This window comes from Falco cherrug, chromosome 1 (genome assembly GCF_023634085.1).
Source record: "Falco cherrug isolate bFalChe1 chromosome 1, bFalChe1.pri, whole genome shotgun sequence".
In the NCBI taxonomy this organism is placed as follows: domain Eukaryota; kingdom Metazoa; phylum Chordata; class Aves; order Falconiformes; family Falconidae; genus Falco; species Falco cherrug.
Window position 1 is genome coordinate 29,686,414 of NC_073697.1, and position 72,089 is coordinate 29,758,502.

The 72,089-nt window shown below is 35.5% G+C and overlaps 2 long non-coding RNA genes across 3 annotated transcripts; both read left to right on the forward strand.

Moving 5' to 3' along the window:
- The first annotated feature begins 3,344 nt into the window (after positions 1-3,344).
- On the forward strand, positions 3,345-6,742 carry LOC129734697 (uncharacterized). The gene is made up of 4 exons (XR_008730192.1): positions 3,345-3,731; positions 3,916-4,027; positions 4,626-4,689; positions 5,252-6,742. It is a non-coding gene; the product is annotated as an uncharacterized LOC129734697 (long non-coding RNA).
- An 8,918-nt stretch (positions 6,743-15,660) lies between these two features.
- On the forward strand, positions 15,661-30,347 carry LOC114014801 (uncharacterized). 2 transcript variants are annotated; one of them, XR_003558433.2, is made up of 4 exons: positions 15,661-15,736; positions 25,713-25,758; positions 26,943-27,096; positions 27,769-30,347. It is a non-coding gene; the product is annotated as an uncharacterized LOC114014801 (long non-coding RNA). The 2 variants fall into 2 exon arrangements; XR_003558432.2 differs by having other exon boundaries at positions 26,943-26,996.
- Positions 30,348-72,089: the final 41,742 nt, after the last annotated feature.

Consider the following 72,089-nt stretch of genomic DNA (forward strand, 5'->3'; position numbering starts at 1 on the left):
GGTATCAGATACAGGAACAAATCAAATACAGCAGAACAGATCGGATGATGAAGAATGCTGGTTACAAAAATTGCAAGCATTGTAAAGGCAAGGAGGTAGTCAAGAACAGTTAACATGGATGAGCAAAAAGCCCATCATATTTGACTGTCTTAAGGCATTCTGTGATAATGTTGGTGATGTAGTCAGCATTCCTTGTGTTTTTTCAAGATTTGGCTAGTTAAAGCCATGGCTTAACTAATTAAGTTTTAGTCACAGCTTTAAACAGACAGTTGGTCTAGTTGAATGGAAAGGATCTTTGGAGGTCTTAATGTCTATGATTCTGTGCCTATTAATATTGATTTATTTTGATGGCTAAAATTGATACTTCTCATATAATTGATAATATATTATTTTTAGGAAGATAAGTTCTACAAATTGTTCAGGTACTACTGTTACACAGGTACTGAACTGGTTTATTATTATTTTATTCTTATCTTCTATACCTTAATATTTTCTGCAAGCAAATTAAAGTCTGAATTCAGCTGCAATGATTCAGTTTCTTATTCATCTTAGATTAATTTCAGTCAATTCCACAGGAAAAAAAAAAAGTTCTTTTCATCCACAAAATAATTCTAACTTCTTTTTTAAAAAAAATAAAAATCTGTTGGAGTGTATGAATTCCAAGTGTTCTTAAATGTTGTAAATTCTACTCCATAACTGATAGCATTGTCTCTTTTAGGTATTAATTTGGTATGTGGGACTATCACATCATGATTCTTCACTGGTATTCTATCTATCAGAGTGAACTTGTGCTGCTCATAGTTGTTGGTATTATAACCTGCTTGGCCTCTTGAGAGAGTCATTGATTCATTTTCTTTTCCCAGCCTGTTTTCAGATTGTCAGTATTGTTTCTTAATCTAGTTCATATGGACAGTGAAAGTCTCTGTGGTTTAGCTTACTCGCACAAAGATATGTGCAGCCAGCCACGTAGGAATCCAAGGAGAATTATCTGCTCAGAGCTATAAATCCTCAAATGTAACCTGGTATAATGGAGACACTGAAACAACCTTTATCTACCTTATTACTTTATAGCTATTGACACTGGAGTTCCTTTTGTCTTTCCATATCTAAAACAGTGCCCCCATATCTAAGAAAGAAAATTTAAAAATGCTTTTTCACCACAAACCAGTAATTCAAATCACCCATGGTATTTGATGAGAAAAATTAAAACTGTCTGCAATATAAGTAACAGAAACTGTTGACAAGGGAATTCATAGGACCCTGGTTACCCCTGGTAATATTCAACTATTGATTTACTTCAGCTATCTCATTATGTACCTATAGGCAATCAATTAAAGGACAAGGAAAAGACAAGACTTAAATATCAAGTCTTGATTCAGAAATATGATTGATATTCTAATGCAATAAATAATATAGTTGCATGCTGACAGGACTAAAATAACTAATTTGTCTGATAAGCAAATTAGAAAGAATAGAATCTCATAACCAAACATCACATTACAATGCGTATACAGAGTTAACCTTAGCAGTATATTTCCTTACTCTTTGGCCTGGAAATTTTAACATTTCCTTTATACTGGGACTCAATAGGAATACAAGGCATGGGTTTCTTTTCTTTTTTGATTTAATAGTTATTTAGGGGACAGCTATTTTGTTGTTAACTCTTCCACGCACTACCTGACATCATTCTTGTGCAAACTGATGATTAAGTGCTATAAAAGCTATCCCTCTAAAAAAAAATTAAAAAATAAAAAAAGTAATTTGTACATCAGCTGCACTAAATGTCTGATTATTGAGAATGATACTCTTTGTGGAAGATCATTGCTGTTAACAGCAGGGACACCGAGAGATAATTCAAAGATATTAAGCCTATACTGAGTCCATCAGTGTCCCTGAAATTTAATAAACTCCCATATCCAAAGAAATCCTGTAATAGTTGCTGTAACTATTGTTTAACATTGTGGATATATAATACATAGTTCTTTACTTACGAAACTAACAATAGGAGGTAATGCAGTTTATCAGATTTTGTAGATTTCTGTTCTCAAATGTTAAAAAAAAAACAAACAACAAAGCATCTCTCAATCAGGTCAATATTTGATAACACTAGCAATTATCCTACTTTATTCTCTAGAAGCAGGCCAGCTAAAACCCATCTGTCCATCTTTGGATTGACATTGTGCTCATCCGGTATAATTATAATTGTAACTTAAGAACAGATTACTCAAATCACTAGCCACATGTTGAAGTAGAGGTACTCACCTTTTGCATTGCGTGCTGTAAGCTCTGGGTCTTTCTCCCCTTTAGCTAGCTGGGAAAACGCAATATGTATAATTGCCAAAACTGAAAGAAAATAAGCTTTTGTGATGCTATTATCAGCTTTTCTCACAGCACTGCAGGATCACATATGCCATTGGGTTTTGTACAATATGTTATGCTATAAAGTTATATCCTATCATGCAATAATATAATTCTGTAAAAGTAAAGTCATTAATCTCACTGTGAAAGTTGAGAAATCAGTAGTTCATGTTAGAAATTGTCAGCATAAAATTAAAAGCTTACTGTGTGTATTTTTCTCCATATTTATTTCTTACATTATACATTAGTTCTACCACAAAATAACACAAAATAACTTATCTGATCCTACAGGAACTATATTCTTCTGTATTTAATTTTAAGTTTTTACTTGATTTTCAGGTGGATTTAGAAAACACTTCTGAAGAACAACTGCTTATCTGTATAAAATGTTTCACAATGATTTCATCAGATTCCAGGGCAGTGCAAATACACCTGTCCCTCAAATTCAGGGGCTCATTTGTGCTATCATGAAAATGAATTTCGAGCTGATGGTGAATCTGTAGTACGTGCTTTGTCCCAAATACAGGATCTTTTTTATTCAAACATTGCTAAATATACATCAGATAAGGAAGGTTGAGCCTTGCCTGATTGGAAAGCTAAATGTTCAAGTGGGAATACACTTTGAATTTTTGCTTGTCTAGTTATCCTCTTTTATTTGCTTAATAACCTATTTAATAATGAACCTTGGCTGTCTAAAACTGATGAGTTCACTTTCTTTTGCTTTTGAAAGGACAGCAGTGTCAGCATAATTTCCTGGACAGGAATGAAAGTGTTCAAATTTCAGGAAAAAGGATCAGATCTTGTTGGAATGCGCATTGTTTGATATGTTGAACTGCACTGTGTGAAGGTGGTGAGGTGCTGGCAGAGGGGCTGCAGGGGCAGCCTCTGTGAGGAGAGGCTGGGTGCTGGCTCTGGCTGGTTCCAGCCAGCTCCATTGGACCTGCCACAGGGCACAGCTAAGCCCCTTAGCCAAGCTGGTGGCACCTCTGGGAAAACATGTATAAAACACCAGAGAACAGTGAGGAGTGAGGAAAGTCAGCACGTGAAACAGCCCTGTGAACAAAAAAGTCAGAAAGTAAAGAAAGGGAGGAGGTGCTCCCAGTACTGGAGCAGATATTCCCCTGAAGCCTATGGAAAGAACTACGCTGGAGCAAGATATCCACACTGCAGACCATGGAGAATTCCATGCTATATCAGCTGACTATTTCCTGAAGGGACTGCAGTTGGGTGGAGACCCTGCACTGGAGCAGCAGACAGGCACTGTTATGGACAGAGCATGAATCCCATTCCCCTTCCCCCTTTGTGCCAGTTGGAGTGGTGAGGAAGAAGTTGGGAATGAAGGAGTGAAGCTGAGCCTGGGAAGAAGGGGTGTGGTGAGGGAAAGTTATTGTTTTAATTTTGTCTTTGTTTCCCGCTATCCTACTTTATGTTCTTTGGGAATAAATTAAAATAATTTTCCCCAAGCCAAGACTGTTTTACTTGTGACATTAACTGGTAAGTGACCTCCGTGTCTTTGTCTTGACCCACCAGATTTTTCATTTTATTTTCTCCCCCCAGCCTATTGACAAGGGGTATTGAGAGAGCAGCTGGATGGGCATTTAGCAGCCTGCCAAGATCAGCCCACCACAGGAACTATGATTCAAGTTGGACTAAAAAAAGACAAAATATTGTGAGTTTGGTTTTTTGTTTAAGATACTGAACACTAATGTAAGCCTATTTTAAAGTGAAATCCCTAAAAGACTGGCTGCAAGAGTTCCAGAACATTTTCTTACCTATTAAAGATCAGTACACCTTTATTATTTTCACACTATAAGCAAAGAATTAAATGAATATGTAATTTAATTCCCTGTTTTCTAATTTTTATTTTACTTTAGTAGTACCACGTTAGTAATAGTGTATACTTAGTGAAGGTACTGTCTTTTTTATGTAGAACTAGCTGATAGATATTTTCCATGTTCTTTGCTTTTTACCCTCATGCTCAGACTAAAAGTAACTATTCACAAAAGAGGTTTGTGTTATACCCTGTAAACTTCAACTGAAATACAAATATTTTAGCTTGACCTATTTCTATGTGAATCTCAACTTTAACCAGTATCAATTATATTGCTTATTTCATTGTAGAAACAAAGGAAATAATGAAGAGGAGAAAAAATACCCCCTTAAAAAAAAAATTAAGTCTGTAGTCATTAGAGTAAAAAGAGATTAATAGTAATTGTACAGGTAATTAAAATCCTATTTGTTTTTTTGGGGGGTTTCCCATACACTAGGCAAACTTGTTCTTCTATGAGGTTGAGAAGACCAGTATGTCAGGAGTTCCATTATTATCTTCAGGTATGATAATGTTCTAATTGGTTTATAAAGATTTATGACAGTTGAGTGTTATATCAAAGAGTTTCCTATGCCATCAGAAATACATCTAATATGCATATTTAAAAGAAGTTAGAAATAGAGGTATTTAGATTTTGTTTTGAGGTTCACCATTTCTAAGCATTAATTGACATTTACTAAGCACAGTTTGATGAGTACTGCTTTTACAACAAAAATTCATGACTGCTCACACTAGGGCTTTGATTCTGAAGAATACCTCCATCTGCAGATGTACTTGTGTGATTTTCTCTTGCCCCACACCACTCCAGCTTTACGCTTTGGAGTGTAACTCTGATCCTATTGCTGATGTAATGACATCCCAAGATCTTATTTTTCATCTAAGAGTAACAACTGTAATGCTTTTAATTTGACTGAACAAAGTACAAATTATTTACATGCAATTGGATCACAATGACTTTATAATTGATTTACATAAGCCATAGATATAGCTGTACCAGAGATATACTAACTATATGAAATTTCATTGTGAGAACCCTATATTTCTCTTACCTGCTTTTTTTTTTAGGATTTAGGCTGGCTGCAGGAGAATTAATCTGCAAAGAATGGAGCAGGAAGAAGTAGTCTCACAAGCCCAGTGTAGATGTGTTTGTCTCACTCTTCCGCCATTAGCCAGAAGACTGCTTCTTTTGCAAACTGGAGGCTTCCCCTTTCAGAAGACACAAATCTTTTTTTTATGTACTTTCTCACTATGCTATAAGGATTATGAAAATCTTTGAGGCATGGAAAAAGACCCTCTTTTAACAAAAACCTCTGAATCTTGAATTTAAGCTATAACCTTAAAATATAAAAAAACATGGCGAAAAAGCTTACTGTTGGGGCTTACGCATGCTGTTTTTAGCAAAACAGCTGAGAACTAGGTTAGTAGGCTAGTCTAGGCTTTAAATCTATGGGCAGAAGGTAGCACTAGCTTGAATGCAGTGTTGAGTTATTTGGGAAAGAGTGTAATTGCTCATGAAAAATCTGATAGGACAGATATGCTATAAATTTGAAGGCAAAGTGCTATTATGACATTTTTCTTGAGAATGGAAAAAAGATAATTTGGAAGGAAGAAGCAGAAACCTGGAAAGAAGACTGAGGAAAGACAAGAACTGAAGATTATAAGAGCTTTTTTGGGAAAAGTTATAAGGAAGATAGTTTAATAAAAGCCATGGGGAAGATAGGAGCATTAAAGGAATAGGAACAAACAAGAAAATGGGACATATTTGTGAAAGTATTACTTTTGTAAGCATAATACTATGGTCTCGGAAGAGTGTTATTTACAGGTGACAAATTAGAAAGAAGAAATAGGTACACAAGTTAATTCAGGTTAGGCATTCTGTAACTGAGAGAATCTGAGCTTTCAGTGAATATTTGAAGTCCAAACTCTGTCATTTACCAAATGCCTAATCCATATAACATTACTGATGTCAAATCTGATTTATCAAAAGTGAGAATTTGACCCAAGATAGTTCTTAAACATATTGTATATAAAAAAAAAGTGTGTGGGTAAAACAGTGTATAAAGCCAAATGCTTAGTTGACATTAAATCATGATAACTTTTTTCCTCAACACTATTTTAGGTCTGTGGGACCTTTTTTCTATTCATTGATCAAAATGATGGCACATTAAAAAAGAAAATTTAACTGGATTATTCTAATACAATCCATAAATATGAACTTTCTCTTAATATAGCCAGGACATCTCAGTACTCCTTTACTGTACTTTTTGTTTTGGTTTTGTTTTCTGTATTTTCACCTTCACAACTTTATTTTACAGACATTATACACTGTACAATTTTGTCCAGGTCTTAGACGTTGCTTCACACCCTCTAGGACTAAGTTTTCTGGTTAAAAGAAATAGGAAGGAGAAGAAAATATTTTTTTTCAGATTGTGAAGATGATGTAGATATTGTTGGTTTAGAAACATAGAAGTAAATCTTTTAGAAACACACAATCCCTGTAAAAATTCTCTCTCTTGCATTGTGAGAAACTGAGAACATGTGATTACTTGTTCTACATTAAAGAAATGTCATAAAAATTTATTATTGTACAAATTTTATTGTATGAGATTGATGTGTATTAATTTTATACAGTTTTAATAGTTAATTTGGATCTTTTAATTTCATTAATATATTTATTTAAAATTATATTAAAATAATGAAATTAACATTATAGTCCATCAGGTTTCTTAACTAAAATTTTATCAGAACTTAAAATTTGGGATGTAGAATGAAATTAGGAGTGATGGGAAGCAGTGGTCATGCAATTCAGGATATTCTTTTGTGTTTACACTGTGGTCTTTATGCGTTCCTCTGGGTCTTTTCTCTAAGTGTGTACATAGCTTCATTTCCTTCAGCTAGGACATCTAGACATACACTATAGCAAATACTTTGGAAAAGATCTTGGCTGCAAGACAAAAGGAATCTATAGTGGGTTCTGAGAGCTCTGTGGTCTGAATGACAAACTCCACAGAGTACAGAGAATCATCTCTGAAACACAGTTCTTGTCTTTTTATTTGCTCCTTGAAAGGAATCACTATGTTATCTGTCCTGAACAATCAGAATGTTTTTATCTGTCTTCTAAAGCTCTGTCCACTTCTCCTGTACCATTTTTACTTTATCTAACTCTACATATACCTTCTGCTTCCTGCATAAGGATTCTTTGGCTACCATGGCTGAATGTGTTATGCTCTTTGATGAGTTGCATTTTTAACAGAAGTATGTACCCTGAAGCAAGCAATGTCTCTTTGTCCTTACTCTATCTCTCTGATTAAAACGAAGGTAAAGAATTGCCTCTGCATTTAGTAAAGGAGGCATGAATACACATCCTCTCATTGCTGGTATCTTTAACCAGTATGACTGAAGGAAAATCATGAAGGAAAAGAAAACTTAAGTAAAGCAGAAATCTTACTGAAGAGTTACACAGTGTGTGCTTTTTGCAGAGACAGTTTACTGATAACCCTGTGATATGAGATAAAATAAAAATGAAACATGCTACAAAACTGCATCAGAGTAGACTGATAATCAATAACAATATAAATTAAAATGTAACAGGCCTGTGATAGAGTTTACCATGTTGTTGATCTTACATTTTTATAGTCTAGATACAGATCTACTTATATGTTGGACACATTACAGATGGAAGCTTTTAGAAATCAACAAATACTGAACAAGGACAAACTGGCTAGACATCACTGAGTTAATTTTCCTCCATTTTTAGGCAATCAGGCAGTAGTTTGTTATTTCAGAATGGTTTAGAGATGAATGCTTTCTCTTTCACCACACACTATTGCGTATTTCTCAATACCGCTATGGAAAACATAAGACCCATAGAAAAAGAAATCTTGAAGTCACACCTATAATGTGATCCATGAGGAGAGCAGAAAAGATAAGGTCATTATCAAAATCTCAGTTCACCTGTATAAAATCCTCAGAACCACATACTTTGAGGACCTGACCCTGAAGTCTAATTCTATCTTGTGTCTAATATTTATTTTTTAACTGTTCCTCATTTTTTGTGAAACAGCCAAGGGTTTGGAACACTACACTTGCGTGAGTTCAGTGTCCAGTCATTTCCAACTTCAGATTGTTTTGACCCATTACATAAAATTAGGTCTGTAAAAGGTTTGCTTGGGTCTTCACTGCATTCAGATGTTCTCCTGCATCACTTTTACACAGTCTTAAAAGCTTCCTAAGTATTGCTAGCCGTTGAAATACACTATCATGGTTCTTACAATATTAATTTTCAAACCTGCCCACGCAAATTCTGTGGACACTGTTGCTGTTACTTTGGTAAATTCCAGATATGTTGAACAGTAAAGAAATGGATAAGTTATATAGTAAGTTTTGTTACGGACTTCATCAAAGCTGTACTGGGCTTGCAGAAAAGAGCAACAAACTTCATTATTCATCCCCTGATGTCCTAACATACAAACTCTAGCCATAGCTCTTATCAGAGCCCAGCCTACATGTGACTCTCTGGCCACAGCTTTAATTCCAATAAATCCACATGATTTAAAAAAAAATAAATAAATGTAAATAGATTTCTCCAAACCTCATTGTTATTTTTTTACATAAATAGAGACATTTGTTAAAAAACAACTAAATCTTAAATCATCACTACCTTCTGGTACCAGTCTTAATTGTAGCTCTTTTCAGGCCTTGGTAAACCTAAAGAAAGGTTAAACTGAAGCCTAGTTTAACCATTCTCACAAGTCCAAAAATCCTGAACCTTTTTCACCCTCTTTGTATTTTAGGTATGCAATGCTATCATAACACAGGATTCATACTAACTTCTTAGCCTTATGTATTCATAAATTGTAAAACAATTGATATTTAATTTTTCTTCTCCCTGCATCTGAAGCTAGGCATAATGCTAGAGACTATAAGTGGTATGTTTAAACCAGAGATCCTCAAACTTTTTAAACAGGGGGCCGGCGTGCAGATGAAGTGGCAGGCAGTCATCTGCGGCTGCTTGATTTCCCCCCCCAGCCCCCGGCAGGGGGGTTCTGTAAATACCGGGGGCTGGATTGAGGACCCTGGGGGGCCGTATCCAGCCCACGGGCCGTAGTTTGAGGACCCCTGGTTTAAACTGAACATTCTTCTCTGTCTTCTTCTTCAGTGCCATACATGCTATTTACTGGACTTCCTTCTGCATTTTTTACCAACGTTATTTACCTACTGCATCCAAGCAAGAGTGTATTGTAAACCTCTGCAGCCTTATTTCTACTGAATAACTAAGAAGGAGAATCCTGATCTCTGGATGAGAAAAAGAAAAGTAGTCTTCATTGCTGCACACTGCTTGGTGTCTGTTTTATCTGAGACACACCCTCCACATCTCCAACTTCTTCCTACTTTTTCCTGCTTCCTAAGAAGAACCCCACACTTAGGTTTGCCTTTTCTGTCTCTTAATGAACCTCCACATCATGTTTCTTGCCTCCTCTTATTCCTATGCTTTAATTTGGTCCAATTCCATACCTACAACCTGAAACACAGTTGCTAGATAACCAAGTTGGTTTTGTGAGGACTAAGTGCTAAGAACAAGGAGCTTCTGCCATCAAATTACTGAATGATGCTAACTGTCCACATATAACTTTCTAGATTATTAGTTTGTATAATTTTATGAAAAAGCTTATTTATGTGTTTGTCCTGGTTTCAGCTGGAATGGAGTAGTAGCTTCATCTTAGTAGCTGGTGCAGTGCTGGTTTTTGGCTCTGATGTGAGAACAATGTTGATAACACACTGATGGTTTTAGTTGTTGCTGGGTGATGTTTACACTAAATCAAGGAATTTTGGTTTCTCGGGTCCTGCCAGTGAGGGGGTGGAGGGGCATGGGAAACTGGGAGGGGACACAGACAGGACAGCTGACCTGAGCTAGCCAAAGGGATATTCCATACCATGGGACATCATACTTGGTATATAAACTTGAGGCGGGTTAGCTGGGGTCTGAGGATTGTTGCTTGGGGATTGGCTGGACATCAGTCAGTGGGTCGTAAGCAGTTGTACTGTGCACTTATTTTCCTTTCTCCTTTCCCTTTGAATTTCATCCTTTCCCCCATTTTTCCATTATAATTTTGTTGTTATTATTATTATTATTTCATTTTTATTTTGTTTAAATTATTAAATTGTACTTATCTCAACCCTCAAGTTTTACATTCCTTTCAGATTCTCCTCCCCAGCCCCCTGGGTGAGGGGGAGTAAGCAAGCAGCTGTGTGGTGCTTGGCTGCTGACTGGGGTTAAACCACGACAGTGATGCACAATATCTTACATTTGTGGAAGGCATCTTCTTCCATTTAGTCATCCTGGGTCTATTATTCTCTAAAATCAGTTTTCCACTGTCCTCAAAAGCACTACCAGGATCCATGCAAATTCAAAGAAATTTCTGCAATATTTATCTAAGTTTAATTTAATGCAACTTTAATAGTCTTAAGTTTAGATATGCTGCCTAGACTTGTCATGTTGTATCCACCCTGGCACAACAGAAGAAGACACTCCAACTATCTGACATCCTTAGTTTAGGATGCGATTAAGATGTTTCCGCTAATACAAGTATTCTAAACCATCACAGTTCAGGAAATGTTTCCACATTCTGTTTTGCTGCCTGAGATTCCAAGGAAAGTAATCTTTAGTTATCAATTGTAACAGCAGGTTGCATCTTCAAACTTTCCCATTAGGAAAAAGATACCTCTCTCTCTACTGAAAAGCAAATCTCTTCTCCAGGTCACAAATATAAAGAAGGAATACTTTTCAGGTATGTGGTCTAGTTCAGGATGAAGGATCTATGAACCATTTTCAACATGTGAATGATTGTACTTCAGAGAGATGTTAGAAGCCCCAGACCTGCAAACTGACTGACAATGAAAGTCAAAGGAAGCAGACCTTAGAATTCAGCATAAACACAACCTAAACCAAAGGTCTTTGTCACTAAGACTCTAGGTAAGAACTGCTCTGTTCATTAGAAAGGATACACTTGCAATTCATATAGGCTTTATTTTCCAATCTACCTTAAATACTTTCTGGTTTTACTACACTGATGTTGACAGATTTGGGGCTGTTTAGTTTGGAAGCACTGTACAAAACTGCTGTGGAATACTTTTTTAGAGTTTCCAAGAAAGTTTTCTCTCTCATTGACTTTCCAAAGCTTTTGAGGGTCACTTGAAAGAACAACAAATAAAAGTAGAGGTAGTGAATACTGACAGCCATGTCATGGGTTGAACCCTACTTAAAAGCACTATTCAGATAAGTGAGACCTTGCCTACATCTGCACAGCTCTAACTCATAAGAGTTAGATTACCAGTTACGTTCTGGTATGCACTGGGAAAACAAAAAAAGCACAGAAAATTGTTATGAAGATGTCTTACGCCAAAGCTCTGGACTATATCTGCTCTGTTCTAATGGTTTAGGATTGACGGGAAACAAAGTTCAGACGAATGGTTAACTTTGATTTAATTCTTGTAGCACATTTGAGGTGGAGAGCAGAAAGTGTTAATTACCCAGGCAGCAGCCACTAATTGGTTACAACTATGGAGAAATCAAAGAAATTGGCCTGGGGAAACCTGAGAAACAAGGCCATTGGTGGCTTATCCCAACCATCTAAGTTAGAAAGCAATAAACAGTGAAAAAGTAGCTCCTTGTGCAGTGCATCTTATGCATGGATTTCTGACACAATATAGAAGTGGAATTGTGTGTAGAGACTGGGCCACCAGCCAAGATCCAGACATGTCAAGTGGTCCATCTAAACTGGACCAGTGGCATGGGGGTAGGAATCTATGGTGTGGATATGAAGTGTGTGAGTGTTGTTGAATAGAAATTGCAGAGTATAAGCATATTTAGCATAAAAACCTTAGAATAAAAATTACTATCCATCTGCTTTTCACATCCTATCTAATAAGTAAATTTTATGCCTCACTATACCTGTTACACTTCGTAATGGAATTTTGTGTCAGTCAGTAGTGTGAGCAATGAGCAACACCTTTAAATTCCCCCATGACACCCTCATGACCAGAAACCAATATTCTTCATAAAAAGCAGAAATTTGAGCCCTAACACTGAATAAATAACCTTCAAAGTCACGAGTCAAAGCATACCACTGGACCTGTAACAATGTATTAACAAATGAAGTATGCAGTATAGATCTTAAAATTTCTGTTCACTGAAGATTATACTGTACTTCTGCTTAAGCTATTTCTGGATCTTTGCTGAAATTAGAAAAAAAAATAAAAGAATATTTATGTTCCAACATAGGGGAACATTGGTAGGTAACACCTAAACATAATAGAACTTGAAGCAAATTGTTCAAATATTCAGCTAAACAGAGACAGAAAAAATAAGGTAAAGAAGAGGTAACATGAGAAAATATATTTCCAGTGTAATAAACAGAATAAATTCAGTGAGTTTCACAACTGATCTTCTCAAAGAGAACAACAGGTATGTTTAACATACTGGCAAAAAAATTCCGACCTCCTTACCCTGGCATTCTTCACACTTAAAAATAAAGAAGCTTTGACAAGCCTTCCTTGTCCTACATTTGCATGGCATTTTACTTATAGAAATTAAATTACACACTAGCTTGAAGCAAATTCATGCAGTTAATACATTTATCTTTAAAGGACCAGATGGCCAATTTAGTACTTAAAGTACAGTTTTAAAATTTAAATCTTAAATTAATTTCAGTCACAACTATTTGTGGCTTTATGCCTTATAAATATTATTTTAGATTTAAAATAAATGATATTTAAGTTCACTGTATATATTTGAAAACATATATTTGTTTTCAATTGTATTCTCCCCAAAATTGTATATTGTATTCGATCTTTCATGTTTCTTTCTTCTCTCCCTCTTGTAAATTTTTAGAGCATTTAAACACTATGCCCTGCAATCAATTTTTAGCAGCAGTTTTATTGCATTCAGATTGCATCATTATTTATTTGCTACAAGACAGTATGTCAGTCTTCCACCTTTCCATTTTCTTGATATTTTTTTCTTTTTTAGAAGAAGGAACAATGGAGAAGTGTTTTTCTCTCAGTATCATTATGTTTTTACCTTCTTTCTTATTAACCTGGTTGAAATTTGTTTACCCCAAGAATGTTTCCGAAAAAAAAGTATATATTTTATAAGCAGTTTTCAGTACATACAAGCAGACAAGCTTAACCATAATAACGGGTGTTATGTGAGAACTGGGTAAGTAATTTGACAGGAATAAGAGCTTATTTAAGCATTATGATTTTAAGGGAACACTGAACTTCACAGAATAAAAGCTCTTTAAAGTATACTATTAAGATCACAATCTTACTACGTAATTTTGCTTATTTTGTTTAATTACCTTCCAAGTTTTGACCTTGATTGTTTTCTTTGGGCTGCATTCCAGGAGACTCTGACTGAATCGAGTTTTCCTTGTTCTGGCAGCCAAATGAATGGACATGGAGAGGGAAGAGAATTCTGTTCCAAATGGATGTGCTTTTTCTCTAAGAGAAAAATGAGGAGCTCAAAAGCATCCGAAACGCAGAACACAAAGCTATTTTTTTTTTTGTTCTTTGCAAAGAAAAGGAAATAAATTAGAAATGCATTTTAAATAAATGTGTCTGCTTCTGTCTCTGCCTTAGTCCTTCAAAATACCCTGCTGCAGAGATCATACATGTCCTTTTTGAATCTCTAAGCAACTTCTTTTCCCTGAACTTTTAGTCAGTTTATCACAACCGCAGACCCTCAGGACAAGCAAGGGAACATGAAGTTCCTTCTGGATCTCATGGGTGCATCTGAGAGACCCCATTATTATCCAGAAGGACCTGCCCCTTAGCGTGACTGCTTGGCACTGCTTCTGCAGTATTCCTACTGTAGACATTTTTAGCAAAAGTCTCCAGAAGTGTGAAGAATTCAGGAAGTCTGTCTTTTAAAAAAACCTCCCCTATATAAAAGAAGACATACCAATTACTAAACAACAGGACATTAAATGTTTATAGATTGTAAACTGTGTAAAGGAAGCTAAATGGTACAAATGTGTGACCTCTTGCTAGCCTCCCAAGGGAAGACTACTAAAGGGATTATATTAGAGATCACACTAAAACAAGCTTGAAGAAATAAAATAGAAAACAGAAAACTTTTATTAAACTAATGTAATAAAACAAGTGCTTTGAAAGAATATATACATAAATTATTTCTTTGTAAGGCAAACAAAATGCAACACAGTCGTCCGAAATATCATTGATCCTGGATTCACTCTGTTGTTTTAGAGCAATTATATTTTCAGGGAAAAGACATTATTTATCCTTCTTTTTTGTGCAATATGTTTTCCTTATTCTGGCTATTAAAATGCTAATTGGTTTTGTTTGTTATTTTTGTAGTAAGGATTTTTGGTCTACTGAAGCAACATTTTATACCTGACATTCAGTCCTTGCTCCCTGAATTTCTCTCTGCATCAGATTCCAAATTAAGTTTCTTCCTAGAAACACTCCATGTTTTTATGAATGTCAAATATAGCTGCAACAACAGGGTTCCAATTTTAGAAAGTCACCATAAAATTCAGCTTTCTCATTTGTTCTCTTATGTTCCTAAATACATGCTATTAAAAATTTGGGTGTTCAGGTCTCCATATATTCTTATGAAATCAAATAACTGGGTACACAGTTCAATATAGTAGGAAGGGTAATACGTTAGTAAATGTCAGTACTTGGTAAGATTCATTGCGTTATACTGTTCACCATTTGCTCAGTAGCAATGTTTTCTTCTGTATTTGTTATGTGTGCAGACAGTGTAGGCAGAGTAAATGATCTGCAAAATATAGATTTTCTTTTGTCTTGATTGGTTGCAAGACTGGAAGATTCCTTAAAAAGAAACTTCCACTACTGTACTTGTCAAAGGTGTGTAAAAAATAAGAAAAAGTGGAGAGAAAAATAAAACCCTGAGGGACAAAGTGAAACTGAAAACAGATGTATGAGAAAATAAAATTATACTTTAAAGCATTACACATTAGATGAAAATAGAAAAAGAAAACACACAAGGACTGAAAGCTAGAAAATTGAGTGAAAGGCAAAAAAGTATTCTTTTTATTCAGACAGAAACATAAGGTGATGTATGGATCTATGTAAGGTTTATAGATGTAAAATCAGGCTTGAAGCTGAATCACTGCAGCCATTTCTCTGAACATGTACGCAACTGTGAAGTTTGGTGTGATTCTGGGCAGGTCTAAAGGCAGAAAAGTGCATTTGCCTGAAGAACTAGTGAACGCAAGTCCAGTAGTCCAACTAAAATAAAAGGTTTTAAATGTGCAGGTTTTCTGCCCAAAAATAAAATTGCAGTCTTTCTGTCTGCAAATTCTCTTGGAATGTTCTGAAAAGATTCAGCTGGAGAAATACATGAGTAGCTTATAAACAAAAAGCCAACAGAAGGTCTGTTAGAGATTACAGATTCTTATCTAATAGCTAAGAGGCTCCTATTATATCTGAGATATTCTCTACAGCCCTTGTGAACCTGGAAATCCCACTTTGCACTTCCAAGGAGATCAATACTCATCATCAGTAAGTACCATAATATAGAAAATTAAATTGTGGAAACTTCTATTTCTTGAATTAATGTTAGTTTAGGATTACTGTCATTATAAACTGAACATACACATCCTAGCTACTAAACAGAAAGATTTTACAATCTGCATTAACAATTATTTTTATATTCTAGATGTAGATGTGATTTCTGTCTACATGTATTTTGGCTGTGAATAATAGATGAGGGTCATGCACATAACCCCTTTTTTCAACTTTCAACATTATCACAATGATACTCTTTAAGGAGAGAAATAACTGCTTTCAGAATGAGTACAGGAATCCAGTTTGAATTACTGCTGGATACAGAATAAAACACAGATTATTATCTCTTCCTATCATCTCTGTGGAGGAGTTCAGCTTAGGAAACATTTATTCTTCTAGAAAAGACAGCTGACCAGAGTGGTATTTCATTTCTCTCCTGTGTGAGAGATCCTGACACCCATCTCAAGCTGGATTACAGATTCAGCAGAAACAGGGAATATTTGCCCTTGCTGCAGTGAGATCTTTTGTTTTAATTCTGAACTCAACAAGGTTTTGAAGCTGTTGCTTTTCACAGGGCAGAATTTCACCTGATTATGTGTCCCTTGCCTTCTTTCATTCTGAATTTGGTAGGAGCCAGAAGACACTGCCTTAAAGGAAGGTAAAAGTCTAGTTTGTATCTGGTGGATGAGCCTCCTCATGTGGAAACCAAACCATGAAGGCAGGATGCCACTAGACATTAAATGCTAAGTGATCTTGCCTCTGTATAAAATACAGAACTATAAATATAAGTAGCATATCTGTGTTTCAAGCACAAGCTGTAGCTCTGTAGCTAGGATATTATTCTAAGAGATATGGACTGACACTTCTTTAAACAAACAAATTTCACCTAGATTTCTTGCATTCTCCTTGACTGTTATAACCATTGTACAATAGATGTAAGCAAACACCAGCATTTTTTTAAATACAATTCAGCTACTGACATAGTTTTGTAAGTATTATTTTTATATCTTTATTTGTTTGGTTTTTTTCCTTTGCATTTCCTACTAGCCCTAGGAAATTAAATATGTAATTTAGGTCAGGTCAGTTCTATAAGAAACGGTCTTCTCTATTAAAAACAAAACCAAAAACCCCCCAAAAAAACCAAGTAAAAAACCACATTGGGTAAGGAAGGAAAAAATACGAATCTTTAATAAGTATTTTACCTTGTGTCTGGCATTTGGAACAAAGCATAAGTCTTTATCAAAGGTCCAAAAAAAAATATTTGGACTAGGCACTGTAGGAAGAAATATTGTCATACATTATCAAGTAGAAAAACACAAAGAAAAATCAACCAAAGACAGGCATTCAAGGTGGAAAATAAGAGTACAATAAATTAAAGTTGGTGACAATAAGCAGGTTCTTATAATAGTAACGCCATATCAATCTACATATAAAATTTTTTTCAAGGACTGCCACAAAATTAGAATTTCAGTTCCAGGATGAAAACAAAGTGTACACTCATTTTCATTCTCAAAAATAACAAAAAATGAATCCTTATTAACTCCTTTGGTGGGGAAAGAAGAAAGAAAGAAGTATGGACACACTGTTTCTCCATAGGAGGTATAGCTTCATTGTCAGGGATGATACCTTAATATTTGAACCAAAACTCAGTTCTCTGCTTGATACTGTTGTGGTTTAACCCTAGTAGTCAGCTAAGCACCACACAGCTGCTCGGTCACTCTGCCAAAATGAGATATGGGAAAGAATCAGAAGGGTGAAAGTGTTATCTCAACTCACAGGTTGAGATAAAGACAATTTAATCTGTAAAGCACTAGCTCTATGCACAATCAAGCAAAAGAAGGGATTAATTCACTGTGTCCCATCAGCGGGCAGATATGTAGCCAGGAAAGCAGGGCTTCATCACGCATAACAGTTACTTGGGAAGACAGACACCATGACACCAACATATCCTGCCCCCTTCATCCTTCTTTCCCCAGCTTTTATTGCGGAGCATGTCAAATGGTATGGAATGTCCCTTTGGTCAGTTTGGGTCAGATATCCCAGCTGTGTCCTCTCCCAGCTTCTTGGCCCACCAGTTCTCTTACTGGTGGGCCAGTGTGAGAAGTAGGAAAGGCCTTGACCCTGTGCAAACACCCTTCAGCAATACCTGAAACATTTGTGTGCTATCAATACTGTTTCCATCGCAAATCCAAAACATAGTACCACACAAGCTACTTTGAAGAGAAGTAAGTCTGTCCCAGCCAAAACCAATAAAGATATAAGATCAGGCTTGTTACACATTTACTGGGTTTATTGTTTTCAGGAAGATCCTCTCTCTAATATAAATCAGAACTTTCATTTTGGGCCTGAGAAAATGTTAATTAGACTGATAAATATCTATTGAACAATTTTGGAGTTCAGAATCAGTGTTTCTTGAAAAGAGGATGTAAGGAAGAAGAAAAACCATGGCAACCGAGGAAAGATGTTCTGTCTACAATGTGATGTCCATATTGGTGTTTTTTACTGTGTATTTTTATCAGGGTTTTGAATAAATATATTTCTTGGTTTTAAAATATGACTCTAAAGAAAGTTGAAAAACAGCTGAGAGCACTTTAGAACTTCATTCCTGACTGCTTATTTTTCATTCATGTCAGATATTTGTACAGTTCAAAATCAGTTATAGAAACAAGGTTGGTTGGAATACCCCAGAACTATCAACAGCTTTTGACAACCTGTTTAAGGGCTGTGACTTTGTAGCAGGAGAATAAATTAATTTATAAAATAAAAGTATATCCTTATGTATAGATTTAGTAGTATATGAAGCATTATTCTGATTTCTTTAATTTTCAGCTCCAAGATTCATCCTTTAAAGTCAATATAATATCAGCATAATTGAGAGAAATGTAGACGAACTGGTCAATAATAATTTTGCAGTTTGAGATTGAAAGAAACCTAATTCAACATAGAAAAAATATACAGAAATCTGTTCTGAGCCAAAACATTCCTTTGCTGAGTTTCATTTGCATATAGACTACATAAAACATAAACTGCTACTGCAAAAAGAACAACATATAAATGAAGACACAGTCAAAAGTTTGCAAACAGTGAATAGGATAAAATATGGTAATATAAAATGTGTGCAAACAACTTCAAATTATATAAAAATTCTTATAAATTATAATTTGTTTGTGGTTATTTTATGAAGAAAGAAAGGGTTATGTTACCGATTAATCACAACCTTTGTAATTTGTCTCTACATTTTAATGAGAGTTTTAATGCTTTTCCATTCAAAGTAAAAGAAAAATGCTGTAGGCATCAATAGGAGTAAGAATAGGCTTTTAGTCAGCTGCGTTGCAAAGAGTATCTGCAAACCTAGAAGGTAGAATCTTTATTTAATAATAAGTAACCATTGTCCAAAACTTGTGAAGATTTGCTGGTAAGGCAGAACTCACAAACATGTAATGAATTGTCTCCCCCACCCCACACATGAACTCAAGTTTCCACATACAGGAGCTACAGAATCACTTGAGAGACTAACAATGTGCAACCCCTGTCCCCACTGTAATTTCTGCTTCACAAGGTACTTGGTCTTCTTCAGGAGTCCTTACTTTGGTATATTTCTTTTCAGCTGACCTTGGACCACTCTTGAGGTTTAGTAATGTGTTAAATAATTATGCCCAAGAAAGAACAGGCACAGTCAAAGGGAAACATTTAATTTCCTCTTCCTACTTTTCAGAAACAAATCAATGAGCATGCATAAAGAAAGTCCAAGGAAAAAACATGAAACTCAAAACTCAGTCAAATTTTAAAAAGTGAAGGATAGTACCTCATTTTCCTTAACACTACTGGATTCCTTTAGTGATGACAAAATCCATGCTCTGAGATAAAAAGCACATCTATCTTCTTTTGGTTTAATGGAATCCGAAAGTGGAAAGTGTTCTCAGCAATGGGAAGGAAAATATCAGAAACAAACAAACAAAAAAAAACTGAGAAAGAATAAGTGGAGAACATATTTAAAATCACAATAACAACCTAACACAGGTTACAAGATGTCATTCATTTATACCACATCTCAGGCTCATAAATGTGAATATAATGACACCAATCATTTGTTAATGCTAACAGTAACCCTTTTAAAAGTTTATACCTAAATTCAGCTGCTGCATATCTAAAAGGAAAAGTTGGCTTCCACTTAGAAAACGTAGAATAGATTTCAGATTTGACTGTATATAAATTATTTAAAAATTTTATTTCTGTGTATAAGTATTCACAGGAGAATCCCATAATTGCTGCCAGGCTTTTCCAAACCCAAGGAAGAGCAGATCTGGCTCAGCATAGCCTGAAGGCTGGAAACCACTGCTCTAGGCAAAAGACATGATGGATGCTCATCTATTAGTTTAGCCTGTGTGCATGCATTCAGCAGGCTATGCCATTTTTAGCTGGCAGAAAAATAAAACATAAAAATTCCACAGACTTTATTTTTAGTCTAATACTTGAGGGTTGGTTTCTAGGTTTAAAATTATTCAAAATAGTTCTTGTTTGTCAAAGAGGAAAAAATTGGGCTAGATATGTATAAATTTACCTCATCTGAATTCCAGTTAGCAGCAGATATAGATTTATTAACATAAAGAAATAAACTATTCTAAAAACTTCATAGTAAAATTACTAATACCTTTCTAGTCACCCGAATTTGACTTTGTAAATTAGTTTGCCATTAGTTTTATAATTATAAAACTAAGTTATACAGAAATTTTGGAGTTAATTCCTTGGGTGAAAGCTCAGTGAAAGCTACTATTTAAAGACAATAAGTCAAAGCACTCAGGGAGAAGATGAAGTAAAAATCTATCCATTTAATTTTTGTATGGACATAGGTGTCCTTGCTGCAAATGCTTAGGAAAGCTTTCAGTAAAATCTGTGAATTTGTGTTAACATTCACAAGTCAGTAAGGCAGCTCATGCACCTAGCTATGTTTTCAAATTTACGTGCAAACATAAGTGTGTGGAGGAAGGTGGAATGACATTGGAAGAGAAATGGAATTTGTATGACTGAGACCATTTTCCTTGGACAAAAAGCTAGGAGTTAAGGAAAACTGCAGAAGAAAGTTGTTTATTGGGGGTTTTTTTGTTTGTTTTGGGTTGTGGGTTTGGGGTTTTTTTCTCACTCTGGTTTTGATTTGTTTTGTGAGGTTTTTTTCTCTCTCTCTCTTTCCCCCACACCCCGCCCCCCCCCCCCCCACCCCCACCCCGCACCCCCCATATCAGCTAATTTCAAATTAAGTTGTAGCTCAGTTTCACCTGGTAGGTTAACTTTAGTGGAAACGGTAAATCTGTCCCATCTTTGACAGAAATAGAAGGTATTGGCTAACCTCAATATGAAACACATCTCTTTTCACAATACGAAAAAAAAAAAAAAGTATCCGGTCACAATTGGCACAATTTTAGAAATAGCTGCTGTTAAGAATTAGTGATAACAGCCCTAGATTACCCATACATTTATCAAACACTCTTGTAAGACACCTTATAATCATGTAACAATATTAATTTTAATCTGAATATCTTATTGAGTTTGTGTGCTTGTCCTTTGTATAAAGAATGAATTCCAGGGGAAAAAAAGTTATTTCATTTAAAGTGAAAGGTGATCACTCTGTCTTATTTCTTACTAAACATTACCAGATTATGTATCTTTTTTTTCTTAATTAGAACTTTTATCTGATAATATGTACAAAAATTATGGATATTAAACTGTCCTATATTCCCAAGATTACTGAGGCAGTGCTTGGTTCCTGTAATGTAGAAAGAATGTATTGCTTTTATTTGTGTTCCATTCATCCTGTGGAAAAAGAGAAATCTTTTTTAGAAGCTTTATCTGATTTTTTAAGTAAAAGGAATAAATTTACACATATTTGTTCTTTACCATAACACAGCACTTCTTCAAATGAAACTAGTCTGATTTTATAAGAAAAATCTTTGCAGAAGTTAGACATTTTATCTCCTTTTTACTGATATGTACAATAAGCCTCTCAGAAGTTTAATTATTTCTGCCATGAACCTCTTTACTGACTAATATTTTCTTTCTTATTTCAGTATCTTGTATTTTATTATCACAATGTTAGTACAGTTAATTCTTTACTCATCTACCAGTGAAAAGCCTTTTCTGTTAATAAGATTTTATAACTTTTAGCCTAATGCGTTCCTGAAAGAAAGGTAATTTTAAGCCTACAGGGTGACCTTTCATTTTTTACCAGAAAGACTTCATTCTGTTCATTATATTTAATTTACCTTAAAAAGAAAAAAAAAAAAAAAAAATCTTAAAATCCCTAAACATCAGCATTTTGCTGACACATTCAATTCCTAACCAAACCTCTTGCATTTAGAAGCAATGAAATGATAAATGATATACTAAAACTACAAATGCAGAACTCACTAGCATGATTTTTTTCTATAAGATGTGAAAAATCTTTCACTCATACTTTTTACATTGAATCAAAAACCTACTTAAAACTGACAGTTGAAGAAACTTGAAATAGCTCTGTAGCTGCTTCTTACACATAGGCTTTGCAAATGTCCTGTGGACATACTTCGTAGGTCTATACATTGTGTGCTTTCATATCTTCTGTGCATGACCTTTTGAAAAGCAATGAAGTGCAGTGTAAAATGGTAAGATCTCTGAGCCACTCAATAGAGTAAGATCTCATGAATTTCTTCCTGCACATACATGTACTCAATCTGAAATTTTGCTGAAGACCATACATGACTTTTATCTGCACCTTATAATTAAATAAATAAATAAGGTAATATTTAATGATTTAGTGGATATTTTCAAACAACATTTCTGGTCATACAATCTTCTCTACTGTAAACTGATGTTTTATAGTAACTTTTTTCCTTGTAAACTTGGTTATTCTCAGTATTGTGTGTGGAAATGCAGTTTCAGTCTAGTTTATGTATACATTCTGCATAACGAGTAGTCAACATTAGCCTGGTGGAAACCTTGAGACTGGTAAGGAGGATAGTGATGCTCTTGCTGTACCATGACCTAGTTATGTAGGTGAACAGCATCAGGAATGTTGATATCTGTACAATTTAAAGAAGGTTCTACATTTGAGTCTTCCCAGGCTAAGCAGCACCTCAGTGAAGTTTTTGATTATCAACTTTTAAATGTAGTCTCCAAAACTTTTTTTATTCCAAGACATCAAGTAAGGTCTTTAATGAAAAAAAAAAAACAAAACCAAAAAACCACATAATTCCTGCCTGACACTTAGGTCACAGAGGTTTGGGGTTTTTTTTTCACTGTGTGATAAAATTACTAACCTTAGGTTCGTGGGATAGTTCAGTTTACCAGGGACATCAGGAGCTCAGCTCTCAGGTCAGACCATGTTACTCAGATCTTGATCCAGTTGGTTCTTAAAAACACCTAGGATGGAGACTTGACAACATCTCTGGGCAGCCTGTTTCACTGCTTGACTGTCCTCTCACAGAAGAAGTTTCTTTCATTTCAGTTTATGCCTATTGTACCTCGTCCTCCCACCACCGAGCACTGTGAACAGCCTGGCTCCACTGTCTTGATGACAACACCATCACACAGGGAATCAAAGCCATCACTTCTCTGGTCTGATCAATCACAGCTCATTCAACTTCTCCTCACAGGGCAAGTGCTCCAGCTCCTGACCACATGGCTGACTCCCTGCTGAACCCGTTCCAATTAAGCAATGCCTTTGATTAACTGGGAGGGCCAAAATTTGTTAGTGGGTTCTAGATACAGTCTCACGAGTGCTGAAGAGAGGGGTATAATCACTCTTGTTTGACTTCTTGGCCATTCTTCTGTTAGCACAACTCAGGAGGCTCTTGGCTTTCTGTACTGCCTGGGCACACTGCTGGCTCATGCCCATCTTTCTGTCTACCAGCACATCCAAGTCTTTTTCAACAGAGCTGCTCCCCTTCTAGATAGGTCCCGGCCTCTCTTATTCCACGGGAGCTCTTTCTTCCCAAGTGCAGTACTTGTCATTTGTCCTTGTGGAATTTCATTGGCAAAGATAACTAAATTTGTCTTAGATTATGTATTGGTCTTTCAGTTCACAGTCTTTTGTGGATCTGCCTAGGAGACTGCTAATATGCACAAGATTCAGACAGGAAAACAGTGCCAATATCTCTGAGCTGTGACTGCAGCACTACATTTAAGTAAAGGAGTCCTGATGAGGGGAAATCCTTATCAGTTTGGGAACATGGCTTTTGGGAAGGAATTACAGAACTTCTGGACCCAAACTAGTAACTGTGCTCTTTAGAACACACACTTGTTCTCCATTTCAGCTTTATGATGCTTCATTACAGAGAAGATTTACTAACTCAATAGGGTCATACCGAAATCAAGAAAATGATTCCTAGTCAATTATTAAAGAAATGGAAGCAGACAAATGAAATTGATTTTAAATATTTTATGGCATCAGGCAACATCATGAACCTGTAGTCGCATTTTCTAGAATTATTTGTTAAAAAATAGAAATTTCTTATTCAGATCATAAAGATTGCAATTAATTTGTAAAGCCATTTTGGTTGAGTAGCAGCATTTTTCTTCCTTAAATCAGACTTGTATTTCCTGCAGTTTGTGTTTTGTGGTAAAATTTACTACTAAATTTGGCTTTAGGCCAGAAAGAACAGCAATTCTGATCTATAGCAATAACTTCCTATTATGTTCTTGTGAATTACCAACTCAGATGGCTAACTAGAGTCCTTTATTTCCTTCCCCAGTTTCAGGGGGCTTTTCAGGATTACTCTTTTTTTCTTAAGTTTACTCAGCTGCATGCTGATATTTACTTTTCACTTAATTACCTGTTATCAGAGTTGTCCTGCATATATATGTAATATATAAATACGTATATATGTAATACAGAATGTAGAGGTATGTATTTATCTCCGTATATAATTAAATCTGCATTTAAGTCAAAAGGAAATGATAGAAAAATGCAATAAACCTCCTGTAAAACTACATGTGGCATAATCTACAAGTTTTATTTTTAAAACTTTATCTTTAAAATTTAATGACTCATCTTAGTATCTATGGATACCAGTAATATCCCATAGAAGTAGTTTAGGTATTTTTATTGACATGATTTTGTTACAATGGCAGTATCCTCTAAAATAATAAAAGGGAAGTCTCTGATTCAGTGAACTCAGCCTTCACAGAAATTTTATAATAGTGTCACTATGTCAGTTAACTAATAATTTTTTATTTAAGAAACCACCTATTAAAACATATTATATCAAAATACATGTGTCCAAAAGTTTTACTGAAAGCTTTTTACTTTTAGACCATAGTTAAACTGTAGGAAAGAACAATAATCTGAACTTTACAGCAGTATATATCAAAGGTGACAAAACCAAGCATAATTTCTGTAGGATATCTACACTGTTTTTCTTGCCATTTCTCTTTATCATAACTGCTCTAACTACACCTGAACTGACCACAAGGAATGTAGTATATCTGAACATAGCTACATATATAGCTGATACTATTTAAATTTACTGTATTATCTGTACCTGAATTACAAATTCAGTGTTCCCCTGTACTTCCATAATAGTATATTACTATTTATACTATGCAGTAGGGTTGGTTGGTTGCTCAGTATTACTCTGTTTGAATATACGGCAGTATTTCTTAGTTCATATGATTTTTTTAATTCCACTTACTTTTTTAAAATTAATTTTTACTTCTTCTTAAATAATGCTTTCAGATATGGCTCTGATTCAAATACACTAAAGTAAGATTCCACAGATTTCAAGAGTTTTTGGACCAGATTTCATCTGAAAATTAATCAAAATGTTATTTCCAAAAGATAAAGATTTCTAGTCCAATTTGAGGGCACTACTGAAATATCCTGTAAACAACTCAAAATTCTATTAATTTTCTGTGTTTGATGTTGTCTTCCCCTACTTCAGGCAGATAAAAGAGAACTAGTACAGATAACTTGAACTTCTGTTTGTGATATTTTTGACAGCTACCACAAGTTATTGAAAATGCCACCTCAAAGAGATTGTAATGCTGTAAGTAGACTTTCTCATTTACAGGAGTTACTTTCAAAATGTTAAATAAAAAAGGTAATTTACTCTGATATTTACTGTAGGTGTACTCTTACCTGATGCTGCTGCAGGTTTTCATGTGCCCTTTTCAACCCATTAACAGGGATTTTAAGTAATATAAGTAGTAATAAAACCCATGAAAATAAATGCATGTATATATACATACGCACGTAGAAGCATACATATGTGTACACATACATTCACACATCTGAAAAGAAACAATGGGCTTTTCTTGGAGCATTTTTTTTTTCCTGGACTTAAAATGGAATATAAGGTTTCTCTTATTAAATAATATATTTCCAAAGAAAAGAAAACACAATAATTTCATTATAATATCAACATCATATCTGATAATGATAAATTAAAATAAACCTGCATAGACATGCAGAACTTGTTTTATAGTTATTCTATATTTTATAGTAGTGCTGCTTGTTATTGGTTACTGATATACTTCTTTACTTTTTCCCTTAAGTACAGTACAACATGGTCAGATACACCTTAAGTGAAAGTGAAATAATTTCTATTTAATATAAAGTAAAATAAAATAAAATTAACTGAAATAAAGCTAATAATATTATACCATAACAATGTAATATATGTGAAATACTATGATATGATATAATATGATATAATAAATATAATTAATATAACATGATGTGATATAATATAATATAATGTGATTTTGTATGATATGATATAATATAATGTTTATAATATAATATGATATAATATAATGTAATATGATATAATGTAATATGATATAATGTAATATAATGTAATACGTAATAAATGTATTTTCAAGACTTTGTGGAAACATGTTTTGCAGGTCTGCACAAGAAAACATTTGTTTTGAACTATTGCACCTTTCCATAAAACAAAAGAATTAAATGTCAGTTTCCATTATCGAGAACAAGATTTAAATCAGTGTTCAAGGAGTAAAGAGTGGGAACTGAGCAATGAAATGCACTGCTTTTACCTATAATAGATTGTCACTAATTGTCATATCTCTTCTTGACTCTAGATTTTGATGAAGCTCCTCAGATATGGTTTTAGGATCATTAATATTAAACCTATACATGAATGGATAATACACTGATACGAATTTGATGTACTTGTAGTCACATAACTGCATTTCTATTGCATTACAGCATCTGGAAGTTAAAGAAGTTTTACACCAGCTGCAAAAAGACAGAAAATACAAGGTAGAATGTTAGGAGGAGTATGGTGTACTGGTAACAGCTGATTCAACATCAAACCTTCCTGTTATCACATCACACATTGAACAAGTTTGAACTGGCAAGGGTTAGTTGATACTGAATTAGTGTTCTGTGTAACCGAGCACTGGGATCCCAGTGTCAGATTTTCACTGTCATCAATCCACAGCCTAGTGGAATAAATTTAACATATTCCCCCACACATCCACCCGCACACCCCAACAAGAAAGCTGAGCTGGTATTCTGTTCCACACACAGCCTCTGCATTAGTCCTTTTTCCATCTGCTACAGAATGCCTTCTGTATATGCAAAACCTTCACAGATAATTAAATCATATTTTCAGTCATTGCAATTTAACACATGATTTCAACCACACACCTTGTGTAACTGTTTTAACAGCACACTTCACATATTTCAACTTACACTTCTAGTAACCTTTCCAAAGAGTCTAAAATTTTTGGCATTTAAAACACCATAAATCTGTACCTCTTAATTCTTTCACCAGATGAGGAAGTTAATGAATTGTGTGCAATGCTTATTCATTTTAATTATATTTAGGAAACTTTTATTGTAATAATGACAATTGCTGACCTATGTTTTAAACTATTTATTCAGTATAATTTTTCAAAATTCAGCTGATTACTCTTGCCTATTTCTCTAGACAAGATTATTATTTTTTTTTAATTTGTAACTGTGATAAGTATCTGGTCTTGCTGATCTTGTTTCCTTACTTTAATTAATTTCTTTCTGACTTCTGTAGGTACTATATTCACCAGCTACAAAGGATGGGAAAGGACCATACACAGAAAATTTGTAAATCTAGGCAACAAGCTTCTTTTTATAGGCTTGTGACAACACAATTTGAATACAGAAAACCTGATCTTATTGGAAAAAGTTAGTCTTTTCTTTTGATCTTAATCAGGATAAAAGAATACATCTAAAAATACAGACCTTTATTTTTTTTTCCTGAGTTGCTGTGATTGCCTAATGTTATTGACTTTTGTTTTCAAATAAATAACTTGCCACAAGAAAAGTGGAAGAAACAATAAAACAGGTCTTTTCCTAGTCTCAACTCCCCTTGTTTTCACCACACATTGTACTCAGTCCCACCTTGGTGAGGTGAGGTGGTGGTGCAGGAGGTTAAAGTCAGAACATAGAGGTTTCCTTCTACTCCTCACTTCTTGTTTTCCTCTGCTGCTCCTTATTTCTTACTGCTCCTCTGCTCCAGTGTAGACTACCCATGGGCTGCAGTCCCTCAGAGACACCCCTGCTCCAGCATGCAGGAATGGCACAAAGTGGCTCATGGTCTCTTCCCGTACAGAGCACCCTGCAGCCCTCAATACTGAAGGCTTACAACATTGTAAGCTATTTTCAACTGGTTAATAACCTCGTGCAATCTAATTACATCATTCTTTTGGGAGGAAAAGAAAAGCACAGGTTAGTTCTTTATTGTATTCTGGAACACTGATGCTTTGAAAATATAATTAACAAAACTTCTCAAGCAAAACCTATTTGGTGGGTTGAATTGAAATATGTTTATATCATCTGTTTTTCTACATAAAATTCTTATTTTATAATAACATACATTTTTCCTTCACACTACAGGTTACTGAAATCCTTGGAAAGCATTTTTATGTCTATCACCCTCAAAGAACTGGAGAAAAAGAATGCATAATTTATATGTGTAAGAACGCACCTGTTCTCACAATCCTCTGTTTAATATAAGAGAAGACAAAATTATTTCTATATTCTTTGGGGTATATAAATACTTTGAAGAGAACCGTGCAGAAGCAGGCATGTTTTTTACTTAAGGCTGCAAGACTCTTAAAACCACACACAGAATTTGGTTAGACTAATTGAGGCAGACTTGCAGCACTGGATTAAAATCAAAGGCTTTAAACCGTTGCTGCCCCTGAGGGCCCTCCATGCCCTCCTGAGCAGCGTTTCCTCCCTGGAGGCAAGGATGTCTGATTTGCTTGTGAATAAGTAGTACCACTATGGCCTTCATCCTTTATCTTATGTTAAACTGACTCCAGTTTTGTTTAACTTCTGTATAATAGACTGGAAACTGAGGTGATGCTGGAGATGATTTTTGAGTGGGTCATGTGTACCTACCTCGGGGACAACTGTGCTTATCAGTGGGATGAGAAAGATGAGTAGGGGTGGTAGGAGCTGCAGCTGATTGTTTTACATCTGCTACTTCATGTTAAGAGCCCTAAGAGGAGGAATATCTTCTTTGATTACTTCCCTTCCCTTCATATTTCATCCATGTTCTTAATTTCTCTATTTACCACACAGTTATTGCTGTTATGTAACCTGGAGTAGATCTTTGTAATTGGAACATTTGTTTGGTTTGTGAGGTATTTAACACTTTCTGGCTCAAAACAAAAAATAATTGAAATGTAATGTAATAAGAAATTAATACAATATCTGTAGTGGCAGACCTGATTCTAAGTCATGATGTTAACAATGAAAATTTCTGAAAAGAAGCCTGAAGTATAATTCAGTAAATTGTTGTGAACAAACTAGGGATTTAAGTAGTGAGAAAAGTTAACAAATACACATGTGAATTTTGTATAATGGCTAGTACAATTTATGACACCAGCCCCCCTCAAATGCATTTTGTACTTACATCACCATTATGCAAGTTTAGCAGGTCACCATACACAGGACACTGCACTTGGTTGCCTGCATTCCATATAGTATTAGTAACATTTCCAACATAGAACTTCTCTTTATAAAGCATGAACAGGCAGAATAGAATCTACCTGATTCTCAAAAGACAGTACAGTCTGCGTTTCTATAATGCTGTGTAATTCCTACTCAGAGCCACTCCTGAACAGTAAGGGTGATTTAATTATCTAAACAGTAATTAGGAAATTAAATGGAGTTGAAAGCTTACATTCCTTTGAGGCTCGGGACTTGGCAAATACGGAAAAAAGTCAAATGCTTCTCTCCCTGATCACATCTGAAGGGGTATGCAGTAGTGTAAAACTTCAGAAGAAAAGCTTTTTTTCCGCTCAAGATAATTAAGGGTGCATATTTCACTTCTGCTGAGATGAAAAAAAAAAAACAAACCAAAAACCAAAACATATTAAGTTTCATCTAGATGTAGGTAAACTTGAAGACAGAAGCTAGTAAAAGGGATTTCAACTTTTATAATCATAATTAAACACCAAAATGTAGTTCACAAATAACCTAAACTCCGGCTCCATTAAAACCAGTTACTTATCAGTGTACTGTACGTTGTATCATCTAAACTTGAATTCTGTTTATTTGCAGAACAGGAAGTAAGGAACAATTATATTTAGGAAGAACCCTAAATAGTTAGAACCAAAGACTGTGAGACAGCCAGATTCACAATTACTGTATCTTTCACAGAATTTTGAAGATAACAAACAGAAAAACCTTTAATTTATATGGAATGCATTGTTTGCAATATATGGAAACAGAAATGTGATTTTGAAATTTTGTGAACCCACAAATAATTTAAGTAAATAAGGTTATTATTTGTAGCATTCATAGAATATTTTAGCAACTATTAATGAAGATTATTGAACTACTTATGAAATAGTGTTTATTTACCAGCTAATAATTTAAATATTATTTTTATAATACAAACATATATCAATAACTTAAAGCTTTTTTCATAGGCTTGCTAATGGAGTGTATAACTAAATCTACTGTTTGTATGTGTGTTGCAGCTCAATTGTACTGTTAAAGAAATTATCTATGTTCTGTGTGATGCCTTTTGAGAAAGAACATCTCTTTCCATTGCCAAAATTTTTACATGTTGAGATAATGATGATCACAGTATTTTATCTAAACTTAATGTATTCTAATTAATGAAAGCAAAATGAGCCTTTTGGTACATCCCCTCCACCAATGACTGTTCAAAGGCCTCCTTCATCTTTAGGACAAGTCAGTGTTTTTGAAGGCTGAGTGGGAGACACTGAAGCTAAAACCAGGGAATGTTAAGTGCTTTTCACAGTGCACAAGAACAAGAATCACAATAGATCTTCATAGGTTGTCTTTAGCAGAAACCAATGGAATATATATATACACGCACAGAACATATATAATAACTCCACTTCATCGAAACTATTTTGAATTGTCATGAGCTAAACAAAAAGGCTCTGATTAATTCCAAGAGATCAATGCCATAGTTTAGGAGTTGTCTTCTGAAAGATGATCAACTTTGATTGAAATCTGGTATTTGCCTACTCCTGTTCTGGAAAAAAAAGCAGTTCTGATAAGGTCCATGTTTTTAAAATGCAGTTACACTAAAACCGATGGATTTCAGAAGATCATCAGAAATACAGCTGTGAAAACAAGACTAATAAAGCTCCTTGCCTTAGTATAACCAACAGATTTTTACATGAAAATGGAATATATGCTTATTTATTTTTCAATTACTGTCTACACAAAAAGGATTTGCAGCTAAAATTTGTACAGCTTCCTCATGCCCCAGTTCTACAGATCTACCTTTCTGTTTATTAATTCCAATAGAGGAATCAGGTGTGTAGCAAGTAGGTGTTGCTTTCTAATATTTCCATAATTCATGGAGAGATTCAAGCAGCTTAAATGTCTTAAACTAGAAATACTGATTAAACAAAGTGTTGAACTTTGGTCCAATATAGTTTTGAAAGGTTAAACTATCAGAGCAGAAGCTCCAACAAAAAGATTTTGCATAATCTAAATTAAAATATCATTAAATATGTACAAAACTATGTAAAAAATCATATTTGGAGAGTACTTTTAAATAGTTCTTAATCAAAGGATTAATTAGCTGGGGTTATGCAAAGGTCTGTGCTGGGAGAACAAGTGTGCAAAGGAGGCATAGTTTCATTTAGTACCTAAATTGTGAAATAGAGAGTAAGATGATTACGTTTGCAGATGGTAACAGTCTGGGAGGAAAAACAAATACATTAGAGGAAAGGATTAGAATTAAAAAATATCTTCATAAATGGAAGATATATTTTCAAAACTGTTATACTTTACTAATCAAAATGAATGAGTTCAAGATAATATATGTAAGTTGCCAGGTTGGATGGGGCTTCGAGCAACCTGGTCAAGTGGAAAGTATCTGTGCTTATGGCAGGGGGCGTTGGAACTATATGATCTTCTAGGTCCCTTCCAACCTAAACCATTCTGTGATTCTATGATGCTAAGTCAGAATCATTAACAGTCTACATTCATACAGATTAAATAACTATCTAGGTAAGTGCTCTGTAGAACAGGAACCTAAATATTGAGTATACTTAGAATAGACTCAGTTGGAAGGGACCTACACAATCATCTAGTCCAAATGGCTGACCAATTCAGGGCTTATCAAAAGTTAAAGCATATTGTTAAGGGCTTTGTCCAAATGCCTCTTAAACACTGACAGGCTCGGGGCATCGACCACCTCTCTAGGAAGCTTGTTCCAGAGTCTGACAATCCTCTCAGTAAAGAAATCCTTCCTAATGTTCAGACTGAAACTCCACTGGTGTAGCTTTGAAGCATTCCCATGCACCCTATCACTAGATCCCAGGGAGCAGAGATTCAGCACCTCCCTCTTCACTTCCCCTCCTCAGGAAGCCATAGAGAGTTATGAGGTTGCACATCAGCCTCCTTTTCTCCTAACTAGACAAACCTAGCGTCCTCAGCCACTCTTCACAGGACATTCCTTCCAGCCCTTTCACCAGCTATATTGACCTCTCCTGGATGCATTCAAGGACCTGAACATCCTTCTTAAATTTGGAGGCCCAGTACTCCATAAAATGCTTAAGTTGAGGCCACATCAATGCTGAACACAGCAGGATAATCACTTCTTCTGACCAGCTAGTTGCGTTGATTGATGCACCCCAGGATGCAATTTGCCCTCTTGGCTGCCAGGGCACACTGTTGGCTCATATTAAGCCTGATGTCAACCAGTGTCCCCAGATCTCTTTCTTCAGGGCTGCTGTTCAGCTGCTTCTCTCCCAATTTATACTTATGTCTGGCATTACTTTGTCCTAGGTGCAGAATATGACATTTGGACTTGTTACATTTCATCCATTAATAATTCAGTCTATTCTAGATCCCCTGCAGAGCCTCTTGTCACTCAAGACAATCAACAGAATGTCCCATTTTGGTATCATCAGGAAACTTGCTAATGGTGCATTCAACTCCTGCATCCAGATAATCAACAAATGTGTTGAACAGAACCGGCCCTAGAATTGAACCCTGAGGAACACCGGTGGTGACTGGTTGCCAGCCAGATGTAGCACCATTCACTACAACCCTTTGAGCTCTGCCATTTCCACCCTGCCCAGCACACCATGAACCCCGTCATCCCAGAGGCAGACACTTTGTTCAGAAGGGTGCTTTCAGAAACAGTATCAAAAGCGTGACTATGATCCAGAAAAACTACATTTACCACCTCCCCTTCATCCACTAGGTGGGTGATGTTAGCATAGAAGGAGAGCAAATTAGTTAAACAGAAACCTTCCCTTTGTGAGCCTATATTGACTGTGCCTGATGATTGCATTACTCTTTAAATGGTTTTCAGTAGCACTCAGTATAATCTTCTGCATAATTTTTCCAGGAACTGATGCTAGACTAACAGGTCTGTAGTTCCCTGGGTCTTCTATCACACTCTTTTTGTAGATTGGAATAACATTGGCTTGCTTCCACTCAGCAGGGACCTCCCCAGAATCCCAAGACCTTTGGTAGGCAATGGAGAGGGGTTCTGCCATAACGTCCACTAGCGTCTTCAGTACTCTGGGATGAATCCCATAAGGCCCCATTGACTTGTAAACATTCAGCTTTAACAGCTGGTCCATTACAATTTCAGTGTCCACAAATGGAAAGTCACTGTTCCCACACTTGTGGTCCTCCAGCTCAGAGGACTGGGCAACCTAAGGTTCATCAGTATTGTTAAAGACTGAAGCAAAAAAAAAAGCATTGAATGCCTCCAATTTTTCTTCACCCCTACTAGTCAGGCAACCACCTTCAACAAACAGCTGTTTTCTTTAGACCTTCTCTTGCTATCAACATACTTAAGAAAGCTTTTCTTGCTCTCTGACACAAGACTGATCAGCTTCAACTCAGTTAGAGAACTTCTGCCTTTCATGTCTTCTCCCTCCATATATGAACCACAGCTCTGTAATCTTCCTGTAAAGCTTGACCTTGCCTCTAGAGGTCATACAATTTATTTTTCCTCTTGAGCTCCATGAGGAGTTCTCTGTTCAGCCAAGCTGGTCTTCTGCCCTGCTTGCTTGAATTATGACACAATGGAACTGCCTCCTCTTGTGCTTCTAAAATGTGGTTCTTAAAGACTGACAAGCACTCATGTACTCCTAAGACCTCAAAAGCAGATTCCCAGGGTATTCTGCTAGATAGCTACCTGAATAGCTTAAAGTTTGCTCTCCTGAAGTCCAGGTTAGCAACCCTGCTGTCCTTTTTTCTCATTACACTGAAAATTTTAAACTCGGCCATTTCATGATCACTGGGGCCAAGGCACCCACCTACCATCATATCTCCAGTGAGTCCTCTATTCACAAATAGCAAGTCTAGGAGGGCCTCTTTCCTAGTTGGCTCACTGAGTATTTCTGACAAGAAGTTATTTCCGACAAATTTCAAGAATTTACAAGACCTGCTAGTCACAGCAGTATGTTGTTCCCAGCTGGTGTCCGGGAAGTTGAAATCTCCCATAAGGACAAGGGCTACTGATCTAGAAATTTATCCTAACTGCCTATAGAGGAACTCATCAGTGCTTACACTTTGACTGGGCGATCAGTAGTAAATACTCACTACAACATATCTTTTGTTTTTCATCCACCTAATTCTCACCCAGAGGCTCTCAATCACATCATCACTAACTGTAAGGGCTGTACAATCGAACCTCTCTCTTGCATATAGTGTGACACCAATGTTGAAAGGCTCTTGGAATCGAGTAAAAAAAAGGCTGCTGTTTGTTTTTATATTGCTTAAAGACAGGTAAAATGATTTTTCTGTTCTATTCATCATTGGTAAGGCATCAGTAGAGGCATCATGACAAGTTCAAGACATGCAACATTTCAAGATCAATAAAAAAAAGCATGAGTGTCAGTTAAAAGATGTGGAAGTAAGGAGGTCAGAGAGATGATATCTTGAAGGTATTTCCTAGGTTACTGGTTCCTTGAGTATATGTTATAAGCATTACAATTAAAGAGTCTGGAAGGAAAAGGTGCAAATAAAATGTTTATTTTAGCTCCCTCCCCCCCTCATTTTTTTAGTAGACAAATCTGGGAAAAATATTAAACCTTCTTTGGTTTGGTCACAGAATAAAATGTCTATACTATTTTGTAAGCAGAGTAGTACATCACAAAATAACAGCTTACACAATTAAACCATTAAAATGTAAATTCCTGAGAGGCAAGAAATGTTGTGCCAAATTTTGTCTCTATGTATTAAAGTCATCTAAAAGTCCAAGTTACAAAATGATTAACAGATTCACCCTCCAGACACAACAGATGGAAACATACTGATCCTGCTTTGTTGCCTCAAAGACAGCTGACGACTTTGTTCACTTTTCTTGACTAATTTCTTTTTTTATATTACACACTGTCAGGGTCAGCTTTTGAAGTTTCATTTGTTATATTCCAAAAACTTTCTTTACTGCTGAAGAGACTTTTTTTTCTTTAGCAATGTGCTAATTGAAGCTGTCAGACACAGCTACAGTCTCCTACAGAGTTACAAGCACTGTAGCTTACTTGTATTTATACTTATTCAGAAATATGGAAATACTTATCATTATCTTTGATACAATAGACTTCTTTTTAGGCAGTGGTAGAAAATTTAAGCTCAGATTCAGAATTAGCACCTAATTTACCTAATTTTTCTCTCTAGTGTTTCTTATTAACCAAACATCTGTCAAGTCTCAAACTAGAGATGTAAATTAAGTGAATAGGCTTCAGGTTTTATATTGCTTTCTAATTTTATTTTTGTACAAAAAACCAACCAACCAAAAAAACCCACAACCACCAAACCCCAAACCAAGCAACCAAAACCACCCTCATGTGGTTTTTTGCCTCAATTCATACCACCAAGCTATGTGGCCTAATGCATTTTTCCAAATGAAAATTTTCATAATCTAACTTTGGTCTAACTTCCAGAAGAAATATCTCCACTATCCTACAGACTGGATCCCTTATTAGGTTAGTCCTTTCAGAAGCTCAGTGTCCTCAGAAAAGCCATAAGAAACTGTGTTTTCCTCCCTGTTATCCATTTTAGGATATTGCTAGCATCTGCTGCTTTGGAGAAGTACATGGATCTTGTTAGCATTTAGCTCTATTTTCAGGTTATCAATGTGATGGCATTTCCATCATTCAGTGAGCAGTGACTGTTGGCCACAATAAATGGATGTGAGACAGTACAAAATAATTATGATACAAAAGACTGAAGATTAATTCATGGCACCTAAAGCTTCAAATTAAATGGCTCAAAATGGGGTATTAACATGAAATTCTGGCTTTGCTAATTTCTCAGGACAAGATGCAGTTGCAGCTGTTTCTAACCAACAGGTGGAAATAAAATCATTTCTTTGTTGGAAAACTGCCTGTTGTACAACAGGATGGTGTTAAGCAGGAAGGATGATGCTGGATCTCCCAGGTCCAAAACTTAGTTCTAAGATATTTAAATTGTTAGACCAAATGTCGGAAAGCTGTTTGGTGAAGACTGGGACAAATGGAGGTGGAGGAGGGTAGGGGAAATCTACTCAGCACAATTTTGAACATTCTTTTTCAGTATGAAAAGGATATAATTCCTGGGTTGTCTGAGGACAAGCCACAAAAATGTTTTTTCCGGAAGGATCAGGGAAAGAGAAAATAAGGTCTTCCAGTGAAAGACAAAATAATTTTCTCATTTAGAAACAGGCAGCTGATGTTACACTCAAAATCTTGTTATGGGCAAAAGGGAATATATTGTTTATATGGAGTTAAGAACTTACAGTTTAATTAAACTCTTAAAATCTAATCAAAATACAGCAGTTTCTCAGCTACAATAATGTTAACACTTGTACCCCTAATTAATATAGAAAAGCCTCACAAATAAAGTTGTTACACATAAATTTACCACTAGCATCCCTTTTCTCTGTTATGATCAACTTGCCAATATTTCTCTCCATCTTCACCAAACAGGTTTGGAGATGGAGGGTTTTATGACAAATCAAAACTATCCCAATTTGATTAAAAAAAGGATATGATGTCTTGGAATTAATTATTTTTTAATTTGTTTTTTCTTAACACTACTTCTTCTGTGTTCCTTCTAGCCACTGGTTTCCCAGTTACTTAAGCTTTTTTTTTTTGGCTCTTCATTATCTCTAAGTCTGGTTTTATGTGATGCTCAAAGTTGCACTTTCTGGTAATGACCAGTGACTGATCACAATGATTAGTGTTTACAGTTTGAGATTTCTGTCTGGTATTTGCACTCTTCCACAGCACATTTTATTACCAGATCACATGTATATTCCTCTACAGAACACTTTATTCTAAGATCACAGACAGTTCAATCCAGTCAGAACAATTACTTGGATTTCCTACAAGCTAGGACCAAACTTCACCCCCCACACCCCCTACCCAGCAGCTACCTGACAGTTAAAACTAGTTAAAATCAGCTCAGGCCATGACAAGCCTGTTTGCCTAAGAGGAATTGACCAATGCTAAATATTTTGATGACAGATTTAGGATTAAAGGATTAAAGTAATTCATTACACTGATCTCAGAAGTTCACCTGAATCCAACCTCCTGCTCAAAGCAGGGTCAGCTATGAGGTTGGACAAGGCTACTCAGGGTTTTATCCAGTTTGGAATACAGTATACAGAATGAGATACAGCATATAAAATCTTACAGACATCAGGGCAGCAGGTATGTAAAATGTTTAAGATGAATCACCTCTGAAAGTCTCTACCTTTCCTGATGATAGAAGAACCTTCTGTGGTTAACTGAGTAGGTGCCTGACCTTTTCATAGCTTAAGAGGAGTACCAACTTTTGCAGGAACTTTTTTGTTTTCTGAAAATTAAGATGAGAAACAATCTGTTCAACCACTGTTTGCCAAAAGTATTTTTTTCTCCTTCTCACCTATATCCCAAAAGTGCAGACCACCTTGGCAGAATATTTTCAATGGATCTAATGTGCTCCATATACATCAAGACCTTTGTGCATTTACTGGACAATTAGCTTATTCATTCGAATGATTTAGTAAACTCAGAGTAGAATGAATTCTAATTTTTGATCAGAATGCAATTGTCCTCTCTGTCCATGGGCATCACCATTTATTCCCAAACTTTGTCTTTATTTTTTCTGTATCTAACAACTTCTTTTGTATTAAAACTAACATTCATTTTAGAATACATTGTTCATGTCTCCACAGACATTTTGTATGTGTTCGGAAAATACAAAGAGAAAATCCAGTAATCATTACAAATTTATAGAAAGAAAAATCCAAAAGTATGATGAATTTGTCCTAAGAAATGGACCCTTCCAGAAAGTCTTGAAGAAATGGCACCAAGCTGTGCTTCAGATTTTTTCATGCGTGATGATGTCATGCATCAGATTTTCTTCCATGGGAAGGATGACATAACTGAGGTTCTTAAATGGCAGAGCTTACAAGACAGAAGCTTTGCAATTTTTTTGTAGTCTTGTATAATCAATATTTGTTCATCTACCACCTAGCTCCAAAAAAGCAAAAACTGTTTTGTTTTGGTTTGGTTTTTTTTAAATGGAAATTGGAACTGTAACAGCAGTAGTAACAGTATTAGCACACAGGAGTCTACCTATGCACACTAAATCTCAACTGTAAGAAGTACAAAACACATACCTTTTTTCAAGTGCCTTCTAGAGGAGTAGACAGTTTGATAGACTAAAATCTACTCCACACTATCAACAACATAATTATTGAAAAACCTGATAGGAAGTTGAATACTCAGTTTAACTGCTGCTCCAAAAGAGACAGAATAACATTTAATTTCTTGTACTCCTAGCGAGTAACTTGACTGTTGGTTATTGTGGGGCAAGTGCATTTCTTCAGGGAACAGTCAATATCCCATCAGGCAAATAGAAGACTACATTAACACAATCATGCTTTGCTTATTTCTAAAGTATTTAATTCCTGGTTAATCAGGATAATAATTCATTTTCCTGAATAAGCTGTTGAGACAATAAGGAATGCACCTATTAGCTACACACAGAACATCCCATAAAATAACAGGTAACAAAGAATCCAGATACTGGATGAACCTTGTGGCCTACATAATTTACATGTGTGTCATGGCTTAACCCTCACCAGCAGTCAAGCACCCAACCTGCCTTTAACTTATTCACCTCACCCTGGGGATGGAAAGAAAAAGAGAAAGAAGATGAACAGACTCATGCATCAAGATAATGCCAGTTTAATTAGAAAAGCAAAAGCGGCATGCACAAGCAAAATAAGGAATTAATTTACTACTTCCCATCAGCAAGCAGATGCTTAACTATTTCAAGGAACACAGGGCCTCAGCCCATGTGACATTACTTGAGAAAACAAACCCCATAACCCCAAATACCCACCCATCTTCCTTCTTTACTCCGGATTTTATTGCTGAGCACGATATGGTATGGTATGGAATATCTCTTTGGTAAGTTCAGATCAGCTGTGCTGGCTGTGTTCCCCCCGGTTTCTTGGTAACCCCAAACCTAATCAGTTTGTGGGTGCTGGGGAGAAATACAGAGGAAGTCTTGATGCTGTGTAAGCACTGTTCAGCAGTATCCAAACCCAGTGTGCTATCAGCAATGTTTCAGGCTCAAATACAAAGCATGGAACCATGCAGACTGCTATGAAGAAAGTTAACTTCATAACTTTACCCTAGCCAGATGCAATACAATATGTTTGTATATAGAAATCAATAGGAAACTGAAAGATTAATGCAGGCAATCACCTAAAGCAGGTGAAGGAATTAACCTTCAGGCCATTCCTTCTTTTACATCTGAAGTCAGATCACTCATTTGCTACACAAAGTATTACATTAAAAACATTAGAAATTCCTTCTTATCCTGTAGCTTCATGAACACCATCATTACCTAATGAGAAAATCTATACTTTATTCAGAAAGTATTTCTTAAGACTGTGCTGTTTGCATTCTTAATCATATATGAATGCTGAGACCTGAAGAAAGAATCACATAAAACAGATACGAGGTGGTCCTAAATAGTAACTCTGATTTTGTTTTGATCCCAGTACATTGACTTGATCATTACAAAGGCACAAGATTACTTACACTGACCTTTCTGCCACTTGCTATCTTGCATGCCCTGCTTAAATAGCAGCAGAATTTAGAAATAGTGTATTAATTATATTAAAACCAATTTAAAACATGATTTTACATTAATAAATATTTCTACATACATATTAATATCCCTCTGAACATCTGAAATGTGTATTCCACTTTTAGAAAACACTTTAAAGATCCAAGCTGAGTTTGGGCCACAATGGTCATTGCACTTCATCTCTTCGCAAGGCATGTAGTGTCATTTATTTTTTGCATCTCACGCAGTATCGAAACAATATCACTTATTTTAAAAAAACACCCTCTATTAATTCAGATAAAAGGCTATGAAAAAAAACCCCATCCTTATAAAAGTTGCAAACTGTATGAAAGCTGTATGCTTGGATTACATAGTTGCTTTAAAACAGTGACCTGTTTCAGTTTCATCTTAAAATACAATTTCTTAGAAGTATTTCCTTTCGAATATAAATAATTGTTTAGGGTCATATCTTCTGTTTCATTTAGAATGACAAGCTTGATGCTTTGTTGGATCTGGGCCTAATCCTATAGTATGTAAGAAGTTCAGCACCTTATATAACTGAAACCTTGTTTTCGCTGCATATTCTGTCTCAGTAGTACCGTCAAGATGATGACATTAAATTATTGTGGCTAAAATTACTTGAAACTAAAGTATACAAACCATGTAATATATTTTGTTTAAATTCTGATAAAACTTCAAAATAACAGTTCAGATTAAATTTTGATTCAAAAGATTAATACTGTTTTGCATGTGGATTAGGGATCAGACCACAGAAAAATAATAATTAAAGTTCAATTCAAGATAAATTTTAAGGAGTTACAGTTCAAATGAGTTGATAATTCAGTTTTAGTTTTACTTTATGCCAGAGACAGTTGCTAACAATCTTGAAACATTTGAAGTTATTCACTGAAATGTATATGAAGTATATGAAGGAGAACAACATGGTTCCGTTTGCATTAATTTAGATTTATTTGAAACTCAAGCAAAGACAGGAACACAGAGCAGTGTATTTCTTCTTGTAGTGAATTTGCAGCCTCACCTTTGAGCAAAAATTTATCTTTACTGTAAATAGGAAGATTTTCACGTTTCTTTTTCAGCACCATTCCTTATTGAATATTCCAATATCCTCTGTTCTGTGGGTTGAGAATTTAATCTCAAACAGACTTTGTAGAAAATCAAAAACCAACAACACAGCCAAAAAAACATGCTAGCCCTGGAATTTATGCAGAGAATATCCACTCCCAGAAAATTATTATTTAACTGTGTGAAGATCCTGCTTATCTCCAGAAGCAGAGATTCTTTAGTCAGGCTTTTAACAACTTTACTAATAGCACCTTTAAAAAGCTTTGCACTTTCAGCCTATATTTGCAATTAGCAGTCTCTCAGGCAGCCTTGAGAAAACAAGACATTTTCAGAATATTTTTCTAACTGATGCCTTCATCATGAAAAAAAGACTGAAAAGACCTAATTAAGCTGCATCTCAGTAGCTCAGAGGCAGTATTCTTACTAGAAAAATAGGGTGTCCTAACAGAGAAATCCACTTACTGTAGGTGATAAAGCTGTTAACACTGATAGGAAAAGAACCAGAAAAGTGGCATTTATAGATTTTGCATTATATATATGCGTGACAAAGTCCTTTCATGTCCTCTGTGATGTGAAAAAAACGCTAATTATATTTTTAAAATTTTCAAAAATATGCATGGGAAGAAAAACCCTTAAAAGTATTAGATGTGATCTGATCCACTTTTTCCCGCTTACATAACATGAACATTAGAGAAGACTGAACAAATATTAACTTTATGCCATGAATATACAAATGACAGAGCAGATACTTTTTCATCATTTCCATACAAAAGCTCAAACAACTTTCAATTAAAGAGTTAAGAACAGGAATAGTTTTAATCCCAGTCTACAGGAGAAGAGAAAAATCAAACTAGTGATATTTCACTCTTCAGTTAAATTATAAGTCTGATTGATACAAGGAGGGCATAAAAGTAATGCAGTAGGATGTGTATTAAACATTTGACAGGAAACTGAGTGTCACACTAATTTGAAATACATTACTAACTGCATACAATATAAATAAAACAGAAAGGAAGAAAATCAGTAATTTGTCTGTTCTTGAACATAATAGTCAATAAAGAAATCCTATAAATTAATGGGAACATTCTTAATGCAGTTCTTGTGGAATAAATGTAATACTGATATGCTGTTTAAAATTTGTATTACTGTTGTGGAATTTTCATTAGTGCACTAACGCAATTTGTTTATGACAAACAGCAGTTATGTCAGGAAATTCACATCATAGGATAAACTGATCCCTTTAACACTGTGCTAATACCAACAAGTGCAAAGGTAAATTCAAAGTAAATTGAGTAAGTGCCAACTAAGAGATTATAAATTAGAAAACAATCACACCAAGATGGATCCAAGCACATAGTGGACAACAGAGCATTAACTTCATATACTAAGGTATCAGAGTAGCCTAGATCTATAAAAGCATTTAACAATTATATGTTACAATGTAGCAATTATATTTAAATTAAATTATAAAGACTAATAAAAGTATACATCATCCAAGGCCAGTGAAGACATTTCAGAAGAGGCAAAATACTGTGCAACCAAAATATATGTAAACTGACACTTCTGAACATCAAGATTGATAAGCATCTTAGCTTGCAGAGAAGCGAGAAATTAATTATTGTATGGTGCTAAGTACTTTTCTATAGATGACAATGGAGGTATCATTAGACCTCTCTGGAAAATTTCTACTTGGAAATAAAGAAACAAAGTTCATAGTATCACAGGATAATTCAGTTTGAAAGGGACCTCAATAGGTCTCTAAGCCAAAATTCCTATTCAAAACAGGTTCGGCTATGAGGTCTGATCAGCTTGCCAAGGGATTGATCCAGTGGGGTCTTTAAAACCACTAAGGATGAGGACTGTACAACATCTCTAAGCAGCCTAGTCCGGTGCTTGACTATTCTCATGAAGAAAACATTTTTTTTTTTTCCAGTTGAACCTTCTTTTGTTTCAACTTAAGTGTGGTGTATCATCCTCCACCATGTGCCACTATGAAAAGCCTGGCTCTGTCTCGATAATGTCACCAGAGGTATAAGAGGGACTTTCCTAAGATTCCTGTAGTGCCATCTCTTCCCCAATCTGAACAAGCCCAGCTACCTCAGCCTCCCCTCACAAGGCAAGCGCTCCAGGCCTTTACCAGACAGGACAACCTCTGCTGAACAGTTTATCTATGTTTTTCTTGTATTGGGAGGTCCAGAAGTAGATACAGAACTCCAAATGTGATCCTAAAAATGTTGAGGAGGGCAGAATAGTCACTCCCCTCAGCCTCCTTGCTGTGATCTTCTCAGTGCTTCTACCAGAGCACACTGCTCGCTTATGCCTGGCTCACCACCCATGAACATTCTCAAATTCACCTCAGCAGAACCACTTCCCAGTCAGTTAGGCCCTCAGCTGTACTTCTCCTGCAAGGTCTTTCTTCCCAGGTGCAGTCACAGGATAGAATCTCGCCGTTCTCTGTTTGCCACCGGCCTCCATGTAGAGTATGACCCATCAACCACTACTGCCTGAACCTGGTCATCCAGTCAGTATTTTACCAAACAAGCTGTCCATCCATCCAGACTGTAATGTCCTAACTTGGATATAGGAATGTAGTGGAAGATGTTGTTGAGAGCCTTCTTAAAATCAAGGTAAATTATGTCCACTGCACTACCTTTATGCATGAAATGCAACAATTTTATTGTAAAACGCAGTCAGGTTGATCAGGCATGATTTGTCCTGAGCTTACCATTACCAATCATCATCCTCACCTTCATGTATTGGAAATGAGCTCCATGAAAACATTTCCCAGGGATGAAACTGAGGCTGACTGACATCCAGTTACCCAGGTATACCTTTCAGCACTTTGCAAAGACAGGTACAACTATTACTATTCTTCAGTTTTCAAGGATCTCCCCCAATCTTCAAGACATTTTAAAAATAACAAAGTACATGTCTGAAAATATCCATTTTTATCCTGGAATAGTAAACCCTTTGATACAACCTAAGCCCTAGTTTGAGGAGCAAAATTATCAGAATAAAACTTAGATTTTGTTTCCCTTTCTATTTGAAATTTAAAACTAAACAAACAAAAAGGAGAAATTAAACCAAAACAACTTATACCAACAGAGCTGAAGGTTTATGATATTTCTGAGATAGCCAGAGTTTCAAATTCCTCAATAATTGCCTAAGGCCATCTTTCTTAGTTATTGAAGACAAGTAAGTTGGCAGTACTCAGCATGAATTCTCTTTGAGATGATTGTTATACTTGATTGACTGTTTTGATTCCCTAGTTCAACAGAGACATTGAAAAATTGGAGAGGGTCTGGCAAAGGGTCATCAATATTAGATGGTTGAACGACTTGGCACATGAAGAAAGGTTGAAGAAATTAGCTTTATTCAGCCTAAAGGAGAGAAGTCACAGAGAGGAACTCCTAATCACAGTCTTTGAGTAGCTGAGAGTCACAGAGAATTTGCAGAGGTGGTTTTCTCACTAGGCTGCAAGGTGACAGAATAAGAGGTAACAGGCACAAGTTGCTTCAGGGTAAATTCTACGTAAATACAAGGGAAAAAAAATCCTCATCATGAGAACAATTAAACATTGAATAATGTTGGCCAAAGAAGAATTGGAATCTCACTCATTGGAGAGGTTCAAGACTCAGCTTGACAGGGTGCCAGACAACCTTAGCACTGCTTTTATAGGGGGTTTGGAACCAGATGTTGTGCAGCACTCTCTTGTAATCTATACTTTCTCACGAGTCTGACTGCTTTGATGATGAAATGGAGTTGTTATGGCATCAAGGAGTAAACAGGAAACATTTCTGTGAAAGATTTTATAGATTAATGAAATGTTTCCAATAGATTATTTTCTTCCTTGCTACTTGAAAAATTAAAGTTTTGTATTCATGTAACTTTTGATGCAAAACCTCTGTGAATATAAACCACAGCAAGAGTAATTCAAGCAATGTAGAGATAATGTTTGGTACTTACAGGTATAGAAGGATATAAGAAGTCTTTGAAAAGTTCCAGTGAGGTGTTACTATAGTTGTACCGGAGAGTTATCACATTTCTGTGTGGGATACGGTTTCACAGCCTCTCCCTATGGGAGATCCAAGTATGTGAGAGGAAATAAGAACAGTTTTTTAGAGTAGAAATGGAAAGACTAGGGTTTAGTGGAGTACTAGCAAAATAAAAATGAAGTGATGAACTATTATATCCTGCTCCCTACAGTGTCTGGGTTTTGCGATATTTTTTCCAGAAACTAGAGAAATCTTAGGCAGTAAGATGTATAATTCAGTAGGAGTGTCTTGGACCCTGCTACCTTTTCTTCTTTCCAATGGCAGAAAAGATGTGGGTCATTAAACCACAGTATGAAGAGAAAAGTTTACTGGTTTTATAGCTTTGACAGACAATAAAACTGTTGTAATCAGGAGTTATAACATAAATATAATCTTTACAGCATGTTACCTTAAAGAGAACAGTCTAAAAAAGGACCACTTTCTAAAATGTGAAAGCTATGGACAAACAACTTGGTATTTATATATTGTTTACTTTTGAAGTTGATGACTTTCCTTGTTTTTCACTCCCCTGGGAACAGTTAATTAATGTAAATGCTTACAGACCAAAGGCAGAAATTAAAGCTATTCCTAGAAGTTAAGCCATCCAGGCAGGAAACAGGAGCATGATGAAATTCATTAGACATAGCTTTACTTACCTAAGAATTAGGTTTTTAGTCTCAAATCTTCATGCAATTTTTTCCTGTAGTCAGTGTAAATTCTGGAAAACTATTTCATCCCAGGTATTGAGACATTTCTCTTAGTCTGGGTTATTTATATAGGTCTATATCCATTTAAAATAGAGCAAATTAGATTGGAAACTAAGTTTTAAAAGGCTACAGTTAGATACCAAGAAACACATCCTACAAGATCTATGAAACCATTCAAATAACGATGTTTTAAGTAACAAAGCTTGAAAAATCAGTTTTGAAGATTTGTACAGCTGCATTTTTTCTTGCTCTAAAAAAAAAATCTGTTTTCTCTGATAATTTTAAATTTCATCACATTTCTAAAAGCAATTCTGTAGTTACAAAAAACCCCAAACTCCCCCTAAAAACAAACAAACAAACAAAACAACCACAAAAACAAAACCCCAAAAGACTATAGATTTAAAATCACCAAGAAAAAAAAAGTTCGCAAAATTTTCATCAAATTACAACAATGCTAGTTAGTGTTGAAGTACCTCTCTCCACATGAATCTTAGAAAACATTTTTGCTGCTGAGTTGATGCTGTAAAACACAGGATGTTCAGCAATAACAGTCTGAGATTGCAGCTGTTTCAATGCATCCATTATATGGAGGGAAAAGGAACACAAATGGAAAACAGCCTGATTATTATTTTACACTCGGGTCAATCTCATATTGCAGGTATTGATACTTAGAGCAGGGGTCCACATACTTTTTTAACAGGGGGCTGGCGCGCGGGTTAAGTGGCAGGCAGTCATCTGCAGCTGCTTGGTTTCCCCCCCCAACCCCCGGCGGAGGGGGGGAGGGAGGGGGGGGGCAGGGGGGTTCTGTAAATACCGGGGGCCGGATTGAGGACCCTGGGGGGCCGTATCTGGCCTGCAGAACATAGTTTGAGGACCCCTGCTTAGAGCCTGAAACTTTAAGAATGGTTGAAACGGACAAAGCTGTTCAACTGTTTGCATACTAAAAGGTATACACTATGATAGTCATGGATTATTTCTTTCATAACAGAACTACTGGGTTATAGATACCATTACTCTCTCATTGTTTCTGGAACAATAGAACAATATGGCAAAGCTATGAAGAGAAAATGGAGCCTGAGGAGATATTGTTAGTGTGGAAACTATCACCATAAATTTTTATTTCAGCTCTCAATTTAGTATTTAATATCTTTCAGAGTATGTTCCAAGATCAATATTTTTCAAAAGCAAGTTCTGAAAGAAATTTTGTGCATTGCTGGCCTTAAGAATCCAGTTTTAGATGACTTGCAGGAAACCTGAATCTCAGTGATCTGGTGATTAATATTTCCTGAAAAAACTAGGTTCCATTTGCCCTACTCAGCTTTAAAAACTGAACTCAGAATCATATTTTAAAGGTATTTAAATGATTAATAATTTAATTCTAGAATTAGCAACATATTTTAAGATTAGTAAATATATTAATAATGCATCCACTTTATCCTTCCATACTTAATACACAGAATAATGGCATGTGCTTCTACTTGTGCAGTCTAGCTGTTTTTAAAAAAAAGCAAACAAAAAGAGAGAAAAAATTATACTGTGCTTTGCATCCAATTTCAAGAATCTGCAAGGAAACCGATTTGGTTGTGTCACTTTTTAACACGCAGTAATTTCTGCAATGTTAAATGCTTGCCTATATTCTTTCTGTACAAATAATGTGATTATGTTAATTAGTTACACAGTCAGGGAGAGTGCCTTCCATCTTGTGTTCCAATTTGTCTTTTACTTGTAATATTCCAAAGGTTAACTTCTAAAGACTTGTCATGGATACGGTAGCTAGTTCTCTCCCAAAAGCACTGAATACACTTATCCAATTACAGCAATGTCCTTAACTGTGCTGAAAATCAAAGGTCTGTTAAACTTAGGAGGAGCGTTTAAAATAAATGACTGGTGGACAGAGGCTTCAAGGAGAAGGCATTTTCACTAATGAGTGAAAAAGATGACAGTTTTATAAAGAGATTTGAGTAACTTGAACTTGGGGCTAACATAATTAATATCTAACTGAAATTGGAATTAGGTTCTGTAAATGTTTAGTTCACCCAGGGTGTCCATGTTCAGATCATTAATAAGTTTTGCTAATGCTTCCACAATTAATCCCATTAACAGAGCAGCTTTTCTTTAGTGAAACTTTGTACCCCACCTTACAATGGAACTTCAACAAATACCAGAGCACACAAACTTGATAAACAGCAAAGAGATAATTAATCATTGAAAATGTACATTTAAGCTATCATTCTCAAAAATCATACCTTCATCATAAGGATCTGCTAAGGTCATCAGTTTTGTATCATGTACAAAACACTGTCTCTTAAATTGTGCAACATAGCAAAATAGTTTTTTAAATAATACAACAGTAATAAAAAGGTGGATGAGCACTAAAGATGTTTCAAAGTTTTGTGACTGCATCGTCTTCAGTGGAACCATGCTGATTTATGCCAGCTGAGAATCTGTCCCTTATGCTTAATATGTTTTTTAACAAAAGTATCATTTTCTGTGCTGGAAAACCAATGGGCATGCGTAATATCGTTTAGATCTTCACCTTATATTTTTTACAAGAGAGTTTGAGTCTTAAGTAGCACATAAGTAACCTCAAAACAGAATAATATACGGTTTTACATTAGAAATCCAGGGACATTTTTCCCTCCCTCTTCTATTCTGGGGCAAGGGGGAGGAGGGGAATAAAAAAAATAAATACTGAAGATACGTGTATATATAAAAAAGTTTTTAAAACAATTGCATTTGTTTATATATGTAGGAGAGTTTGACATCAGGAGGGGTGAATAAATAATTCTTGTGCGTTGACTCCAGCCAGCAGCCAAAGCAATCACAGAACTACTTGCTCATTTACCCAGCCATGGCAAGATGGATGAGAGAAAAGGAAGGAAATACATGGGCTGACAGGTTAGGTAGGGCAAACTCTGCATGCACAATTAGAGCAAAATAAGGAATTTTTCACTCACTCCCACAGGCAGGCAGCTGTTTTCTGGAAAGCAGGGCCTCAGCACACGTAACGCTTACCTGGGAAGACAAGCCCCATAAGCACTAACATCTCCCCTTCTTATTTCCCCAAGATTTTAGCATAGCGCATGACATCATATGCCATAGAATATCCCTTTGGTCAGTTTGGGTCAGCTATCTCAGCTGTGTCCTCTCCTAATTCCTTGCCCACCCCCATGTCGCTCACTGCGGGAGACAGAGTGGGAAAAAGAAAGCCTTGGGGCTGTGCAAGCACTGTTCAGCAGTAGCAAAAATGTTATTTCAGCATTGTTTCAGCCACAAATCCAAAGCACAGCACCATACAGGCTGTTATGAAGAAATTTAACTCCATCCCAGCTGGACCCAGCACAACAGTGTATGAGAGCAATACCTGAAGAAAAAGTACTTTGGGCAGTAATATGAATCTGTCAGATATACAGGTGATTTGGAAGATAGATATACAGACTTGGAGAAAATAAATAAAACAAAAGCAGTTAGATAAAGGCAAGAAAAAACAAACCTTCAATTTATTGTTATTTCTTAATTTATATCTTTTACAGTTTATTTTTTTTCCCATAACTACGAAATAACACTGAAAGAAGTAAACATGAAATCCAAAATTAGGTTCTATCCTGTAATCACATCAGCATTCCCAATATGCACAGAGAAGAGTATACACCTTCTCAAGCAGCCCAACAAGAGTGCTTGCCTTCTCTGCAAGAGGAATGCTACCACAACAGAGAGCTTCAGTTAAAAAGTTAGCCATGAAATTAATTTTGAAAATAGCAACAAAGAAACACAGGGAGAAACTGCCATTAAATACTACACATTTCCCTTAAACTGGTATCTGTACCTTTCTTTGCATGGTAGGAATTTAATTGTATGATATTACAAATAACGAGGTGTCAAACAGAGAAGCTTACCAGGTGCATCTCATGATCTCCTGAATGATGGAAATGCAGAGAGCAATGTTAGCCCCAGTCATGGTTGCAGGTTTCCTGAGGATTGTCATAACTCATCTTGTCCTGTAATAGCTTCTTGAAATACTGCAAAATGTCTGGGACATGTAGATTTCACTGCTACATCTTGCCTTGTCTTAACCTGGAACATTACTGACCTTTTACAGGATGAATACAATACTAAGTCTTCTACATCAAGGGGTATTTTTCACAATCTTTCATGCTAAAGTACATTGCAGTATGTTTGTGAGTTCCAAGTGATCAAAAGGAAAACTTCCTGCAAGGTTTATGTTTTCATTTATACTTGTCAGTTCTGAAACTGTGTGTTTTCTAGTTATTATATGTGTAGTATATAGCATGTCTTGTGGAATAGATTCTAAAGCACAGATGTGTTCAAATAATTAACCAGAATTTAGTAATCTGGTATCAATTACATTTCTATTAAGGTTAGTGTGTTGATATGATGTACTACATGTTGCAATAGCTACTGTATTTAAATGCCACAATAATAATGATTCCTTCTGTCTGAATAAACGTGAGGAATGAGGAACAGATTCTGGCATGAAGGTGTCTTGAAGGATTGTTAGTCTTTACAGTTTAGTATCAAAGCAATTTTCCACAATAAACTAGCTAGACACTAAATCAAATAATTGGGCAACCCTACAACAGCCAACAAACCAGTTCCAGTCTCACTGATTACTTTTCCGTATGCACTTTCTCACCAGCTTACCATTCCCACCCGACTACCATCATACGTTTTTTCTAATAACCTTCCAGCAGCCCATAGTTTGAAAACTGAATTATCGATCAGGCCTTCGTGACAAATTCTGCAAGAGATCACATGACTTTCAACATCGTAATGCTTGATATGAATTTATACTAGTTAAAAAAACAACAAAAGTGGAATTGAAGACCTTACCTCTGACATTGTTTACTTTTTATTTACTAGTCTTATTTTATCTTCATAACTTTAGTGAATTCAAAAGGTAACCTTTCACTTACCCTGACATAAGTGAAAACAATTTTAAGTTGTCGGTTTAGACAAGCTACAGTACCTTTGAAATACATGAAAGCAAACCTAGGTTCTTCCCAGGTCAGATTAAGATTTAATGTGCAAACCTTATATATATGCAGGTGTCTGTCCAACCATCTCTCCATTTCATTTGTTATCCTCATCACCCTTGCTAAGAACCAATAGGACGAACCTGGAAGCCTAAAAACAAATTCACCAGTAACTCACGAGAACCTCACAGAAATTGTGCATTTATATTGAAAGCACAGGTGTTTAATAGCAAGTTTCTGATTTTGTTATGGCGACAATTCTCTAGTGATTCATGATTCATACCTGTTTTATTTTTTTTCTTCCATTATAACAGATTTGTAAATTAGATAGTTTGTACCTTTTTTTAAATTTATTTCAATTTTCTAAGAAGAACTTATATCATCATTGGAATAGTGTAATGGGGAAAAGTATTAAATAAATTATATCCCAAGTGGGTAATTATCTAAAAGTTTTACAGAAATTCACCATTTCACAGTGGGAGTTTCACCTGGATGTAAACAGAAGGCATTCTGATTGTTTAAATTATAATAAGTCTAAAGATGTGAATGATACCCTGCTCATGGTCTACTAGACCATGATCTGTTCCATCATCTGGGTTCTTTAGCAAGGCTAAAGCATGCCCCTTACTAAATTTTTTTTTTTTTTTTTGATAGCAGCCGCTGAAAATAGAACCATGAACCATCTGATGCTTATGACATAACAAGGTTGTTAAGTATAATGACAAGGGTTCCTCAAAGAACGGTCATGTCCTACTATTCTAGACAAAAGTTTTGAGATTTTAAGTTCTCCTGTTTACTATTTTGTTGACAATCCTGGAAGGAACAAAAACCTATGTTAATGTAAAACTATAAAATATGCAATTAAATAAGCTAAAACATCAGTAATCAATTTCCTTCCTGTAAAATGCAAAGCACTTTCATCAAAAGACCCCCAAATTATCTTAAGTACTGTATTATGTGGCTTTGGATAAAAATATTGAATATATATTGAAAAAATACTGAATGTATATATTCACATACATGCATCTATTACCTACAACTCTTAAGTAGTACAGAAAAGAGGGAAAACATTTTGAAAAAAACTCCATATTTAAATTAAATTAAGATTTAAAAAACCACAAAAAAACCTTTTCAACATACTTCATGACAATGAGATTGGATACTTTTGAAGGGTTGCATCCAGCTGAGGTCATAAAACGAAATACATAGTTGATCTTGTGCACACATACAGGTTAATAGTTTCTGTTTCTATTCAGAAAATGTAAAATGTACAACCCTTACAAACAAAAACTTCCATAAAAACTCCATTTACAAATTTTAATACAAGATTTGCGTAACACTAAGCCATGGATAACACATGCTGCCCTGTATTATGTTTCAAATATCTGTTACAAACAAAAATTAAAATCAGGGGTTATATATGTTAACACCAGTGTGATAACTCAAAATATGACCACCAGTCATACAACATGCTCCAGGTACAGTACATGTGAAGCAATTTGAATATAGTCTGATTTTCTGATTATCTGAATGCCCATATGTATCAATTGGTGTTAGTACATATAGATTTATAAACTGGCAAACACAATGTTAAAAGGACAGATATATTTATATAGATTCCTGAAGGATAGACCTTTTAAATGTTTAAAATACCGAAAAAGTATTTTGTCAGACAAAAAGAAAAAAATATCAATTTTATGCTGTAGTACACAAGCATTTTTATAAATAATTTTTCCCATTTGCTGCCAATATTTTACACTTTTTGTTGTGATGTAGGATGTGTAAGGTATTATAGATCTACTACAAGCAGACATGTTGCAGTAAGTACAGATTTATCCATAATTACTCCATAAAAGCTACAAATATGGAGCTTTGTCCTGTACTTTAAAGAATAGTTAAAAGTATTATCTATATTTCTTTTTAGCATACCAATGTGGACCTGCTATGCTTTTTCTGCTAACACAGAGTGCCATCCTGACATTCAAATGAATAGAACTTTCCCCCACTAATTTCTTCGAGACCAACATACTACACTTACTTTTTCCAGAAGAACAAGATGAAGACAGATGTGTTTAAAAAAAAAAAAAAAAAAAAGAAGAAGAAGAAGAAAAAAAAGATCCTTTGAAACTTGTTTCATGATTTGCTCTGTATGGAAAGCAACATGGAATTTTGTTTCATCTTAGTTTTAGGGAAGTTTAACCTCTACACAAGTATCTGAAAATTCATTTACATATGAAAAGAAATAGAGATCTGTTAATCACCCTACCCCCTCGTTTAAGGCTATGTTATTCATGTTCATAGCTTCTCTCTCTAAACACAGAATAAGTTTCCAAATTCTCATTCGAATTCTTCCTTTAAAGCATTTTAGTTGGAAGAATCAACACAAATTTGCAATTAGAAAACAAGAAGCTGTTGTCACTTTTTCCTATGATCTCATGATTCTTCAGTGCTTTATGAAGAAACTGGCAAAACTGTTATTACACTGTGGAGGGAACTTCTAAAATTGATAGTCTTATGAAAGACATTTCATTTGAATCAAGTTAAAATAAACACACCTCCTGCCCTTAGCATAGTAGCTGCTGGAAAGTTTAGTTTATATCTTTATTTTACGACAAAAGACAATTTTTGCCTCTTCCTATGTTTCACCATGTAGAGCCAGTAGAAATGGCAGTGACTAAATTTCCATTCAAATAAATATTTAATCACAATTTGATAAGGCCAAGACAGTTCAGCATCCTGCAAATAACAGCTGTAGATAGCTAAATAGCCACAGTTTTGGATTTTTCTTGCTTGTGAACAGAATCAACCAGCACAAAATGTAAGTGTTAAAAAAACCCCCAAAACAACAACAAACCAAACAAACACTGATGCAGGTTTTTAAAACACTGATAACAAATTTTTTTTTCAGTTGTGAGGGTCATGATAGCCCTTCACTTAACTGATTGACATTCTTTAAAGGATGTTCCTCTTATTCCATCCTTCTTGAGTAATACTATTATTCAGATAACATTCGCTCTGTATTTGCAGCTATTTTTAAGTCGGGAAGGGGACAGGGGGATGGACATAAAAGAAAAAAAAAAAAAAAGAATAGGTCAACCTTTACTTTTTCAAAACCACTACCAAATGATGCCTCAGTTACAGTGTGTAAATACATTTCCCAGGGAGAATTCTATGAAAGGGCACCTCAGTTTAACAGAGGAAGGTTTAATAAAGTTTAAAAGAAGTCTGAAAAAGTGATTATTTAAATTACCAAAGTAGACAGCAGCTCCTTTTTCAATTCAGGAGCCAATATTCTTTAGGATATTAGTTTAGGACTTCGAATAAATATAATCACCTTCCACCTCCTACCCGCCATATAATATGCAGCAGGTTTATGCAGTTCAGTAGCTCATATTGGCATTCCCACCTATCAAAGCTCTTCCAAATACTGTATTTGGTTTATACAGCAAGGTTTTGGTAGTGGGGGAAGGTCAGAAATTGCCCCCATGCCAGACGCTGCAGGTTCCAGCCAACTGCAACAGAGCCATTTATGGACACAGCTAAGCCCATCAGCCAGCTTGGTGGTGACTTTGTGAAAATATTTTTTAGAAAAATGAAAACCAAAAAATGTCAGAGGAGGATTGAAAAACAGAAAGAGAGACAGCAGAGGGGCCACCAAGGTCAGAGAAGGAGGAAGTACTCCAGGGGAATGGAGCAGGTATTCACTGTAACCCATGAAGAGTCCATGCTGTAGCAGACTTTTTTCTGAAGGATTGCAGCCCATGAAGGACCCATGTTGGAGCAGGGGAAGAGTGTGAGGAGGAAGGAGCAGCAGAAAGAAACCATTACATGCTGACTGCATCTTCCCATCTCCCAGAGGAACTGGGGGTGAGAGTCCCAAGCTGGGCTTGGAGAGTTGGAAGTGAAGGAGATAAATAAGGCATGGGAAAAGATGGAGGAGGAAAGGTGTTAGTCTACTAGAATCTACTTTAAGTGGAAAAAACTAGTTTACTTTTCCCCAAATTGAGTCTGGCTGGCTGGTGACAGTAACTATTAAGTGATCTACCTGTCTCTATCTCAACCCATGAGCTTTCTCTTCATATATTCTCTTCCTGTTCTGCTGAGGAGTAAGAACAGAAGAGCAGCTGGGTGGGCATCTGGCCCTTAGCCAAGGCTAACCCACCACAAATGCCCAGAAAAAGCTGATACACTCATTCTTTTAGGATTTTAACAGAAAATATGGTTTTGTGTCTGTTTATGAGAGGAGCAATTCAGAAAGCAAACAAATCATGCTTTTAATTTCATTGTGACTTTGGAAAGTGTTTGCTGAAGGTTTTTATTTTTGTTACTTACCATATAGATTATTACATATATATAATTCCATGAAAAAAATAATCACTTGATGAGGTGTGCTACAGAATTTGGAAGAAGCTAAAATCAACTCAGATTAGTTAGCGTCAGCTGTAATAATTATAACACTGCTTAGACTTCATGATGACTAATTCACATGATTCAACAGTGAACTAAGTTGTCCATTGTACTGAAGATCATTGAAAACTTCAGACAAACTCTTTACAGTCAGTACAGACTAAAAACTGTTAATTAGTTATAAGACAGGGAGAAATAGATATTTTATTACCTCTGAACTGAGGAAAACAGGGGAACAGGAGGGAAAGGATGGGGAAGAAAAAAAAAAAAAAAAAGGGCCAACTGTCAGACTGAGTAAGTAAAAATCCATGATAGGCTACCAACCATAGAGATATCATCTTTAAGAAAACCCCTAACAACAAATACATTGATTGGGAGAATATGTAAAGGATGTATTAGTATGCTTGCCCTCTTCTGATTTTCATCATAACCTTCACTTACTGTTTGTTATGGTTAAACCTATTAAGGTTAAACCATAGGATTTAATGAGGACATTTTTTTCTAATTATTGTGTTCTAGATGTCTTTTTCTAGCCACCAGACCTTATGTGTTTCTCTATTAGATTAGCTTTCATTAGTAGAAGTAATTTCCTTTCTGTAGGTTTTTCTAGACAGTTATCAAGTAATAATTTAACCTCCTTCTGCATAAATGAAATAAGCTGAAATAGTCTGAGCTCATTTAGTTGTGCTAATCATTAAGGAATAATTATGGATTTATTTTTTAAAATAACACATTTATTTTAAATAAGTCAGATTCATTTTTGTTAAAGAGCTTTAACATATTTTATCTTTTTGAGAAAAGACTATACAATTTAAGCACAGAAAAAGAAAGCTACCTCCTGTCTGGAAAAAAGGACACTGCCTTGTAGTCACACTAAGGAAGTGAAACAGATTTGTCAGCAATATTCCTATCTTAAATCATTCCTTATGTTTGAAAAGCTATGTGCAAAACCTGAAATACTTAGAAGGTGTCTTTTGCTAAATGTTAGTCATGTGCCAAGTGATGGATGACAAGTGAGGTTCACAATCTGGGAAGTATATATTGTCATTCACAAAAGCAGACACTAGAACCTTTTCATAATTAAGCTGGTGGAAAAATCTAAAAGAAAACAAAGATATGATGCCTTGCCTTCTTGTTGAAATCCATCTCTTCATTGAACATTTCCTGCTCTTGAAAAAAGAGTGCAAATAATCAACAAATGCTTGTCTTCCCCATTTATTTTGCTCTTTCACTTTTCTTCTTTAAATGGAAAGTAAGGAATTTGTTCCAGATTCTTATTGTCATACTACTTCAACAGTACAATTCCAACTTTTTTTTTTTAAAAAAATATGTTTTCTTATGTCTCATCATTCTCTTGCCAAAGCACTGTATGGAACAGGCAAAAAAAATTCAGGTTTTGCATTTTTACTTTTACTTGCTTGTTGGCCTTTCCCCATCTAATCTCCTTTATTCCCACTCATTCTTTGCAGAAATACAATAGGAAAACAACAAATATGCATCTTCATAAATGTATTTGTGAGAAATAAAATATTTCACTGAAGTCACTGCATGTTTTTTCTATAAATCATAATAATAGGGCTTCACTCACTCCCAGACAAAGTACAATGACAGTCCCCATCCTGCAAACATTTATGGCTAGCATTAATTATGACATGTTTTTCTTTTCAGAAATGCAGGATATAATCTATAACTCTTATTATTTAATTAAAAACCTCATAATTATACTTGATCTAAACTACATTAAACACCTTTAAAAATTCAAGTTAAAGTATGAGTCCTTTGGTTTAATCTAACATTATAGGAAAAAACAAAACCACCACAGACGTCAATTTATCTGCAAAGCCCGAATAGAAATGCTAGTTAATTCTGTCATGCAGAAACTCATATTACAAGCCAAAGTATGGCAGCTAAGTGAAACTGTAGCTCAGTAAATACAACTTTATCATTACTAGTCAGTACTATAGATTTTATAAGGTCTTAGAATTGGTCATGGCTTCCCTTACTCTGAACTGTTCTTGACCACTAGTCTTGGCCATAGTGGGCCACAACCGAAGACATCATAATAAAGAGATAAATAGTTCAAGCATAATCTAGGCAGAGTATAATTATAGGCCTTGATTGTAGAGACCCATATGCCACAATGAGTATGAATGCCTTTACATCTTTCATATGGATAGGTGTGTGAGCATACTACGTGAGCCTCAGCAACTCCCAGATGAATTTAGCTTACTAACTCGAAGACTGTGCTTTTTTTCCCTGCCCAATAAATATGGACGATGACATCTACATCCCTCATTTTATCTTCAGATTAAACAGCATATGTACATGCAACACTCCTTTATCTGACAGTAGAAATTAAGAAGAGTTGTTTACTTTAAGAAAATTTTACAGGAGCTCTAAAGGCCACAATGCCAAGTAACCTCACTGAGGGATTGTCCAGCCACATGTTTTAGACACAAATTCTCCCTTACCTCTTCTCAGAAAATTAACCTCAGGGATAACATGAAGGTTGACTAACCTCCACCTACAGGCCTGTATGGGCACTATACGCTATATTGTTACCTTCTGGTTTTATTCATGTGTTTTAACTGCTGCTTGAGTGTTCAAAATTTGAACTACTATGGTTATTTTTATAATCTTCTTGCATCATGTACCTGGTTAATGTGATTCCTACCAGAAGTATAAAACACACATTTATTTCTACCCTACGTTTCTCCCCCACTGTTTCATTCATTCATCTCTAGAGATAGAAAACATAATTAATTCAGAGTTAATCATATTTTCTTTAACCAATATCTTCAAATCAACAAGAAACACATGCTGAATTGCAGACATGCAAATAGATTCTTTATCCTGGAACAGTACTCCCTCATGCCTTAGGCTTTTTCTAACCTAGAACTCTTACTGAAACACAAAAATAACTTTTACTTTTGTTTTAAGTGTTCTAAGGAATTTAAGACTTATTAAAGCAAATAAAATAATTTGGTTAGGGAGCAGAGAAACTTAAGTAATCCTTCACCCTGTTTGGAATAATTTCCAGTTTTCTGCACAGCAAATAAAATTGAGAAGTGCTAATAATGAATAATGCATTCCATAGGACTACCTAAGACAGATAAGCCACAAAGGCCAAAAATAAACTTCATAACACATCAAGAAAAAGTCTTTCTTGTATTAGAAATGGACAACTTCATAAACATATCCCATAGTGTTACAGCATAAGCAGGCTATCAGGCTGTAACAAGGCTTTACCATCAGTCAGATCCTACTGTCCACGCTGGCTTTCCCCCTTCCTTCAAAAGCTAGCCCACACTACCCCTTAGTCCAACCATCTCTACCCCAATCCTCAGAGCTATTTAACCTCTCAGTGGGAACAAGCTACAGATGCATATCCTCTATGTCAATCAACCCACCACTTTGGAGGCAAGGCCACAGCTGCATTTTATCAGTGCTAATCAACCCACTGCCTTCATTCCTCTACACCATAGTAATTATTAAATATAAATAAAATTAATTTAATATCTTTATATTTGAACAAGACTAAAGGGGTTACTTACTAAATGCCTGGAAGATTGCACTTGGCTTTGCCCTTCTGGCACATATAAAAAGAAAGCCCTATGTCAAGTGAAATAGGAAAATGTTTTCATTACATCAGGCCTATATAGGGGATATTAATATTATAAAAGTAATTTCAGCTTAAAATCTGACTTTGGTTTAAGGAATCAAAGTCATAATGCACTCAGTTTAAATCAGTTATTTGTATATTTTAACTGAAAATTGTGGCTAATTATAATTTAGTACTTTGGCATTTTATTTTAAAAGGTAATTAAGGTCCTAATCCTGCACTCATGAAAAATAACTTTTTGCCTCAGCTAGATAGAAGAGCTATGCCTTAAATTGATTACATTGCCACCAAGAAAACTCTCTTCACTGTTATTTCAAGATCATTTCAGAGCAGAAATCACCTTAAATTCAAAGTATTTCTACCTCAGTTTTGAAAAACACCATTGTTAATATGTATCTGAGCCACAAAATCCAAACAAAGCACAAAAAATAAACAGACCACAAAAAAAATCCACTCCCACAACCAGCAACAAAAAGAAATAATCAATAGAAAATTTACTTCTTTGACAGGGATTTTCCTTTCCTACATTATTGCTATTTTCAACTTTGAAACAGAACTCTTTTTTTTTTTTTTTTTTTTTTTTTTTTTGGGACCCAAACATGATGAAACCTGAATTATGAAGAGCAACTTTCTCTGGTTCTTGGCTTATTTAAATTTAATTCATTGTTTATTCTAAAACTTTATATCTTTTCATCCTAGAGATTTGGATCACATCAGCAACATTTCACATTCGGATCTGAAAGTTTTAATTTTGAGGTCAGATGAAAGAAATTAGAATTGACTGATAATAATTATGTGAATAAGGTGCAATAAGTAGTCTAACATCTGAGTAATTCTCCACACTTAAAGCTTCTTTCAGGAAAAAAAAACAAACAAAAAACCAAAAAAACTTTTTTGTGTTTATCTTTCATTTTGCAGAAGATTTCCCTTTGAAATGGAACATATATAAAGAAATCCTATACAAAAAGCCTTTTTGCACAGTTCTCAGATATAATTTGTAACAGTAATAGTTTGATGGCTAGTTGAGAAAGCCTTAAAGAGCTTCTAAGTACACTCATTTACTGCCTCTGATTGCATCCCCCTAGAGTTTCAATGTAAAACAGAACAGGGGAATAGTTTGGAAGAAATCCAGGTGGATTCAAAACAGGTAATTATTATCCAGTGTTTCTATTCTTAGTCCTAGATAAATTCAAGGACCCATCAGAATGAGCAAAGACACTCAATAAACTCAGATTATGTTATATAAATTTTGTGATGTAGTCGAGGTAAGATCTTTCAGCTATGTCTGAGAGCTTTATTACTTTTTTCCTATTAAAGTGATATTTTTTTATTTTCGTTTCTCTCTTCAGCTTCCTTCAATGACCTTTAAATATTAAATGACAATATTAAATGAGAAATATTTTTGTAGTTTTTTTCATATTTCTGTAATACAGATCAGCTGACATTAAAAGCAGCTAAGGATATCCATGGCATATGGGACTCCAGGTCATGTCCTCTTTGCTTTATAGCCAGAAAAAATGAACTTATTGCAACTGCTACAGAGGTTTTATATCCTTGGGGATTGTGCTTGTACAGTCAAAGTCTCTCAAAGGTAAAGTTCATTTTCTTCCAGGACTGTACTATGCAAGAACTGCTGTAAAGCAGCCAAACTGAGTCCCAGATTTGGATCTCCTTTACTTCAAAGGAGAAGCCATTAAAATGCAACCATTTCCTTTTGCAATTGTGTTTCCAATGCATATTAAAAGAAAATTATACTTGCCCCAAGCCCCACTTCAATCTCATTTTAATTGATAGTCATTGTTTGTATTAGAGAGATGTATGCAGATAATGAAGTTACAGCCATGAAAGTCCCTAATGGAGATATGTTAAGACATAAAATGAGACTTATTTTAATGATCAAGGTCTTTTAATTTGTCTGGCGAACTAACAAATATTGTCTTCAGAGATGAATCCATCTCAGATAAAGTTATACAGAGATTTGGTATGTATTGAAATGTGTGTTAGAGAAGCATTTCAAGCACTGGGCCAGAAAAGAGAGAGACTCAAGCAAAGAATAAAGATGTTTAGGGGTTTGTTGTTTTGGTTGAGTTTTAAGAAAGTAACTGTAAGGAAACATTACCATGTAGCCAAGAGGAAGGGACTATCAGTGCAAATGATGGACAAGATTTGGACTGGACAAGAGTAGAAGTACAAACAAGTAGCTTAAAATGCAGGCAGAAAAATCTCAATTCAAAACCCTTAACTAACCATTGGGTCTCTTAGTCCCTCTGAGGATTAAACACACATTACTCTAGCTCAATGCTATAGATTCCACTTTACTTTCACATACCCACTAAGCTCATACTTGTGATCCCTAACCCCTCTGGATATTCTTTTCCTCAGCCATTCATAAGTAGGTCAGTATAGCCTGACTAAATATATTTCACTGGTTCTTCCAGCAGTCTCTACATCCTGAATAGCATAAAACAGAGCAAAGAGTAGAAAACGGCATTCATCCTTAACAATATAGTATTAAACTTTCAATCTTCACAATTACTTGAGCATATTATAATAACTTGTGTTTATTAGTGACAGAAAATGTCATGAGAGAAATTTATAAGAGACAGAACTGGTCTAAGTCCTGACTTCTATTTTTGCAAAGGAATAAATAAGACTGCTTAATTTTTATTTTCAGTAAAAGATAAATCCATTTTTATCTTTCTCTGGGAAATGGAAAAACAATTATCAATACACTTCAGACACTCGGTTCTTGTCTCCCTCCTCAAGTTTTTGGTGGGTGTACATCAAAGCAGCATTTAAAAAAAAACAAACTACTTTTGGTTTTCAAACAATACTGAGTTCCAAGTGGATGACATAAAGAAAATGGAAGCAGTGACTAGAGTATCTGCAAATATTTGACACTGGTTTTGTGTATATGCTTGGTACGATACAGCTTTAAAGAAGTTAGCTGTTGCGACGGAGGGAAGACACAGTCGCTCAATATGAGTGATCAGCAGACTTCGTTTATTGTACCTTACAGTCACCTTTTATGCCTTCTTATAATTAGCTCATACATATTACAAAAGTTAAGCTCATTATTGGTTAGTTGCCTAAATACCAAGCCCTCCCCTTGTTTCTCTTCTGTAGTTTTCTGTTCCCACCTGCAACATTCTTTTCCCACCAAAATCTTCCTGTTATTGTGTAACAAGGACAGCCAAAGACAGTGTATTTTGCTTTACTTCAGATAAGCTGAGAGCAATGTGCATTTTTGTCCAGCCAGCTGGACTATGTCTATGTGACCCTTTTCAGCTAGCCAGTTATCCACAGTTAGCTACTTGGTTAGAGTTGTTTTCACAGACAGCCTCAATACTGACACTTTGAATGCTTTTGTTTGAAAACTTAACACTTGAAATTAAATTCTAGTATAATTATATTCAAGTACAATTTTTAAAAAAATATTATTTTCTACATTCAAAAGAACACTGAACAAAACCTTAGAACCAAGAAACCATTAAAAATCCTATCATTTTCCTCACATTATTTTAGAGCCAAGATATTAAGATTTTCACAAGCTTTAACAAAAAGAAAGGCAGGAGACTGCCGCTTTCTCTAAGGAACTTCGGTAATGCAGATTGCTTGGACGTGTTTTGTTACCTGGGGTATCTTATCTGTTTACACCAAAGGGATTTTGAAACTCAGCAGTAGGTAAGTGGAATAAAAGTTGTAGAAGGACATGTTTTAAAATGATTAGGAACAATTGGACATTTTAGAGAATTAAAGATACATTTTTGTCAAAGAAGAAACATTTTATGCATTCCTTTATGTTTAACTTAAAAGAGAAGTTATAAGTTCCTTATCTTCAGTTTCAAGACTGTTCTATTTTCTATTTCTCATATGCTCTAGTAATTGCATATCACTGTCTGAATTCCTAACAAACAGGCAAAAATATATTTTGATAATAGTAAGATGGCATTGTTAATAATAGTATTAGTAAATGTGCTGTAAAAATCCAGAGAGGTATCTTAGGTCCTATTGCTACAGGCCTGTCCTGGTTTCAGCTGGGATAGAGTTAATTTTCTTCTTAGAAGTTAGTACAGTGCTGTGTTTTGGCTCTGATGTGAGAACTATGTTGATAGCACACCGATGGTTTTAGTTATTGCTGGGTGATGGTTATACTAAGGCCTTATGTTCCTTGGGCCCTGCCAGCAAGAAGGCTAGAGGGGCACTGGAAATTGGGAGGGGACACAGCCAGGACAGGTGCCCTAAACTAGCCAGGGAGGTATTCCATACCAAATGACATCATGCTGAGTATATAAACTGGGTTAAGAAGAAGGAAGGGAGGGACATTTGGCAAATTATGGCATTTGTGTTGCTGAGTAACCGTTACACATGATGGAGCCCTGCTTTCCTGGGGATAGCCGAACACCTGCCTGCCCATGGGAAGTGGTGAATGAATTCCTTCTTTCCTTTGCTTGCGTGCATGGCTTTTGCTTTACTTATTAAGTTGTTCTTATCTCAACCCTTGAGTTTTACATTTGTTTCCGATTCTCCTTCCCATCCCTTGCGGGGGGGGGGGGGGGGGGGGGGGGGGGGGGAAGGGGGAAAGGGGAGTGGGCAAGCAGCTGCGTGGTGCTTGGTTGCCAGCCAGGGTTAAACCATGACAAGACCCAAGACCCTACTAAGAAGTCTGTCCTCAATTTTTTTATAAGCCCCCTTTAAGTATGGAAAGGGCATTGAAAGATGGTTGCCTTGACTCTGGTTTCATATCATCAGCAAACATGCTGAGGATATACCCTGCATCATTGTCCAGATCATTAAAGATGATGTTAAACATCATTAGCTACTGGTCTCCAACTAGACTTCATACCGCTAATGAGCGCCCTCTGGGTCTACCAGATGCTGCAGCCCAAACACATGCCAGGGAGACATCCCCATGGCATATTGTCATCTTATTGGAGACTGTTCCCCTGGTACAAACTCAGATGAGGTGCCCTTCTCTGTGCCCTGATGCCCAAATGGCTGCATTTGTTGGTGGCCACTGGAAGTTGTGCTCTGGGGTAGGTTCTTATATAGGTCTCTTCCAAACACCAGCTAAAGGGCATTTGACTCTCCCTAGCCAGGAGGCAATTGCAACAAAAGTTCCAGGCAACCTAGTCAAGAGCAGCTGATCATGCTTATTAGAAGCTGCTACAGGTTCCTCAGGCTCACACTTACGTGACTCCCCTTACGTCAACTTTATTTGGGAGTAGTGGGCACTTTCACATTTCTCGGAGGGTTCCAGACATTGCCCAATGGTCCTGAGCTTTGTCTCTAAAAGATCCCAAACCAGACCCCAAAGATTTGCTCTGCAAACTGCCACATCGGTTGGCTGCCTCTGTTAGCTGAAATCACAGCTATTTTTGCCAAAGAGTCATGCCTGTGACAGTATTTAAGTGATTTCTTTTTTCTGTCTTGACTCATAAGCCTTTTTAAATCCTATTTTCTTCCCCCTAACTGCTGAAGATGGGAGGTGAGAGAGCAGCTGGGTGGACTGGCCAAGATCAGTCCACTATATGTTGTTGTCCCAGTGCACTCTCCCATTTATGTGTTGGTATTCATTGTGCCTTGTCCTTCAGCTATAAATTTTTGTGAAGCAGAAAAGCTCTGTCTGTAATTTACATCATCTATACAAATGAGATCTTAATCCACAACTAAGGATTCTATAAATTGGGTTTGGCTCCGAATATCTTTGCACTTGAGTGTTTATGCAATCCCAGATTTCTGCACATCTTTTTACATTGTACATAATTGCCATTCATCTTTACCCTCATTTCCTAGACTAGAGAGAGACAGTATCAGCCTGTGAGTCTTTGGCAGCAGCGACCAGAGAAAAGGAAAGGGAGCAAACCTATAATGAAATACAGCTTGTGAGTATGTTTTTATTAGCAGACTCTCAAACAAGGAAGTAAGCTTCAGTTTAACAGTCCTTGTTACTGGAGCTAGAGAAAGGAAAATAAAAATATGTATTAACTTCTCCAGTCAATTTGCACTAGCAAAATTGTTCTAAGACTAATCACACTGCAGAACCACAGCAGAAATTCCTCATACACAGAGGAAAGTTCCTACCTGAGGATATATAATATACATAGTTTTCTGTACAGTTGGTTCCATTTTTATTCTATAGTTTCAGGAAACCATACATATATTCCAAATGACACAGTGCCTTACTATACTCACATTTTAACTTCTCTGTGGGGAAAAAAAGCCCATATATTAAACAACTGACCAGTTATTAAAGAAGATCATCTTAATTCAATAAAGCAAACTCCATTTTCTTTATAGGTAATTACTTTTATGCTATCTTTAATTCTAAAAGAAAATTTTGAAAGTGTATTGACAGTTAAACTAAAAAGATTTTGATGTAAATGACATTTTCTTATCTGTTAATAACGAGTGGAGATAAAACAAAGTTGACTTCAGCTTCATACATAGTTATTCTGGTGATTTAACAGCTCATTAAAAATATTGGTTTAATTTTCATAATGTTAGTCTTTCTTATAAGTGAAACTCAGTAGTCATATAGGAAAAAAAAAAAAAAAAAACAAACCCAAACCAACTCAGGTCCTGGCTTTCCCTTTTGTAAGCTAGAACAGGTTCATGCATTCAAACATGTTGTACTTATATTCATTACTCTACTACAGCATCACAAATGCTAGTGGTGTAAGAAGTCTGACATCTAATTTATGACTGTCCTGGTTTCAGCTGGGATGGAGTTGATTAACTTCTTAGTAGCTGGTGCAGTGCTGTGTTTTGGCTTTGGTGAACATTTGGAGAACAAGAGGGGCACAAGGAACTGGGAGGGGACACAGCCAGGTCAGCTGACCTGAAATAGCCAAAGGGATATTCCATACCATGGGACAGCATGCCTGGTATATACACCTGGGGGGTTGGCCAGGGTGGCCAGGTTGTTATTCAGGGACTGGCTGGGCATCAGTTGGTGCATAGTGAGCAGTTGCATTATGCACCATGTGTTCCTTTCTTCCTTTCCTTCTGGATTTTATTCCTTCCCTCCCACTTTTCATTACACCTGTTTTTGTCATTGTTATTATTGTTCTATTTCAATTACTAATTTTTTCTTACCTCAACCCTTGAGTTTTACATTCCTTTCCAACTCTCCTCCCCATTCCTCTGGGTGAGGGGGAGTGAGTGAGCAGCTGCACAGTGCTTAATTACCAGCCTGGGTTAAACCATGGCAGTGACGTAATTTCTATTTTGAAATAACTGGTATATTTACATTGTTGATGTGTGACAAGGTAATTCTTCAAGTCTCTTCATGTATTTTTTTTTTATTTTTACTATAGTATTTATAAAAACTTTTCTGGTGGGGAATATTTCAGTTTCTGTAGGGAAAAGATAAAAATTTAGCAGTGGAGAATATTGTTATTTCTATTTGTGTCACTATCACTATGCTGACTCCCTAAAATATCCAGAAAATTAAACTTATAAATTTATCTTTGGGAACCTAATAAATCAAGCTTTCTATTTCACAATGCATGGTGATCGCACACGCAAGTGTAATCAAGGAAGCTGTAATTTCTGGGAGGGGTAATTACTAATTACAGATAAATTGCTTAAGATAAAAGAAGGAACTGACCCTGTTTCTAAATTGAAAAAATACATGAAGTTTAACTTCTGTAAGGTTATTTAATGATTCTTCATGATTCTTTTTCTTTTGTGGAAAAGTCAAGTCTAGGAGTTACCCTTAAAAAAACAAACAAATTCCTAGTCACAACATACTTGTTATGAATAAGCTTTAATACTAACTTAATGATATTTTTAAATTATGTATTGCCCAGCACACATTTGTCACTACATTGTTAATCTCTTAACAAAATCAAGGATTTGTTCTGTGATAAGAAGAATTATAACCACAAGTTTTACTTACTACCTGTTGTGCACAATAGAATTCAACATCTCTATTCTGCATTCAGGTACTCATAAAATTAGTGTATACAGTGAGCTATTTAAAATGGAATGCAAACAGCAGCATAATCCATGTGCACTTACCTGTATCTAACCCTAAGGACATCAGTATATCTTAAGTTACACCTTTCCCACACTTTACATGGAGCTGTAAAGAAATACCTGCAGTTTCCACAATTCAAAATATTTTTTATTTAGCAGTTCCCTACATAGTTTCCCTATAAATAAGGAGGATTTTATTTGAAAGTTACAGTGTCTAAGGAGCTACTTCTGCTTACACGTACCTACATGTAGTGACATATTTCAGATGTCTGGAGAATGCTTTGTTAAAAACTGAAGATCTAGTATTTTGGAAGTAAGCAGGAAGAGTCTTTTTGATTACATTTGGTTAATTACCCATTTTATTTTGGGAAATTCCATCTTTTAATAATATTTTTGTGGTCATAAAACATACTCAAATCATTCTGTCTGGAAAAAATTCTTTAATAGCTTCTTGATTTTCAGGATGCTATGTACAAATATAACCGTTTCTTCATTAATACAACAGGCTATCTTTTTATTTTTAGGCATTGGAGTTATAAGTGCAGAGAACCAAATCCAAATCCTTTTACACTAAGACATTCTGTTATTCTTAATCTGATTTGGAGTCCAGAAAGAATAAACATCTTGCCCAAAATTAAGGCAGATCTCTGACATCCAAGTATGAATCTGTAAACACAAGCTATCCTTCATCTCAGTATTGCGTTATTCTAATTTAGAGGTACAATATACGACACAGGTACAGCAAAAGCAAGGCATTGCAAAGCCACAAGCAAAGATTTCCGCTTACATATACTGGTGAAAATTTTAAAAAGTCACTATACCAGCTCTCTTGTAAATACATTTGCATCTTTTGTAACTAGATTATTTTTTATTAAACAGACATGCATGCCTTGATTTATCCCAAGTATTGACTGAGAAATCCCTTAGAAACTTTATCAAGTCTTACAATGTCTACTTAAAGTTTTCATCATGTTTCTTTAACTACTTGTAATGTTAGGTACAAATAATACCACTGTTTAAATTGTCAGCTGAATTCAGTACTGTAATCTAGTTGCAAAGTTGCTAAACGCTTGTAGTTTTTTATGACAGCTTAAGAACTAACAACAATTAAGATTATTTATATTACCAATAATATATGATTTTTGGTGTTCTTTGGAACTTTCAGTAGTAATCACGTTAGCAACGGTACACATTTTATCTAATCTTGTAGATTTTAGCAATCATGCCTTATATTAGTATCTTACAGCATTTCCAGATATATTTAGATAGAGATTCTGAATTTGAAGTTACAAATCATGTTTAAGTATTATATTTGTTTTCTTTGTGTTGATTCAGATATACTCCTTAACATACCTGTTCGCTTCACTCTTCCACAACTGCACAAGCAGACGCCTCTGATCTATAATTACCTTAAAAAAGAGGCCAGTTACACTACACTTAAAAAGTTGCTTTAGAGAACTAGCTCATTTAGGCCCTATCTTTATTCATGTGGGGTTTAATGGGAATCTGGCATCAATTTAAGAATTAATACCTAATCAAGCAAGACACCTGAGGCTGAGTACCTAGCAGATGTTTCTTGAATTGGAACCTTAATGGCTCACCAATCAATACAGCAGCATAAGACTATTTCTTCTGCAATTCCAGTCAGAGCAGATGTGTTTAAGCAGAAATGTAAGAGTGTAATAATTAGCTTATTCAGTGTTGCTATAACTAGCAACAGTTATCAGTTCAAAGGACACAGGATACAAAAGATAAGAAAGTTTGTATAGACATGAATTCTAATAGTTATTCCCAAGTTAAATGTTTTCTCTCTTAATGAAAATACCTCTAAATACATACAAATAATTTAACTATTTACTACTACAGCATGTTTATCTTATTTCATTACTGGCCAAACTACTAATTGGTCTGTATTATAAACTTTGTATATGTGACTACTAACTCACATTGTAAGATCTGCATTTTGAATGCAGTCAAAAAGGGTTTTAAAGTTGAGAGGTAGGAGGCTGAGTAATAGCACTGGGATGCAAACAAAAAATAATTCCTTGTTTTCAGGAATTCTCAGGTAATGTTGATTTAAATATTAATTTTGATAAGTTGATATCGGGTACAGAAATCTGATGGGTTTGACCTAAATGCCCCCCCCCCCCTTTTTTTTTTTTATTTCCAATGAGTTGTCCATAAGACCTTATTTATTATGTTTTATGGACATTATAATAATTGGGAGAAAAGAATGAAAAAAAAATAATAATCCATGCTATAATATGATGGGGACAAGGTAAAATAGTATGCACTTTTTCACACATTATAATGTAAAGAGTAAACGATGATTCAAGCTTGTTTTTCATCAGTGAAAAAATACATGTAGAAATTATTAATTAAGACAAAATTAGGATGAAATCTTGGAAGAGAAAACCATATAAAATTTAAAGTTATTAAGTACAGAAAATTGATAATACACTTAGGAAGAAAATTCTTTTGTGGGGTAAGAGCTAGAAGTTTTAAAAATAAAGAAAAATGGAAATAGGGGAATATATACTTTTTTTTACTAAATTGAGATGATACTGATAATGTAAAAAGGAAGATCACATCTTTCTGTTTTGGATGAAAACAATTGAATTTCTTTTGTGACATGAAAATAAGCAGATAACTTTAACTCAAAGAAGAACTGGAAAGGATATTAAAGAAGCTCTACCAGAAAAGAAAGAAAATGAAATAAATTCAAAAACCTATAATATAAATTGAGAAAATTAAGCTAGAATTTTATATAAGGAAAAGGTGATAAATTGTAGGAAGTTTACAAGGAACTAAATATATTCCAGTTAATGAAATGCCAGTAACCTCCATAGAAAAGACACTGGACATGTGGCTAGAGAACAAAGTGGTATGTGATTCAGGTTTGGTGGTTTTTTTCTTGTTTTTTTCCTGTTTTATTTTATTGTTGACAAAGCAGAAGAGTTCAGATAAAAACAAAAACAAAACCAAACAAATGGGATTTACAAGATTTCAGTGAGAATTTCCAATAAAGAATAAAAGACATCCTTCAAAGAAAAGAGAGAACATTTCAGAAGCCAGCAATAGTAGATACAGAGATTAAAAATACTCTGGGATTTTAATATTTGTCTTACTGTTCTTGAAGTAAAGAAATAAAGTCTGATAAGATCCACAGAGCACAGACACATGTCATAACTATATGCTATTCTAAGAAAGCAGTAATTCTAAAAAAGTTTTGAGGGTTCATATCAGGCAAGTTATTTTAATTTTTTTAACTCTAATTCCTTGTAGAAACTTTGTTCAAGTAAAATTAAGTTATTTGGCTTAGTGCTGGGATTTCTGTATGAAATTTAGTATCACACAGGATACAGAAAATGAGACAGAGTCTCCTGTGCATCCAGTATTACAACAGATGCCATCTCGAGTACTCTGTGCAGTTCTGGGCTCCGCAGTTTAGGAAGGATGTTCAGGTCCTTTGATGTGTCCAGAGGAAGAGAACAAAGCTGGTGAAAGGGCTGGAAGTAATATCCTATGAGTAGTGGCTGAGGACTCTGGGTTTGTCTAGTTTAGAGAAAAGGAGGCTGATGTGCAACCTCATTGCTCTCTAGAGCTTCCTGAGGAGTGGAAGTGGAGAGGGAGGTGCTGACCTCTTCTTGCTATTATTCAGTGACAGGATCATAGGATCATAGAATAATTTTGGTTGGAAGAGACCTTTCAAGGTCATCTAGTCCAAGCCCCCTGCAATGAGCAGGGACATCTTCAGCTACATCTGGTTGCTCAGAGTCCTGTCCAGACTAACCTTGAATATTTCCAGGGTTGGGGCATCTGCCATCTCCTGGGCAACCTGTTCCAGTGTTTCACCACCCTCACTGTAAAAAATTTCTGCCTTACATCTGTTCTAAATGTACCCTCTTAGTTTCAAACCATTACCTCTTGTCCTATCACAACAGGCCCTTCTAAAATGTTTGAGCCCATCTTTTTATAAGCCAACTTTAAGTAGTGAAAGGCCAGAGAAAGGTCTCCCAGAGCCACCTTTTCTCGAGGCTGAACAACTCGGCTCTCTCAGTCTGTCTTCATAATAGAGGTGCTCCATCCTTCTAATCGTTTTCATGGCTCTCCCCTGGACTTACTCCAACAGGTCCATGTCATCCATATGTTGAGGACCCCAGAGCTGAAAGCAGTATTCCAGGTGGGGTCTCACCGGAGCAGAGTACAGGGTGAGAATCACCTCCCTCAACCTGCTGGTCATGTTTCTTTTTGTTCAGCCTAGGATATGGTTGGCTTTCTGGGCTGTGAGCACATGTTGCTGGGTCATGTCCAGCTTTTCTTCCACCTGTATGCCCAAGTACTTCTCTGCGGAGCTGCTCTCAATCCCTTCATCCTGCAGCCTGTACTGACAGTGGGGGTTTGCCCCGAGTGGGTGGGAATGGTTTAAAGCTGTGTCAGGGGAGGTTCAGACTGGACATTAGGAAACATTTCTTTACCTAGAGGGTGGTCAAACACTGAAATAGGCTTCCTAGAGAGGTGGCTGATGCGCCAAGACTTTCAGTGTTTAATTTTTTAGGAATAATATTTAATGAAAGAATAGACCTGTTTTCCACTTCTACACTATTGCAAAATTAGACAAATAAATATTAACCTCTAAAAGACAAAAACAGTATTGATTTCATAGAACACATTAGGGTATTGTAAGGGAAAATCTTCAGGAAATAAGTCAGAAAGTATTCCTTAAAACCCCAGATAAGTTAATTCTGATGAACTATATCTCTAATAATGAAAAATGTATAGTGTCATATGGAGAAGAAATTTAAATATTGTAACGTAGTTTACTGACAGGTGGGAAATTTATTTTTCTGTAGTCTAGCCACTTCACTCAAACTTCTTTGTGATTCCACAGAAAGCCATGAATACTAGGGGAATTTGTGCTGAAAACCTACATGTACTTCCAGATAGTTTCTCTCAAGATGTGGCTG